A 72,089-nucleotide genomic window follows, 5' to 3' on the forward strand; every position below is an offset into this window, starting at 1 on the left:
ATACAAAAAACAGTTAATTTGGTCCGGGTCAGGTCGGTAGGGTTCAGATCGAAAGGGGGAGATAAGAACGTTTTGATTTAGAACAGTGACGGGTTGGAACATGATTTGAGTTAAAAACAGGTTGGTTTAAAAAATGATTTATTTAAAACTACTACATATTTAAGCTTTGCTTCTTGATTTTCGCCACTTGTTACACGCGTTCAAGCAATTGTTGCGCGGATGACATTGTGTGATGCACTTACCGACACTGGTTACAAATCCGATGTCGCATTGTGCGCATACCATCATTGGGTTACCATCGTTCCATTGCAAGATTATGCACGTGTTGACACATGTTACGCGTTTGATATTATGTTTGCGTATGAAACCCGCAACATCGCGCGGGCACTCACCTAGTATTAGTAGAACATGGGTTAAGAAGTAGTGGGTAGTTTAAGTCTTGTTTCTATTTAATATTCATGTATGTACTCTATTAAGATTATGAACGAAGAATATGAATTAGTTTGAATTTTCTCTCTATTTGCTAATCTGAGTTCCCGTCTATTTTCTTTAGCCAACGATTAATTGTTGGAACCACATTAAATTACGACCATTTTGCGACAAAAAATGTGGTAAAAAAATGCGTAATATTCCAATAGTGACTGTATACACTTCGGAAATACTTTTCAAAAGTTGGTGCAGCTGTATTTCTATTATATTAAATAAAAGTGGACTTACATGCTTATTTTACCATCTTCGTTTGACCCGCAAATTAATAAAGATAAATCTGTTCCAATTTTTTCTCTAAATACATAATTACCGAGTAATGACTTTGAAGCAGCATTCAAAGTTGAATTTGGCTGCTGGATCAAATAGTAAATACGAAATTTCCCATACAGTTAAACAAATAGTTGAGTCAACTATAATCATCTGAACTATTAGCAACTCGAAAGTATTTTCGGCCTTCTAATTAGATCATTGCTCTGAATCATTAATGGAAGAGTACCATTCAAGAACTGTAGTCTTCTTTATTGTTTTCATCTTACTACTTTCAGATAGTGCCGCGCTAGATACCCTCTATGTGAATCAGCTAATCAAAGATGGTGAAACCATTGTTTCCGAGGGAAAGATGTTTGAATTGGGATTTTTTAGTCCTGGGAAATCGAAGAACCGATACTTGGGGATATGTAATAGAATATTATCTTTAGTAACTATATTTTCCATGTAATTAGCAATATTGTTTAGAATATTATCTCCAAAATAGGAGATTGACTTGTAACATATAAGGGGTATTGTTAACTGAATGAAGGGTCGAGGATTCCATTCTATCATGGTATCAGAGCCAGCCGACGATTTCTCGTTCTAGTGCCGAGGCAGAATATCGCGGTGTCGCAAACGTTGTTGCTGAGATTTGTTGGCTAAGAAATCTTCTATTAGAGCTAAATCGACAACTCACACAAGCGACTATTGTTTATTGTGACAACGTAAGTGCCATTTACTTATCTGGGAACCCGGTTCAGCACCAGCGGACAAAACATATTGAGCTCGACATTCACTTTGTTCGTGAGCAGGTTCAACGAGGCTTGGTCCGGGTGCTTCATGTCCCCTCTTCTTATCAGATAGCAGACATATTCACAAAAGGTCTTCCACGCGTACTGTTTGAAGATTTTCGTTCCAGTCTTAGTCTCCGTTCCTCTCCGGCTAAGACTGCGGGGGAGTAATAGAATATTATCTTTAGTAACTATATTTTCCATGTAATTAGCAATATTGTTTAGAATATTATTTCCAAAATAGGAGATTGACTTGTAACATATAAGGGGTATTGTTAACTGAATGAAGGGTCGAGAATTCCATTCTATCAATATGGTACAAGAGCATATCGAAATGTACAGTCGTTTGGGTTGCTAACAGGGAGATGCCAATTACCGACACATCAGGCATGTTCAAAGTCAGTAGCAATGGAAATCTGCTGGTTCTTAGTGGCGGTAACACTGTTGAGTGGTCATCAAATTCAACTGCTCTTGGAAGCAGTAATAATCCGGTGGTGCTGATGGTGCAGCTTCTAGATACTAGAAATCTTGTGGTGCGGGATAAAAATAAAAACAGCGCCAATCAAAATCTGATTTGGCAAATTTTTGATTATCCTAGTGACACAGTGCTAGCGGGAATGAAAACCGGGAAGAATTTGGTAACGGGGTTATAGTGGTTCATGACGTCTTGGAAGAGTCCATATGATCCTGCTATAGGTATGTACAATGATATAGCCGATACGAATGGATATCCACAATTATTCGGCCGAAAAGGACAAACTATAAGATCAAGATTAGGACATTGGAACGGTATCGGATATAGTGGCTTCCCTATTGATAAAAAAATCAAATTTTCTTCGCCGAGTTTGTTATTAATGAGAATGAAATATATTTTGGTTATGAACTTAAAAGTTCAGTTATTCAAAGGGTCGTTTTGACATTTGACGGTAAGACACAAATTCTTCATTGGATTGAGAGGATCCAAGACTGGATTGTGTATGGAGATTATTTAGTAGATAGTTGTGATCGTTATGGACTCTGCGGTCCTTACGGAATCTGTAACATTAACAAGCATCCACCTTGTAGTTGTATGCAAGGTTTTGAACCAAGAAATCTGGAACAATGGGATGCTTCTGATTGGTCAAGTGGTTGTCAAAGCAAAAAACCTTTGAATTGTGGGAGTGAGGATGGATTTAAGAAAATCTCTCTTGGAGATTGTGAACAGTCTTGCAGAGAGGATTGCTCTTGTACCACTTATGCAAATTTTTTTTTGAATATCAATTACGCGTTTTATATAATTTACTATAAAACGATTACAATAAAGTGGCAGGCAAACGGGCAACAAGCTGCGCCGCAACCCCCTTTTGAACAGCAAAGCCAATCCTGCTAAAAACGAAGCTTTGGGACCTAGAAGCTGAAGAGGTTCCGTGTACGACGCGCTGAACCCTACTCAAAAATTTCACAGCCTCTGGAGCCAGAAAACCAAATGTATCAAAGGCAAATGGTAGAAAGACATGTTGATTATCTAAACAAGCTTTCTCGTGTTTAACAACTTTGCCCGATTCAGCCTTCAACGCAGCCTGACCCACAACAAACCCACGGTCCCTGAGCCCAACAAGAGGAGACACTCCTGTAAGATCCACACAGGCGTGTTTCCCCCCTGCCCACCCGAACATAAGAATATCAGCTGGTCGTAAAGTAGACCTCCCTTCAATAGGATCCGTGAGAAAGTTAACAGGGGCCTCCTTTTTAGCAGAAATCCATGCCCGTTTAAGAACATCACACAGAACATCCCTAACCAGATCATGTCTGTATTTAAAGCCAGGCAATTCTTTGCAATGCACCGCATGGTCACCAAAAGAATCCAAACAGACCTTGCGACAAATTGGGCAAGGTTCATCCGTCGGGAACATAGGGATCGTTAACCGGTACTTAAGGATAGCCCGATACTCCAAACCCGACATACGTTGGCCTAATCCTTCAATGGGGATAGCCGTTAGAAAATCCTGAGCCCGAGGAGCCCGAAGGCATTCAAACACCGCCTTTTGGCGAGGGGATAGATCAAACTTCACTTCTAAACTCTTGACGATTCCACTAAATAAGGCACTCGCCACAACATGTTGGGCTTTAGGGGGGGCAGTGTCCATATTAGAGAACCCGCTAAGATCAAAATCTGGAAGTGAAGTACGTAAACGATCCATCGCACACCCATAATCAGAGTCCAACCCATGAATATCACAACCCCGAAGAATATGGTCATGCAAACACCACGACTGTGCTCTCGAAGCCACAAAAGCATATGTAGATACATCCTCGGCCGAACAGAGACCCAACCCCCCATAACGGATCGGAAGTGACGCCAACCTCCATTGGAGATCCCCAAAGAACGGACCTCCACAAACCACGATGTCCTCAATCGCCCTTCGAAGACCATTGTCAAATATAGAAACAGCTTCCCCCACATACATAGGTTGGCATGTTCTCAAACCGAACAAAAGCTTGGCGACTCCCATACATGAGCGAAGCAAAAGAAGCTCGCATTGAGGATCCCGAAGTCTTGGGAGACAGCTCATCAGTTCCACAGCGCTAGATGCCCTTTTCATAGCCAAACTGCTGATAAACCCCGCATCCTGGCTTACAGCACCACCAAGGAGTTTCACGCCAAGCACCGGCCTTCCAATCCCGCAAGGGAACAACCCCTCCTGTGCCTTCACCCCATTGCATGTTGGCCAAAATAACTCTGTTTTCTTAACGTTTAATTCAAGACCCAAACGAGGCCCCTCAGACCTGATAATATCTAATGCTTTGGCTACCTCTCTAGTATCCCCGATAATCGTGCCATCATCCAAGTACCAAGCATGAAAGAGAAGCTTGCACCGATCTCTGATTTGGTGAACAAGTGGGTGCAAAGCTAAGGCAAAAAGGAGAGGCCCAAGAGGGTCCCCCTGTTGAACCCCAGTGGTGGATTTAATGAAGGTATCACCCACATATAACCTAGCCGACTGCCCATATAAAAAATCCACCCAAAGAGAAATGGAAGGACATCGACTCCGAACCTCATGTAGAAGGGTCGTCCTATCTACTAAGTTGAAGGCATTGGAGAAATCAACAGTAAGCATAGCCAATGACCCATCCGAATGAAACTGATTTAGAAACCTGTTCGCGCTATGAAGCACGGCCTCTGCCCCACTGGGGACTCCCACCCCAAATTGAAAGTCACCGAGGTATTTAACCATCTCCTTCCCGACACCCCTCATAGCCACCTTAGAGACCAACCTCCTCCAAATGGCCCCAACGGCAATAGGTCTAATCCCATTGTCCGGTTTAAGCAACGACGTAAGTGTGGCAGACGCAACAAACTCTGCCAACACCTTAGGACACCTTCCCCCCAAAAATAAATTAACCACCGCAGAGATAGCCTTGAGCAAACCATCCGCAATCGGAGACCCCTCTCCGCACAACGCATCTAAAATGTGTTGGGCTCGCAAACCGTCCCGCCCACACGAAGTCCCTTTAGGGAAAGACTTAATGCACCCAAGCACACTATCAACGTCCACGACAAGGGGAGACTCAGAAAGCAAGGAAGCAGGTATAATCGGAGGTGCCATGATGGGATGCTTAGACAACAAAGCGTTCAAAGTATCCTTACCGAAAGGTGCAACCCCTGAAGAGCATAATACCTTGACCGCAGCAGTGAAATGCCCGTCCGCAACTTTTCGCAAACATTGTTTAACATTGGCGCCCAATCCGGCATTGTCAGACTCGGGTACAAACGCATCACCACCCGGGGCATCTCCTAGGGGTTGGTTAAAAAGCGATATAAGGAGCTCAAAGAAACCGTCACGGTCACCCCAAGCGGATAGCGACCGTTGAATAATTCGGCATTGCTCAGACTTTCTATTGCCAGACCTGCGTTGCTGACGATTAGAAGGTCTGAAAACTCGTAAGGTGCAACGTGGTAACAACAGTTTCACCCACGCCTCAACAGACTCTGGCATAGCCGCCACCTTACCCAGAGCACCCACTAAGGCTTGGGAAAAAGCCATACGACAACTATGAGGAATGTTTTTAACAGTCGTAATAGGAAGAGTGAAGACACGCTCAAGGAGAGCTACATCCACCTCCACCCTTCCCACCGCGACAACTTCTCTCCCAACATGTGGCTTCGCAATCCCCACTATATATTCCTCCACATCTCTCGTGACACACTTGTACCAGACCGACCCGTCATCATGATGGCACCCCCGACGGAGAGCATGTGACTCCATACACGCTCCACACATCCACCTACGCGAGACCTTTAAAGCCTCACCAACCGAAATAAACAAATCCAAATTTGTCGAGATCGCCTCCCGTAAGGTCTCTTTCTTGTCATCCGATGACAAATGAAGCCGCTTAATATGTGCGGCCAATCGAACCCCCTTGGACCCCGGTAATCCATCCGGGCAACAGTGGAAGCCTCTAAACGGACACGGCCAAACAACCTCCTCAATAGCCCCGGACATACCACCCCCGACCCACAAAACACCCCGGTAGCCAAGTACCACACCAAGAAAAATAATAATAAAACAAAACTCGAGTTGAGTTTGAGGAATGAACACCCGAACCAAAGAGGAAGGAGGAGAGCAACCACCCGTTGCCCTCCCCTCCTCAAAACACCAAAAACAAAGATTATTTCATTGAGGCGTTTTGTCAAACACCTGGCGGGCAAACTATTTTCTTCAAAATTTTAGGAGAAGATAAAGAGAGGAAGAGAGCAGTGGAAATGGTCTGAAATGCAAAGTCTTGAACTTGTCTGTGAAAACCCAAATCCACCCTTGGGATCACTGACTGAAGAAGACCAAGAAACTGATACTGATATGGGAATGTTTAAGCCAACACTTATAAATTAATGAATACCAAATGTAATAAAATTATCTTACATGTTCAAGTTGCAAATTTAGATATCAGAAACGGGGGAAGTGGTTGCTTGATGTGGCTTGGTGAGCTAATGGATATTAAAGTGTATGATGATGATGATCAGGACATTTACATAAGAGTGGCTGCCTTTGAGTTAGCAGGTAAATATGTTTTTTTATCTAGAACAGGCCAAACTTCTATTATCTGGAATTAGACCATATTCTGAACTTGAACTTCTGATATTTGTTGTTTTATGATGAAAGGTTATACGGACTCCAAGTCGAATTTTAAGAAACCCAAAGGAATACTTATATCGGTGATTTTAACGTCGTCAGTTCTGCTACTATTTGTAGTGACATATGTCTCAATGAAGAAAAAAAGAAGGCATGCCATGAAAAGAGAAGGTAAGTCATTCGTTTGCACCTAGAAATGAAAAAAATATGTTGAAAAATCATGTAAGCAGGAGCGAACGAACATATCTTTTTGTAGGAAACTGGGAACATCTTGATGATTTACCATTTTTTAGTCTAAGTGAAGTAGCTAGGGCCACGTGTAATTTCAACAACTCTAACAAGATCGGAGAAGGTGGCTTTGGGCCTGTTTACAAGGTAATTTGTAGATAGAATGCAATGCCTATCAGAATAAGATTAAAAAGATATAGAAAAGCACAAAATTAAAAGGTATCATAAGCACTCAATTTCAATCCTTTTAGGGTGTCTTGGAAGACGGACAAGAAGTAGCAGTGAAACGGCTATCAGAAACATCTTTACAAGGCCTTGAGGAGTTCAAGAATGAAGTCATTTGTATTGCAAAACTTCAGCATCGAAATCTTGTGAAGCTTCTTGGGTACTGCATCCACGGAAATGAAATGATTCTGATTTATGAGTACTTGTCTAATAAAAGCTTGGACTCGTTTTTATTTGGTTGTCTCTCTGTCTATCTCTATAATGTTACATAGTATCTTACTTTTAAACTTTATGTACTAACTAGACAAGTTAGTCACCTTTTGGCAGATGAAATAAGAAGTTTGATGCTTCAATGGCCTAAGCGTTTTCAGATTATTCATGGGATAGCTCGAGATATTCTATATCTGCATCAAGATTCCCACCTTCAAATTATACATAGAGATATCAAGGCAGGTAATATTTTACTGGACGATGACATGAATCCAAAAATATCCGACTTCGGCCTTGCTAGAAAGTTTGTAGGACCTGATAACGGTGCAAAGACAAAGAAAGTGGTCAGAACATAGTAAGAATCCTTGGTTATATTTTCCCCCAAAAAAGGATGATAAGATGTATTTAACCTTATCTGTATGTTCATTTGTTATTGACTATGTTGTAGTGGTTATATTTCTCCCGAGTATGCAGTACATGGGCGTTTCTCTACGAAGTCAGATGTGTATAGTTTTCGTGTTCTGGTGTTGGAAATAGTGAGTGAGAAGAAAAATAGAGAATTCTCTCATGAAGACCATGGAGATAACCTACTTGGACATGTAAGATTAAATAACAAAATGCTAATCAGAAGATGGTATTGTTTGGAAACATGAATCTTTTATTATGTACTATACATGTAGTGGATTTATGCAGGCATGGAGACTCTATAAGGAAGGCAGGTCCATTGAATTTGTGAGTGCATCTTTACTGGCCTCATGTAACGTCTCTGAAGTACTAAGATCGATACATGTTGGACTATTATGTGTGCAACATCATGCAGAAGATGGGCCTGCTATGTTGTCGGTGGTTTTGATGCTAGTTAGCGAGGGAGCATTGCCTGAACCTAAACAACCTGCTTTTTTCAATGAAGAGAGCTGTCGTAAACTTGAATGTCTTCCCTCAATTGACGAATGCACAATAACACTATTGTATGCTAGGTAGAAACCACATCCTTTCCGGACCTGCTAACCTAAAATTCATTATAGTTTCTCTTTAAATTCATATAAAGGTTTCTACTAAGCATGTGTGGCTAAAACCACCCTCGTGATTACAACCGAGGCTAGGTGCCATTTACTTAAGGTAAATAGGTTGTTCATTGAAGAGTTAGTGGTTTCTGTGTAAATTGTAATTTATTTGATTGCAAAACGTAATGAAAATTTATGACTGGATTAATTGTTATAATTCTCACAATTGACAATAACAAGGAATATGTTACAATTAATCAAGTAATGAACACTATTATAGCACAATTAGTAACCAAAGTTTCTAAAGAGAAGGAAATTTATACAGACATAACTTGAATTAAACAAGTGTGTGATGAAGGATCTACAAGTTGTATGTCTAACTTATAATTAATAAATACCAACATCTAAAACACAACCTTCAATCACATATCTAAACATTTAACGAATAAACATCAATAAACTGGCACGTCATTGAGTTTTTCATAGTAAATATTAAAGACAGAGTTAACTGGAGGCCCACGTCCTTACATAAGTTGAAAATACTAACATATACCGGATGTTAATAATCCCAACTTTGATATATTGATCGGCACTAAACTCAACATAAAAATGTACCAGGACAGTCCCAACTGTCAACCTATTTTTACTACACCAATTTTTTTTTCTTATAGAGTTTAACCCAGTTAGTTTTTGGTTGATGTGGCTGCTTATGTGGCAACCATCACCACCTCCACCTCCACTGCAATCTGACAACACCACCACAAAAAAATTGGGTAGAAAGAAAGGGAGAGTGGGGCATCGTCGACACCTTCTCCAGCGGGCCTTATGATTTCATCAACAAAAACGACGACTTAATTGCGATTCTTACCGGTAATGACGATGATGGATCACATGGTAATTAGTAATCATTATGGTTATTAGCGGGTTAAGGTTGGTGATGATGGTGTTATTCGTGATTGTTACCGATGACGAATTAGGAAGAAAACCGAGACGGCGATAGTAATGATGGCGTTTGTATATTCTAACGAAGATGGTGAATTAGGTATGTTTTCTCGCGAGTACTTTGGTAGACAAATTCCGGTAACCAACAGGTCTCCATGATGATTCAAGGTGATGGTTAGGGGATGTTTTGATGGTGAGTAGTAGTGATCACAAAGTGAAGAAATGGAGAAACAAAGGTGATTTCGATGAAGTGATCAGTGAAGATAGGGATGATGACGATGGTGGTGGTGGAAAAACTCGGGTGTTACAACGGCGAGTTGACACGAATTGTGACCTGTTGGTTACAGGAATTTGTCTACCAAAGTACTCGTTTCCCATACATCACAAACAACTATCATATGAGGAAACAGATGCAGGTCCCATGCATCACAAACAACTAAATCCAAAACATGTGAACTGCGATAATCCGATAAATGTAAAGATAGTTTGCTAGATTTTCCCACAGAACAAGAGTCACAAACAAAACTAGAAGGTTTATCAGAAACAGGTAAACAATACTTTGAAAACATAGAATTTAAAAGTTGATGATGGGGTGCCCAAGTCTTTGATGCCAAGTCTTGGAGGCATCACGAGTAGTGGAGAAAGCAACTTTGGGAATATCTTGTATACGTGGAAGACAAAATGTATAGAGATCATCATTGTTGGGACCCGTGAGGAGGGTAGTGTGGGTAACCTTGTCCTTCACAAAAAAGAAATCAGAGTGAAATTCAAAGAATACATTATTATCACGACAGAATTGTTGAGCGGAAAGGATATTTTGTTTAAGTTGAGGAACATGAAGAATATTTTAGAGTGAAAGGGTTTTGTTTGGTGAATAGTAACAGGTTGACCCCATATGAAGAATAGGAAGAGGCTTACCATCGCCAACATGAAGATTGTCCCCACCTAGGTATGGCTCAGAATAGTCAAAGCTGGAAAGATCAGGGGCAGATGGTGATCGTCCCTGAATGGTAGCGGGATCCCTGTTTGGACACTGAGAGGGATGTGGGCAATGCCACATCGATTACATGTTCCATAGACAAGAGTTTGGGTAGAGGCCCATGGGAAAGGGTTGCGATTGTTGGTAGTGTTGAGTGGGTTGTGGGTGTTGTAGTTATTTTTGTAGAGCCCCTTCCACGACGATTGTTTTGACCACGACCCGAATTATAACCAGACCGGTTGGTGTAATATGCTTGGGATTGTGATGGAGCCGGCTGGAGACGAAGTTGATTCACAAGTTGCTGTAGGGCTTGAGTGGTGGAGTTAGGGATAGAACCGAGAAGGCCGAGGTGAGATGGGGTTGGTCACAGCTGAAAAAGCTTGAGTAGGGGTGACGGTTTCAGATTTTTTGACCAAAAAATCAAGATCAGAAAGTAATGCATGTAATTCATTGAAGGCCGGAGGGAATTGTCGAGTGACTATGTTACTTTTAAGACCATTATATTCATCTCGTAGGCCAGCAATAACCAGCATAACTAGATCTTTATCTTTGAAAGGTTCCCCGATATTGGCCAGAGTATCAGCATACTCTTGTACTCGTTCTAGATAAGTTGATGGTGACTCATCACTTCTCATTGCAATTTTCAATAATTGTTGTTTGAGAGTAAACTCACGTGATATAGTGTTTGGAGAATATGCTCGTTCAAGGGCTAACCAAAGGTCACGTGATGTGGTGGTGTGCTGAACATGACCAAAGGCTGATTCTGATATGGTTGACAGGAGAAGCATCCGAATATGTGCATCATTAGAGAGCCAGATTGTATGGTTAGGGTTATCTTGTGGCTTGGGTGCAGGTTCGGTGTCCGATGTTGTGCTTGTCTGGATGATTGCTGATGGACAAGGGATGGAACCATCCACATACCCATACAAATTGTTTGTAACCAAAAAGGGTTAGTAGAATGGCTTTCCAGTAGCCATAATTTGTGGGAGTAAGTTTGAATGAAAACTTATGGGAATTGTGAGTGGTTTTGGCAGCATCAGAAAAGGATTGAAGAAGAGCCATTGAGATATTGGCTGTGAGATGGTGGCTGCAGATTTAGGGTTTCAGAGATTGGCTTTGATACCAAGTTAATACTTAGCAATTGTAGATGTTTTGTATGTCTTAATATGAGAGTTACATTGATATATATAGATAACATAATCATGAAACTCTAGAGTCTATTCATATCCCTTGACTGCACATATTCCGAGCCTCTACATATTCAAGTCTAATATTGGACATTATCGGTTGCGCTTGTTACAATATAGAAACCGTTGGCAAAACATGAGTGTTTAAACTCAAAAAATAAATCCATCAAATTAACATACACAAAATTTAAATGTTAGACGCTTATTTGATCGATAAACCAGGATGGTGGTGGAACCCAAGCATTGTCATTCCCGAGCATTGATGCGGTAACTCGACACAAATTTGGTCGGTTATGGTTACTTTCGTTACTGTACCAGAGCTAAAAACAGAAAAAATATAAAAAATAAGGTGGACCAATGGGATGACGTCGGTTGGTAAAATCAGGCGTGATAAAACCCAAACAATATAGGCCCCGATCGTTGAGTTTGTGAGTCTACGTGAATTCGTACGGTTTCCGTTGTAACAACCCCAATTTTAGGGCCAATTTTTTTTATTTGAATCCTAATCAAAATTTAATGTCACATACTATACATTTATATATAATCAAAACTGTAGAAAAATAAAACATGAAATTGAATCCGTCAAGTGTTGTGAAAAAGGACTAAGCCGAATAGGCTTGGCAAACATATCGAATACTTGTTCAAACTCAAACCCATTAAAATACCACCGATGCCTTCCAAAACTTACAAACAAAACGAATGCGATTAGATGCTTACAAACCGATCCCGGCACATTTAAAGTGTGAAACATGAGAATGCAAAGCATAAATAGATATATTATATAAGTGTTACACGATCTAGGAATTTACCGTTACCAATTGTATGATGAACTTTTATATAACTACACCCACACGCATAAATTACTAGTAATTTAGCAAAACCTGTGAGCATATATATCATGTGTAACCATCATACAAATATCTCAATTATAATTACTATTATTCTATATATAGAGAGAGAGTTCAGTTAGTTTTTTTCTTCTTTTTAGTCTATTCACAAAAACAAATAATAATACATAATGCGATATTCAATATTCTAATTAAGACAAAAATTCCTAATCTTGAATCCCCAAACCACCCACCCAGTTGGCCATCGAATCACACACATCAAACTTGTAAGTCATCTTACCTACATGCATTAGCTGCTTCCTAATCATCCTTAGATTGTAATTACAGAAGTTCACAGCCCAGGACCCTCCATATTCAACCCTCAACAGCCTTATAAATTGATTCATGAAAGTCCTCATAGAAGCCCCTGGATCATTCTTAACAAGGTAACTCAGAAACCCAACTTCAATCCTCCAAATTCAAATGCTAATATCATATATTCATCAATCTATCTTCCTAAAATTCATTGTGTTATCATGCCGACATTTTCCAGAGTTCTCTAGACATTCTTGAAGCCATCAAAAAGTGCCATTAATCAGCCCCTTTGGGCTCTCATTCCTGATCAAGTCAGCCCCAAACTGGATATGCCATGCCATGGTTCTCAATACACAAGATAGGTAATACAAGCCTTACTTATGTCATGTGAATCTTTATGCCTGTTTGTGTCTTTGATATAACTTATAATCATCCTCAAACTCGTTCTCACAGAGAATACCCAGCCCTAAAGACCTTAATTTGAGCCCCTCATCAAGTTCCTGGAATTAATAACCAGAAAGGTTACCCGAAAACCTTTGTTAAAATCTTCATATTCTCACCTTAATCATGCGACTTGCATAGAGGTTTCACTCTAAACTCGTTGCCCTTCCGTTCTTGCATTTTTCACAGAATACTAGGACCTTCTTGAAGCTCTTAAAAGTCGTGTGTCCAAGCCCTACCAAGAGGTACACAAACTCTAACATGAAAACGTTCTTTAAATTCATTTATCTTGAGTCTTATGCATCAAATAGGCACGCACGATTTTCATAGAAACCAAAACATTATTACAAACACTAAAGTTCCATAAAACATAACCATACCAACATACTCATAATAATTCTTTGTTTAAAAACCTGTTTACACAACATTAAAACCTTAAAACCGTCTCTATGCACATAAATAGTGCCATAAATGTAAAACTTTACAAATTTTTATTAAAAATACCAAAACAAAATTTTTACATTAAACTTAAAATAGTTATTGGTTTTAACAAAAAGAATCACCTTGATTTGACTTACCAGTCAACCATATCATAAAGCCGAGAAAACTCGTTAAAACCCAAAACCATAGCAAACAATAATATTTTCAAACCCGGAGGTTTCCTAAACTTATTTTTTACTATACATATACAAAAAAATGGGTTTATAAGTTTTCCAAGTATTTATATAATTGTTATTATAACTTCAACCAATTGATATAACCATACGAACACGTGTTAGGCAAAATCGACAAATGTTATGGTGCTAACGAAACTAACTAAACAAAGTGATCCATTGTTTGGACTTAAACTAACTGATTTATCATGAATAACTATTATAACTATAACTAAACCTAATAGGTATTTTCACTAACTAAATTCATCCTAATTTTAGAAACATTAACTCAATAAGACTTAATATATTTAACTTGTTATTTATCTTGTCACATGACTAATAATACCATATGATAATATAGCTTAAGCCTAAAACACATAATATTACAACTTTCTAATTAAGGATGCTTCGTTCCTCCATGCATCGTTATATGCAACAGTAATCCTTATAACTTAAATAAAACGTAACCTTAACACACTTAGGTCACGAGCACATTTGTTATCACATATTACTTTTAGTGACAATTTACATGGATTTAGGGATGGCTATTATTTGGAGCCGTCTTCGGCATAGCACACAAGATTTCTTTAGTGAGATTTTCTTCTCGCATAGACCAGGTGAGTTCATGCACTACCCTTTTTCTTAAATTTTTGGGTGGATACATGCTTCTATATGTTTTTAAACTTATTGGTGTATTATTAATCAAGACCTATTTAGCTGCCTTAAACAATCCCCGACTTTTTAGCACAATCATTAACTTCGAAAGGAGTCACGGGATATATGGGTAGTACTATCTGGGAGACCCCCGCACACAGTGCGCTTACATCATGGGACGACCACCCGCTGAATGATAAAATGTATATCTTGTGACATATATCCGTGCCTTTTGTAACTTATGTTGGGCAGACATAAGTGTAATTTGACCCATAACAATCAGGGGTATGGGTAAGGGGTATTTATTTTAGATGTTCACGGGTCGTGGACACAGGTTTGATTGTGAACTTGCTTAATGTGCACCATATTATTTAGATTATTTTTATTTAAATGTTTTCATAACTTAAACTCATGAACTCACCAACTTTTTAGTTGACTCAATTATTTTAAGCATGTGTTCAGGTACTTCTTATTTGGATAGGGAAATTTAGAGTCTTAGACAAGAGCTCGCTTGGAGATAGAAGATCATTTTAGAAGAATTATGTCGAACCGTAGAGCTTAACCCAAAGAAGCAATGATGGATAGTAGAAAAGTTTCACCAAATAAGATGGTAGTTGAATTTCTAGATTTGTAACTGTATTGGACATTTGATTGTAACTTTGACCTAGTGTCTTAATATAAAATTGTTACCCTATTTCCGCTGTGTTATGTTTGGTATTCAATCGTCACGTCCAGCCCCCTAGTCGGGGTGTGACATCCGTTATGATCGTCACGGTACCGGAGCTGGTAAAAAAATCATGGCCTAACACGGTGCCGTCAAGTGGCCCGATCGACACTTAACGACACCCAACAATCTAATTGTTATATAACTAGTTTTTTACCTAGCGCGTTGCTCCGGGTAGGTTAGTAATGCTCGGACGATGGTAAAACCCAAGTGTTGTCGGCCTCAAGCATTGATCCGGTAAGTCGACGCGAATTCGGTCGGTTTCGGTGACGTTGAGCAATTGTAGTTTCCCGGCCGGATCTACACGGAAGTATCTCGTACTACGTAGGTGCGGAATCCCTACGTAAGACGATACGAGCGTAGGATGCGATATACGTTAAACCCAAGTACAAATACACGTTACAATACTCAAAAGACACGTTGTATTGCAACTCCTTTAACACGTGATATGCAAATCACAATTACACGTACTAATCAACTCCCTCAAAATAACCCGTACATCAAACATATATAGTTATCGACAACTTCGCCTAACAGGCTAGGCGAAGTTGTTGATAACTTCTCTTGTTCCTCAAGTTCGCTTATAAGAGGCGAACTTGTGAGACAACTTCGCTAAAACATAACAAAACCAACTAACACGATTACAGACACTATATACTGAACTACTGACATCATGTACCAACAGTGTGTTATTGTACCGGAATTAAAACCAAATATAAAACAAAAAAATATAAAAGTTGAGGTGGACCAATAGGGTGGCGTAGTTGGTAAAACTCGAGCGTTGGTAAAATCCGATCGTTGTCGATGCCGGAACTAAAAAAACATATAAAAATTGGTGTTTGCTCGGTTTTCGTTACGTTTGTTACGATAACTGAACTAAAATGCAAAATCAAACTTTGCGGACCAGTTCGGTGCCGCCAAGTGACCCAATAAGGCACTTGCGACACCAAACTTTCTATTTATTATATATAATAATATAATAATAATATATTTTTCTACATATAAAATATAAATAAAGATTTAAGAATTTATGTATTGATATTTTCTATCATACATTTGTTCTGAGCTAGTATATATATTATAAAAACTAATTTTAGAGCCCGCGTCACACATGGGATAATTCAAATTATAAAATTACAAGTAAAACAAATAATTACATAGCGTATATGAAAAAAATGTATTACATCTATGCTTATAACTATACTATGTGTGCATAAATTTATTTTATTTATATCACAAAATGTTTTTTTTAACGAACTTAAAAAATGCACGCGCAAAAACGTACCTGAGAATGCTTCTTTCTATTGAAAAATTGAAATTTCATTCTCAGTGCCATATATGTATAACTGAAAGAATTTTGGTTATGAATCAATTTCAGAAATAAGACTTCTCATATGATAGTAGTTCCAACCACTCAGCCTAAATACAGAAGGAGCGTTACCTTTATTGATATATTTATCAATTTACCACCCATCGAAGGAAATGAGAACATTAAATTGTAACGACGAAAGTTATTCAAGAACTATGTTTTTCTGATCTACACCATGGAAATTTTTTTGATAAGTTTCAGGGGGCTTCTCGACTTTGTCATAATGACAACATACAAAACAACATGTTAACACATTCATTTTTGAGAATATTCTGTTTCATTTGAGCATAGTTTTGCATGACATGCTTCCATACAACGTTTTAATCACCATTGAAAGAAAAGTTAATGTTGACATAAATATTTCAAATTTGATAAAAGTTAGAAGCATTGATACGCATGGGTACGTGGCATGTTGAAAGTGTTCGCAATCTTTTCTTATATTTTAATAGTTGATAGAAAAATAGTAAATTTTCCAAATTCCGAACATATTTATAATTTATAAATTTATATGAGAATTACAATAATAATAATAATAATAATAATAATAATAATAATAATAGATAAATGGATTGATTTTAAAATTATGGATCAACTTTTAAGCATATATTTATAATTTAATGGTTAAAAAATTACTTTGTAAAATGAAGCATATTCGAGTTTTGTTTTTATTTACAACCTTCTACAATATACATAGTACAATATGTCAATGATAACATTTGAAATTATATTCTTTTCAATATTTGAGAAACATAGTTTGTTGTTGATTTTTGGATTTCACAAAGTATTTTGGAATATATAGTAAAGTAATATGTTAATATTTATTTTTATAAAAGTTTATAGATGTAATATAAATAGAGTGTAAAAGAAAAGTGAATAATTATTAATCAATTACATACATTAGAGTCAATTAATATATTAGTTTTGAAGAAAAACAAAATTATTAGAATTAACCAAAAGACAGACAAACAGTTATTTTACTTTATAGGTAGATTGTTCTGGGGAAATAATTTTCAAAGTCACTATGCATGGAATTCTTCTATCTATTTACAAGATTATTCCAGATGTGAAACTTTGACTTAACTATTTCATTTCTTATCAGTAACTATTTCTCCGTGCCTATATTTTTCTTTTAACAATTTCCAAGCGACGTTCAAACTAAACGTCAAATGATTAAATGCCAAATTGTTTTTTTTTTGCTTGAACGCAGAAATTCTAACCATCTGAAATATTACAACTTAAAGGTGATTTTCACCCTTCTAATACAATAAGAGTGCAAATAAGATATATGGTCTGGATTATCAATGAAGGGTTGTTCCAGACACGTATTATTCTTTAGTGCTTTTATCCTAGTGCAATCAAATTGTGAGATACCGGATACCGTCTATGCAAACCAATCGATCAAAGATGGTGAAACCGTTGTTTCTGAAGGGAAAATTTTTGAATTGGGGTTTTATAGTCCAGGGGGTCCAAGAACCGATACTTGGGGATATGGTACAAGAAGATATCTAAACATACTGTCGTTTGGGTCGCTAACAGGGAAACACCAATTACCGACACATCAGGCATGTTCAAAGTCAATAGCAATGGAAACCTGGTGATTCTCAGTGGAGGCAATAATATTGTGGTCTGGTCATCCAATTCAATAGTACGTGGGTGGGGTAATAATCGGGTGGTGTTTGCGCAGCTTCTAGATACTGGAAATCTTGTTGTATGGGATAAAAATAAAAAAAGCGCCAGCCAATCGCTGATCTGGCAAAGTTTTGATTATCCTGGTGACACGATGCTAGCAGGAATGAAAATCGGGAAGGATTTGGTAACAGGTTTAGAGTGGTTCATGACATCTTGGAAGAGTCCTGATGATCCTTCTATAGGTCTGTGTAGTGATAGGGTTGACACGAATGGATATCCACAAGTTTTTGGGTGGCAAGGTGAAGTAATAGTATCAAGATTCGGACCGTGGAATGGTATCGGGTATAGTGGTTTTCCTATTGATAAAGAAAATCCACTTTACTTCCGCGACTTTGTTTTTAATGACAAGGAAATACACTACATATTTGAACTTAAAAGTTCTGTTTTTCAAAGGGCCGTTTTGACATACGATGGTAAGACACAGATTTTGCAATGGATTGAGCGAATCCAAGACTGGATTGTGTATGGAGATCTTAAAGTAGATGTTTGTGATCGTTATGAACTCTGCGGTTCTTATGGAATCTGTAGCATTGACAAGCATCCGCCTTGTACTTGTATGCAAGGTTTTGAACCAAGAAATCCAGGAGAATGGAATGCTTCTGATTGGTCAAGTGGTTGTCAAAGGAAAAGACCTTTGAAATGTGGGAGTGGGATTGGCTTTAGAAAAATCTCGGGTGTAAAACTTCCAGACACACGGTTATCATGGTATAATCTGTTGGGTTTCAACGGTGGTTCGGAACGAAAACGGTCAAGATATTACAAACCCGTTTTAGTTATAATTTCATTTCGATAGATATTAATCATTATTAATATACAAACTTAAACGAACTATAAAAACGCAGCGGATATAAACGATTTAAACGAACCAAAAACGGAAACCCGGATCCGATTACAACAATACGAGTACGATTAAAACGAATAAACAACCATAGTTTATAGTTTGTCGATATACCTCGGTTATCGAAACCGGGAAGACACTGTAGGATAACGAAATAAGCTAGAGATGACACACAATCAGATTTGGCAGCGGCGGTGGTCCGGCGGAACGACAGCAGTGGTCCGACGAAGCAACGGCGGCTGCGAGATGGTGGTCCGGTGGTCCAGTGGCTGCGGCGGTGGTCCCTTGGTGGAGCAACGGTGATCAGACAGTGATAGAGGTCCTCGAGCAACAGCAGCTACCAAACTTGAACACAAATGGCCAGAACTTGAGTTCACCGGAAAAACGTGTTCAACCGGAATCACCTAAGGTCGCCGGAAAAACAACCTAAACTTGCAGGTGACTCAAATAAAACACCAACGGCTTATCGGTGGTGGTTATGGTGACTAGTGTTTGGCTATGGTGATGAGTGGACGAGATTCCGGTGGCCGGAATAGGTCGCCGGAAAACCGACTGCCGGAAAAGCGGCGCCGGAATAGATGGAGGCTAGGGTTTGTTGTTTATAGTTGGGCCAAATATAATAAAAATATCTTATAGTATATATAGTGGTATTATTAGGGTTTAATCAAGTTAAACCAATTGGGCTTGAGCCCAATTAACCAAACAAAGCCTTTAACCAACATCCAGTCCACCTAATTGATTGTGTCGGGCCCAATTAACATTTAAATGGGTTTATGCTTTCGTTACCTCCGGTGTAACTCATACCAGGTCGTATTCGGGTCGGTCGCGTTGACTTGACCCGAACCGACCATAAAATCCAACAGTCTCCCACTTGGACGGATTTGGGTCAAGTATCACAACGCTAATAGCTAGAGGCGTTCTAGCTACACATAGTTGTCCCCAACCAAATATGACAATTTTAAATCCATAACCAAAGTATCTTGGAATACCTTATTGCAAGATAATGAATTTATAGTAATCGTTGTCATCTATCATTTCTGTATAAGACATCAATTGAACAATGAGACATGGATCAAATCAATCTCATATAGTGTTCAATTATTGTAGTTCTCGATATAGAGTCAAAGTGGTCCAATCAAACACACAGTAAGTTTGGGTGAGGCCTCACACTTTACCAGTTTGAATCAACGAGGGCGCCAATATGTCTAACTGTCACATTTTAATGTAAGAGTACAGAATCCCATCTTGATACATACAACTCCCACTGAACTCCAGAACATTCCCAATCAATGCCTTTATGGATGGCAGTTACGCAACAACGGTTGACATGATCAAAGAATATTCCTCGGTAAACGAAAGTTCTAATATGTATCTCAGGTCATAGGATACTAAATGAGCATACTATTATCAAAACATCTTATGATTAAGATCCATGAAGATGATTCGATGCGAGTTACATCCAACGTCATTCATAATGAGGCCTGTGAGTTTGGAAGTCAACTGCTTGAGTCCAAAGTCAGAATAGTCTTAATTCAGAATCGTTCCCACGAGTCTGACCGACTACGGATAATTTAGAATACAATATTCATGGATTAAACGTAATAAAATGAACACAGTTCAACGTTTGCATTTAACCATTAAATCAAAAGTGAACTGAAAAGTACAACTGTTTGAATGTTCATACATCCAAATACTAAATCAAAATAAATCACTAGCAAGTCTAAGCCTGATAGCATCTCTATGCTTGTCCTGAGTCATCGGCATAGTGAACGGGTCAGCTAGATTTTGATCTGTGTCTACTTTGCTTATCATGATGTCACCTTGTTCCAGTATTACTCGTACATAGTGGAACTAAAAATGTGCTTGGCCATGTGATGATAATTGGGCTCTTTGGCTTGAGCAATAGCACCTGTGTTATCACATATCACGTCGATCATTTTCCTAAACTTGGAATTAGATCGAGGTTGGCTATGAATTTCTTCATCCAAGCAGATTATGAGCGAGAAGCATCTCGGTCATTTTGGAAGTTAGCGTCAGTGTAACATCTTACAATGAGCTCCTCTTCCACTCCTCCAAACACGCTTATGAGACGTCAAGTCTAGTGCATAATATAGCATACATGACAGAGCCAATCGCTGAAGCATATGGAATTGCTTGCATGTGCTTTGTCTCAATGTCCGTTGCCGGAGATTGCGATTTGCTAAAACGGTTCCATTAGCAATGGAACAGCTCCTATCTTGGAGTTGTCCATTGAGAAGCTTGTCATGACCTTGCTTATGTATGTACTTTGACTTAGCCTTAGAAGCTGCTTAGATCTATCTCGGTAGATCTCGATTCCCAGAATATAAGCAGCTTCTCCAAGATCTTTCATTGTAAAACAAGATTCCAATTAGTGCTTAACTCCCTTAAGCATAGGAATGTTGTTTCCAATTATCAGTATATCATACACATACAAGATGAGGAATGATATAGTGCTCCCACTAGCCTTTATGTAAACACAAGGCTCATCTTCATTTTTGATAAAATCAAATTCTTTAATCAAAATGAAGATTCCAGCTACGAGATGCTTGCTTAAAAATCCACTTGATCCCTATTGCCCGACCTTCGGGGGGTAGCTCAATCAAGTTCTAGACTTGATTGTCATGAATAGATTGCATCTCGGCGTTCATGGCATCTCGCCGTTTCTCAGATTCCGGATCTAAGATTGCAGATTTGTAGTTAGTAGTTTCGTCGCTAGACTTGGCTACTAATAAGACTTCTGGACCATCCAGATGCCATAGGTATCTTGGATTGGGTGCGGGGTCCTACTACTTCTGCGAACGCTCGTGTTCATGTCTGATGTATCAGCAACAACAACTTGTTGATCAGACACTCCAACTTCCTCAGCGGTTCTTTGTGGTTCTTGAATTTCTTCAAGATCGACAATGTAATCTCCAGTTCCTCGATCGAGAAATTCTTTCTCGAGGAAGTGCTCTTTTCTTTTGATAGAAATCATATTTGTATCAGGATGAAAGAAGTAATAACCGCTTTGGTTGTAGTATTTGACGAATGCGGGAGGCGGTCATAAGGGTGAAACTCCAAAAGGGAGTGAGGCAAGTTGGTTTTACGCATCATCGATCAAACCATGTTTAGCAAAGTTCGATTCCTCCTCTCGCTCACGCATTATGTTGGGGTGTGCCAGGTGGAGTGAGCTGTGAAACAATTCCACGCTCTTTTAGATGAGTGATGAACTCTGAGCTGAGATACTCTCCACCTCGATCTGATCGAAGTATCTTAATGGTTTTACCAAGTTGGTTTTCCACTTCGTTTTGAAACTCTATGAACCTTTCAAAAGTTTCATGTTTGTGTTTCATAAGATACACATAAGCGTATCGACTACAATCGTCGATAAAGGAAACGAAGTATCTTTCATGGTTTCTAGTCATGGTTCTGAAAGGTCCACATACATCAGTATGTATGAGTCCTAACAGATCTCTTGCTCGTTCACTTTTATAAGTGAAGAAGTCTTTGGCGAGTTTGCCAGCTAAGCAAGACTTGCAATTGTCAAAAGAGTCCGGTCCATTTGATTCAAAAATCCCTTCGGATTGGAGTCTTTTAAATCTTGTCTTGCTTGTGTGGCCAAGTCGGCAATGCCATAGAAATGTGTCATTGATGCCAGATCTGATACGTTTCGAAAGATTATATACGCTATTATTAGTTTGAACATCAATCTCATATATATCATTTCAAGGTTTAGCCCCAAAATAAAAGATATCATTTAAGTAAGTAGAAATAGCCATGCCATTGAAAACGTACTTAAAAACTTGTTCAAACAACAACGAAACTAAAACGATGTTTCGGTAAAACCAGTAGCATACAAACAATTATTCAAATGAAAAACTAGGTCAGATGGACAAGTAAAATGAAACTCTAGTTGCCAGAACTGGTACTCTCTTCTCATCTCCAATGATGAGTTCCATGTTGCCTTTATTCAGTTTCTTCCACTTCTTTGGCTCCTGTAAGACATCAACGATGTGGTAACCACATCCGGTATCAAATACCCATGTGTTGCTAGAGACAGTGAAAAGTTCAATAACGTATATGGAAATACCTCCAGAAGAGCCTTCACCATTGGCTCTCTTCTTCTTGATCTCAGCAAGGTATTCGGGACAATTTCGCATCTAGTGTCCCATTTGGTTGCATCGGTAGTACTTGCGCTCCTCAGGGGGCGGCGGTGGTATCTTTGGAACCCCTTTGTTAGCATTGGTGGCACGAGGGGCAGCAATGATAACATTCTTCTTGCATTTTCCCTTATAACCCCGGTTCTTGGGATTAGGCTTCTTGACACCAGCAGATCGGATCATAAGAACTTGATTGGTCCTAGAAGGAATGTTCATCTCAGCCGTCTTGAGCATGTTATGAAGCTCTGGCACTGTCTTCACCCAGCCATTCATGTTGAAATTCATTACGAACTGGTCGTATGAGTTAGGGAGAGAGTTGAGGATGAAATCAGCTGCCATCTCATCAGGCAGGGGATAATCAAGTTTCTTAAGCTGATCGATGTGCCCCTTCATCTTAAGAACATGCGCACTGACGGGAGACCCTTCGTGTGACATCTGACCCGATCCGACCCGACCCAGGTACCCGTTTCCCTTATCCGATCTCTTTCTTTTATGATTTAATATTTATTTATACTTATATTCTACTTTTAATAATAATATATATTTTCCTTCCCGCCTCTCTCTCTTTTCCTTCCCGCCGTCCCGTCCCTCTTCTCTCTATCCGCCTTCTTTTCCCTCTTGTCGCCGTCCCGCCCTTAAGCCTTGAACCTCTGTCCTTTGTTCCTTCCCGCCTAAGGTTGTTTGCGCAGCTCCTCGCGCCAGACTCTTTACAAGGAAGCCTGCGTGAAGACCACCTGTTACTGCGATACGCGAGACGAACTGTCCCCGTAGCGCGCTAAGGATTTTAGTTCTTCCCGCGGCGCGCTATGGATACTGTTCTTCCCGCGACGCGCTAAGGAATATAGTTCCTCGCGACGCGCTTAGAATTGAAGTTCTTCCCGCGGCACGCTTAGAAATATAATTCTTCCCGCGACGCGTTAAGGTTGGTTCTGTCTGCCTTCGCGCTCGCGCACTTTTGCCTTCGCGCTCGATGCCTTCTCGCGTTTAACCCTTGAGTCTTTTCTTCTGTTTAATCTAGCCGTTTGCTTTTGTGATGTCTTTTCTGTGCTGTTGACCTAACCTGTCTTGTCTGAAAAGTTACTTTCGGCGCAGCATGCGCACCAACCCCATTGGTTGGCAGAAAAAGTGACTGACATTATCTTTTGGAGATCTGCTTTTTCCATGCTTGACCAGTACCTTTATCTGACCCGCCCATGCCTGTTTACTGTTACCTGACAGCTTTTCCCTTGTCCCCTGCAGCTGCCATATCTTTCCATATCTTTTGCTTTTGGAATCTTTTACTTTTTGGAGATCTTTTCCCCTTTTCTAGGGATTGTGTTCCCTAGGGTTTCCCTATAAATAATAATGTTATTTTCCTAACACATCACACAAACACTTATTATCTCTCTTCCTTTGCTCTCTGCCGATTGTTCTTCTGCCGCCTCCTCTCTCCTTGCCTTCGTCTTCCTCCCTGTTCTGCCCTGCTTTTCCGGTAATATATATTATATATAATAATTTACTTATTAATTATGCTAACTTATAATCAAGACTTAAATCAAATCATTAAAACAATAATCTTTAATTATAGGTTAACTTTGCTTGTTTGGTTCTTGCTTTACCTATCTTCACACCGATTATCAAGTGAGTAATCTCGTACCTAATCCCTTTTATTTTTTAATGTTTTGGGATGTTCATGTGTTCATACAAACTTAGTCTTAAACTGTTTATGAACTTTAGTCGCGCAGTATCCCATGTGTTGAGGACGTAGACTTGGCTGTTTATTTGTATGTGTGGATCATTAACCGTCTTGTCGGTCTATTCCGCAGTTCTCATGGTACCATTAGATGAACACGGGAGAACTATCGTTTATGATTTTCTCTTTTGTTTACACACGCACAGTTGTCTTGTTTGTGAGCTCAATTGTGAGCACTGGCAGTCTATGAATCTTAGAGTTGGTCCCGATCAGATTACACCCCTGTTGAAAACCAGACATACACATGATGCGCGCAGATTTATTGTTATCTATGTATTAACTATTAAACTTGATTTCTCACCAACACGCAAGTGTTTGACGTTTTATTTTAACACATGTTCAGGTTTGCAATAGCTGTTTTGGAGCTCGAGATAACCTAGGAAGTTTTCTTTATTTTGGACCTAGATTAAAATGTATCAAGACAAGTTATTGCTGTTCGAATATTATGATTTATAATATATTGATTTATGTTGCTTTATGTTATCTTCTGTCTACCTTGCGTGTGCGCGAATGAATGTATTTATTAAATATTGACACCCAATAGTGTCACGAGTAATGAAACAATATGTGGCGCCCCGATGTATAATCCGCCTTTGGTCGGGGTGTTACACTTCGGCCATCTTGCAACTTATGAGTTGTTTCATGGTATCGAAACGTTCTTGACGGGCTTGTTTCTGGAACATGCTCTTGAGTTGCTTAAGCATCTCATAGGCACCAAAGTCTTCCAAGCCTTTAGCAAGCTCAGAAGTCATGGTGGCTAGCATAATACAGGAGACCTCAGCCGAGTCATCCTTATGCTTGTCAAGAACTTTTCGTGCAGCGTCTGTGTTGTTTTCAGGCTCCGTTGGAACTGGTCCATCGAGAACATACAGGCGCTTTGCCATGGTCAGAACAAGTCTCAAGTTGCGGTGCCATTTGATGAAGTTGGTACCGTTCAGTTTATCCTTCTCAAGGATAGTCTTAAGGGCGTAGGGTGAGTATTCGTTTGACGACATCTGATTAATTAAGCAAAAGTAAATTTAATTAGTGTTTTCGACGTTGTAATCCTGTTATTAATAACCCAATAACATTAATTAAATAGGAGTATGAGAATCTGGCTTCCAGTTATTAAAGGCAGCTGTAGCACACAACATTAATAAGTGGTTAGGCAGACTGACAATGATTGCCAATTGTGAATAGAGCAAAACTCTCGGTTATGAGGCCTATAGAGACAACGATTGTCTGTATAGATACGTTTAGCCTCATCTTTGCCCACTTTAAGTCTCCAGACAGCTTTAGCACGTAACAGGAGAGTAAAGTAATAGTTGTCCTATACCGTGACTCGTGAAAGCGCCGGATGTGTCAACGAAACGCTTTCACCTTGATGGGATACGCTAGAAAACAAGTGCGGTGCTGTAGCTCCAAACACTCGAAATTTCGCAGTATGCCTCAAGTGTGACTTGTAGTAGGATTGGCATAAACTATTGGTTTTACAATTGGGATTAATTTTAAAATTACCAAATAGAGTAAAAGTCAAATTTTACTGTATTTATTATCGGGACGAATAGATGAACCCTTTCATCTTTCAGGACACTTAGTTTTAGATAACTTATTAAAAACTAAGTTTGTCACGATATGACTAACCAATTTTAAGTTAATAGAAAATCTATTAAGTTATTAGTTTTGAAAATCAAAACGTTTTTAATTTGCAAAAATAATTGGTTAATAAAGTGTTTATTTTCAAATTTATTTGGTATTAGGTCGGTGATATTCTAATCCTATTATAAACAATCCAAGCAACCACAAATAGCAAATAACAATAATATGTAAATCCTTATGGCCAAAAGGTGATCGGTCTCGCTAGAGCCAATTAGGGAGACCGATCGGATCAAGGGGTTCAAAACACAAACAACCACAAGGATGGACTTCTTTGTGCATCCCGTCGTCTTGTCCGAACTCCCACTAACTCCAAGATGTCCATGAGCTCGTCCTCGGTTATCTTCGCGTCTTCTTAATTACAAATTTATAAACTAACAATAATATGTCATATTACATATTTGAACCATCTTTATGGCCAAAAGAAAACCGAAAATTAAATAATAACCTTTTTTTACAACTTTTGAACCAACCATATGGCCAAAACAATCTCAAACACCAAACAAACACATAGGTCGGGGCCGGATTTACATATTCAAAATAAACGAATTTCGGGTCGTTTTGACTTGGTCAAATAAAATAAACAAAACTTTGACCAACTCAAAATCACCCGAAAATAAATCTAGATCTATAAACTTTAAACGATTTAAAGTTTAAGATGTAGATCGGGTTTTAAACAAACCGGGATCGACTCGTATGTTGTAACCGCTGCTCTGATACCACTGTTGGGTTTCAACGGTGGTTCGGAACGGTCAAGATATTACAAACCCGTTTTAGTTATAATTTCGTTTCGATAGATATTAATCATTATTAATATACAAACTTAAACGAACTATAAAAACGCAGCGGATATAAACGATTTAAACGAACCAAAAACGGAAACCCGAACCCGTATCCGATTACAACAATACGAGTACGATTAAAACGAATAAACAACCATAGTTTATAGTTTGTCGATATACCTCGGTTATCGAAACCGGGAAGACATCTAAGGACAACGAAATAAGCTAGAGATGACACACAATCAGATTTGGCAGCGGCGGTGGTCCGGCGGAACGACAGCAGTGGTCCGGCGAAGCAACGGCGGCTGCGAGATGGTGGTCCGGTGGTCCAGTGGCTGCGGCGGTGGTCCCTTGGTGGAGCAACGGTGAGCAGACAGTGATAGAGGTCCTCGAGCAACAGCAGCTACCAAACTTTAACACAAATGGCCGGAACTTGAGTTCACCGGAAAAACGTGTTCAACCGGAATCACCTAAGGCCGCCGGAAAAACGACCTAAATTTGCAGGTGACTCAAATAAAACACCAACGGCTTATCGGTGGTGGTTATGGTGACTAGTGTTTGGCTGTGGTGATGAGTGGACGAGATTCCGGTGGCCGGAATAGGTCGCCGGAAAACCAACTGCCGGAAAAGCGGCGCCGGAATAGATGGATGCTAGGGTTTGTTGTTTATAGTTGGGCCAAATATAATAAAATATCTTATAGTATATATAGTGGTATTATTAGGGTTTAATCAAGTTAAACCAATTGGGCTTGAGCCCAATTAACCAAACAAAGGCTTTAACCAACATCCAGTCCACCTAATTGATTGTGTCGGACCCAATTAACATTTAAATGGGTTTATGCTTTCGTTACCTCCGGTGTAAGTCATACCGGGTCGTATTCGGGTCGGTCGTGTTGACTTGACCCGAACCGACCATAAAATCCAACATAATCACAGTATGACACTCGGAGAATGTGAAATCACTTGCAAAAAGAATTGCTCTTGTACAGCATATGCAAATTTAGATCTCAGAAATGGCGGAAGCGGATGCTTGATATGGTTTGGTGAGCTAAGGGATATCAGAAAGTATGATGATAATCATGAGATTTATATAAGAATGGCTGCCTTTGAGTTAGCAGGTAAATATGTTTCTTTTAACTATAGCCCACACTTCTATAATATGCTTGACTTTGACTATCATTCTGATGTTTCTTGATGAAAGATTATACGGACGCCGAGTCGCATTTCAAGAAACCCAAAGGAATACTTATATTGGTGATTTTAACGTCATCAGTTGTGCTACTCTTTGTAGTGGCATATGCCTCAATGACGAAAAAGAAAAGGCATGTCATGAAAAAGAAAGGTAAGTCATTCTTTTGCTTCTAAAAATGAAACATCATGTTAAAGAAAAATCATGTAACCAAGAGCAAACGAATGTGTCTTTTTGTAGGAAACTGGGAACATCTTGATGATTTACCATTTTTTAGTCTAAGTGAAGTAGCCAGGGCCACAGATAATTTCAATGTCTCCAACAAGATTGGCGAAGGTGGCTTTGGGCCTGTTTACAAGGTAATTTGTAGATAGAATGCAACACCTATTAGAATACGAATAAAAAGATATAAAAAGTATATATTTATAAGTTAACATAAACACTAAATTTCAATCCTTTTAGGGTGTCTTGGACGACGGACAAGAAGTAGCAGTGAAACGGTTATCAGATACAACTTTACAAGGTCTTGAGGAGTTCAAGAATGACGTCATTTGTGTTGCTAAACTTCAACATCGAAAACTTGTGAAGCTTCTTGGATACTGCATCCACGGAAATGAAATGATTCTGATTTATGAGTACATGTCTAATAAAAGCTTGGACTCGTTTCTATTTGGTTGTCTCTCTGTCTATCTCTATAGTATATATCTTACAAACTTTATGTAATATTTGTCACCTAATTTTAGCAGATGAAGTAAGAAGTTTGATGCTTCATTGGCCTAAGCGTTTTCAGGTTATTCATGGGATAGCTCGAGGTATTCTATACTTGCATCAAGATTCCCGCCTTCAAATTATACACAGAGATATCAAGGCAGGTAATATTTTATTGGATGGTGACATGAATCCAAAAATATCCGACTTTGGCCTTGCTAGAAAGTTTGTAGGACCTGATACTAGTGCAAAGACAAAGAAAGTGGTTGGAACATAGTAAGAATCCTTGGTTATAAACTCCCCCCCCCCCTCCCAAAAAAAAAAGGAAGATGAGACGTATATACTAATATGTATTTAATGACTATGTTGTAGTGGTTATAATTCTCCTGAGTATGCAGTACATGGGCGTTTCTCTACAAAGTCGGATGTTTATAGTTTTGGTTTTTTGCTATTAGAGATAGTGAGTGGGAAGAAAAACAGAGAATTCTCTCATGAAAACCATGGAGATAACCTTCTTGGACATGTAAGACTAGATAAAAAAAATGCAACCGCAAGACATGGTGTTATTTTGAAACATCAACCTTTTAGCATGTACTAAATATATGTCGTGGATTGATGTAGACATGGAGACTCTATAAAGAAGGAAGGTCCATTGAACTTGTGAGTGCATCTTTACTGACCTCATGTGTTGTCTCTGAAGTAATAAGATCAATACATGTTGGACTGTTATGTGTGCAAAATCATGCAGAAGATAGGCCCGCTATGTTGTCAGTGGTTCTGATGCTGGTTAGTGATGGAGCATTGCCTGAACCTAAAAAACCCGCTTTTTATGATGATGAAAGCTGCCCAAAAATTGAATCTCTTCCTTCAGTTGATGAACGCACGGTAACACTATTGTATGCTCGATAGAAACCACTTATTTCCAGGATTGATAACTTCAAATTCATCATAGTTTCTAGCGGAAATCCCATTATATCAAGGTTTCTACTAAGCATGTGTGGCTAAACCCTCGAAATCGCAACCAGGGTTAGGTTTTGTATGTCATTTAGTTCAGGTAAATACGGTGTCAAACCAAGAAGAACTAGTGGTTGGTGTGTAAAATTATTTGATTGCAAAACATAATGAAACGTTTATGATTAGATCGATTGATTGTTATAGTACATACTTCATACAAGTAACACTAATTAACAAAGAGAGATTAATCATAACTGAAAACTCATGAATAGATATTGATTTGACGAGGATGCACCCGGCAATACTGCCTTATTGGTCATGAATATGCTAACCATGCTAGTGGATCAAATGCAGTCATCAGAGTTCCACCTTCCACATTAATATCACTTTTGGCATCGATAGCAATTCAAATGGTTTTAGGCATTTTTCACGTACATACTGATCAACGAGTATACACTGTAACTGTTGAAGCTTACGGTGTAAATTGTGATAATTTGTCTCTAATAATGAAACTAGTTTAAATCTAATATTCTTGTTCTATAAAAATCGTAGATTGTTAACGTGTTAAATGCTATGAATAACCGACTAAAATGACAGTACTACTCTACAGCCAAATTTGAAAGTTGTCACATGTCAGCATTATGTATGGCTTTTAACTCTAATGTTCTCTCTATTCAATTTTATTATGTTATTTAATGTATGATCTAAATTTAATGCAATCCTTGACAAAAACATGAAATGAAATTCCAAACTCACAACACCATTTCAACACTAATATAAGTTCATTTCATTACAAGATACGAGGGTTTATATATATGGATTTTACATATGAAAGATGAGACCGAAAGTGTATTTTAGTTTGGGAAAATTCCTTTAGGAATGACGACATCTCCAATGTTGTTATGCCATGGGTCAGCCAAGTGAGTTGCCAAGTTTTCCAAGGGTCCGGTACCAGGGTACGCCGATTGTTGCACAACGAATCCCACAAATGCCAACAAAGCAAGACGTCCTGCATTTCATAACAAAATCCCACAAACAAACACAATCATACATATGTAAACATATTAACGTATGTCAAAAAGTGTATATGTTGCTAAAATTTATACCGTTTTTGATCTCTTTGACCTTGTACTCTGCGAACGCCTTCGGGTCTTTTGAGTAGCCCAATGGATCGAAAGCGCCACCGGGGTATTTCTTCTTTTCGGGGTCTTTTTCCATGCTCCTTTGGTGCTCTACGAAGGCGATTGAGAGGAATTCTATGGCCAAAATGGTGGGTAGGGTGCCCCAAGGAACAGGGTTTCCTAGGTATGTAGCTTGTCCTCCGGGGACAGCCGCCCATTCTTGTGCTTCTACCCAATTTCCCAATCCCAAGGCTTCCGGTATCAAAATCCCTGGCTGCAAGTTTTATAACAATTAGTCCTTGAATTTGTTAGATATTCTAGGAAATATTAAACGAAAAACACGAGAACACCCTACTGTCCAATTTCCAATACTAACACCATACTAAAACAATCATATTTTGGTTTGTAATTTCTAAATTCTAAACCTTTTAATATGCAAATCGCATTTGAGTTGACCTATTGAATTCGTTTAAATTAATGAACCCGCTAGCCTGTTTATTTAAACAGGTAGGCTTGCTAACCTATTTAACGCATTTTTTCACAGTTTATCAACCATATTAACAAGTTTACAGCTTGATTATTACCCACCAATCCGTTTGACGCGCTTAGATAAACGAGTTAGACATGTCTTTTCGATTTACACAACCTTATGTGTTCGGGTCAGAGTTGAATAATAGTGTTCCAATAGAAAACTTACGACTGCAAGCATAGCCCATCTGCAGTGAATGAGCTCAGACTCTTTAAACCTCTCAAGATTCTCTGGAACTTCACCAAGACGAAGTGGGTCGAACCCGAAATCCCTGAAACACAAATAATATAAACATTATGTTTGAACTAAGGGTGTCAATCGTGTCGAGTTGGCGGGTTGGAAGGTTGAAATGGCAACCCAAACCCCACCCATATTATTATACGTGTTAGATTCAACCCGAACACAACCCATTTATATATAAAAAAAAACAATAACAAAAAACAAAAAACAAAATTGATATAATTTAGAGTGTAGTAAACGAGGAATATGAATATTTATTTTCAAAATTATTTAAAAACTTGGAAAACAATTGCAAATTGTAAGATTATCTTCAAAAAATTGGAAAACGGAAAAAACAGAAATAAAAATATAATTATAAAAGTTTTTTTAAATACTTAAATACATTAACAGTTCAACCAAAACCGGACATGTTTAAAATTTAAACACGTTGTATTAGTCAACCTGAACAGGTCATGAAAGTCGACCCAAAACCTTTTTTTTCTTTTTGTGACTTCTGGTCGCGTCAACAATTGACGCAACCACTTATATATATAGGTACTAGAGGTTAATATATAGCTAATACTTATTAGTACATACCCAGGTGCAGATCCATCCAGGTACGGTGGCCTCGGTTGCCCAGGCATCCAATCAGCGGTCATCGAAACCCGAGAACCATTGGTTGCAACACCCGAAAGTGGGACCGCAGTTGCGAATCTAGACTTGGATGAAGAGAAGACTGCAGGGCGGCACACAGCCGCAATACCACAGCTCATTAATGAATTAGAAGCCATTATTAATTCCAGATGAATTAAACTATGAATGTGGAAGTAGATTATTCAGTTGATGGATGAATGATACTAGTAATATGGAGGAGTGATATAATGCAATATTGCAATATCCAAATGTTGATTGTTATTGGTCAAGTGTTATAGGGTGCTTGTTTGTTACTGGGCCACGTGGAAGGTTCATCCATTCGTAATGATTAGGTGGCAGGTGAGGGGTAGTTTGGTAATTTAAGTTGGGTTGTTGATTTTTTTGAGTTGAATGGGTGGTTGATGTTTATTTGCAATGAAAGAGGGAATCAAAGGATGTGGTCATGAATGGATCCGGGTTTGATATAGTATCCGGTTATTAGATATGAACTCTTATCCATTCCTAATATATAAATATTAGCAACTACATAATGTGGGGAATTTATGGAGTCGACTTTTGGATTTACAATCTATGTAATAAGATAAAACTATGGAAAATTCTTAAAACACATCCTTTTTTAAGAGAGAAAAAAATGAAAAATGGTCCATTATTATTCAATATTCCTAAAATGGACTACAAATTTGGACAAAGGCGACACTTTGGGTAACGTTTCAACGGGATTCTAAAAGATTTGAATCTCGTCTGCTCCGTTTAAATTTAAAGTGAATCCCGTAATTCTCGTCAAAATTTAAAGTGAATCCCGTTTTTTCCGTCCAAATCATAAGACGACAACGAGGTTTATGCCATATTAATACTAAACGAAAGGGTATGATGAACCAGGTGAAAAGTTGCGATGGTTGGGTGTGTTACAAGGGTAACGCCACCACATTATATTATCTACTAATAATACAATTTAAATACTAACTTATGTTAATTCTACTTATTGCTTAACTTAGGATAAAAATCAAATATTATTTGAGCAACGGTATAAAAAACATACAGTTTAGTAACAACGGATGGAATCATGCTACGACATTACTAACATATTGAAAGAAACCGATTTGATTTTAACATGACCAAAGGTTTGTATTACAAGAACTTGATTAACTGATGATAACAGAACTGATTATGATGAACCAACTAACAGGTGAATACACAAGACTAAGATTGATGGGGTGAAAGAGCCCCTTAGCTTTAGGACTACATTGTGAATATATAACTTGATGTTCTTTCTCTTTACATAAACAACATATATAGAGTGTCAGGAAACTAATAGAATATTTATACAGCTTGCATCCCTTGACTTTCTTATCTAGATCTAGTATAATATATACATATAATATAACACATATGTTTTATTTTGACACAAAGTTTGCTCCATACCTTATACAGAAACCCAAAATATGTAATTCTCCATACTTTGTTCACCATCAAAGGTCCAGCAACGACCCAGAACCCGATAACGAATCCAAGCACCAAGCATACAATTAACACCCAGTCAAGTTCATTTGATGCATCACTGTACACCTCGCCTTTCGGCCCAATGACATGTGTTTCTAATTCACATACTTTCTGAAGAGGAGTTCCACAGAGTCTATTCCCAATAAAGCTGGACTCGTTGAAGCTCTGGATCTGAGTGCTTGCTGGGATTCTACCGGTCAGGCGATTGTACGATACATTCAACCAATTCAAGAAAGTCAAATTCGATATGCTCCGTGGAATTTGTCCCTGAAGCATGTTGGAGGACAAATCTAGAGATTCAAGTAATCGCATGTCACCAATGTTTTCCGGAATTCTTCCGGTCAGCTGATTTATTGATAGATTCAAATAATGTAATCCCACGAGGTTCATTAACTCATTAGGAATGCGCCCCGAAAACATGTTACTTGAAAGGTCTAGTGTTGTCACCAAATAAAGTATGGTACTATATGAGCTCTCTCTTCCTTTGGTCACCAATGACGCACTTCCCAGAACTTGGTTCTGGTCAAATTCATCATAAAGAATGATAGGACTTGAGCGTTCTTTTCCGGACATTATACTAAAGTTATAGAAACATGTCGGTATGCTCCCTGAAAGATTGTTGTCAGCAAGGTCTAAGATCTGGATTGAAGTGAGACCACATAGTTCATTTGGAAACTTTCCAGAGAGCTTGTTTGAACGAAGACTTAGAAGTTTCAACCTTGAAGTTTTCCTCCGGTTTGGGGTCAGGGTAAATCCAGTGAGTTTGTTGTCAGTGAGATCGACGATCAGCAAGCTCTTTGAACTCATCAATGACAGAGGTATGATACCAGAAAGTTTGTTATTTCTTATGTTCAAAGATCTAAGCAAAGATAGTTCTCCAATAGACTTTGGGATTCCACCAGATAATCTATTGTTTTCAAAGTTTACGACTTCTAGAGAATCCCAAATACCCCAACAATCTGGAATAACACCAGATAGATCATTGTCGGCAAGATTAAGAACTTTTAACAGTCTTGATTCTTGAATCCTAGGACACAAGAATTGCTCTAGAGACTCTGAAAGGTGATTATTTGAAAGATCAAGAAAAGTCAGGTCAGGTCTGTTGAAAGAGGCGGGTAATGGACCCTCGAAACGGTTGTCACTCAGATCTACTACTGCATTCGCTGAGAGGAAACCGAGATCGTGTGGCAACTTTCCTCGGATTTTATTGTGAGAAGTGTTTAAGAATTCTATGCCTGAGAATGTAGTCCAAAACCAATTTGGCATGAAGTCTGATATATTTGCATTTGATATATCTAACTCTGTCAAGTTTCTCTGAAACTGAAGCCATGAAGGAATATTAGGCCCTAAATTCCATGAGCCTATTCTCAACACCTGCAACTGGAAAGGCGGAACCCATTTTCGATCATTTGGATGCAGTGTTAACTTGTTGTACTCAGCCCTTAAAGTTTTGAGTGCTGTGAGATTTGAGAAGTGGCGTACTCTGACCGAACCATTCAAAAGATTGTTATAAACACTGAAAAAGGTCAATTTCTGAAGGCTTCCTAAGCTTTCAGGTAGACTTGCTGTGAGTTGGTTGTTTGAAAGATCTAACCTATCCAACAATGAAAGTCTACCTATTGAATTTGGAATTGTACCGGTGATTAAACTGGCATTAAGCACCAACGTCTTAAGATTCGTCAAAGATCCTATGGAATCTGGAATTTGACCAGATATGAAGTTGAACCCAAGATCAAAGGTTATCAGATTCTTTAGATATCCAATATTTTGGGGTACAGAGCCAATAAGATTATTGCCCCAAAATCCTAAAATCTCCAACTTAGATGATTTACATTCACAGAAGTTTTGAAGAAACTCATATACATTTCCAAACAAAAGATTAGATTTAAGATCAATAAACTTCAAGTTGCAATGATTAGCCAGTGAATTAGGTAACTTCTCAACGATTCTATTATTTGACATGTCAAGGCTAACAAGGGAACTCATGTTCTGAAGGTCACGGAGAATTGGATTTGTAAGACCGCAAGTACTCATATCTAGAGAGACAAGATTTGTTAAGCTAGTCACCCCCTTCAACACGGACGAATCATTCATATAATCATTACTAGAAACATAAAGAAACCTTAGGGATGTTAATTTATGAAAAGCCGGGTGGACTCCAGGGACTACATTTTGGAAAAGGCAATTGGTGAGATCCAAGGAAATGAGACTAGTTAAATTGAAGATCCATCCGGGCATCAAACTTGAATCGAAAGAGTTGAAGGAAAGATCAAGAGTTGAAAGTGATGTCAAATTTAATGTGTTTAGATGACGCGAGATTTGTGAAAGTGAACAAGAAGACAAGCGTAGTTCTAACAGTGAAGGGAAGCGAGTCATCACCTGTAGCCAGTTGAGTTCATTGCTAAGGTCATAGTGTAACATCCCGAATTTTATATTAATAAATAAAAGAAGTCCATGATTTAAAAACGAGTGTTAATATTTAATTAATATTAAATATAGAAAGAATCATGGACTTGGGTAATTACATGGATTAAGATGGTGGGATGGGCCTTAGGTCCATGGGCTTTAAGGGACATAAATACCCCTTAAACCATCCTAAAACCCTAACTTCCCATTCCATCTTTCCATAATCCCTACACACACCCAAAACACACACACAACCCAAACCAAGATCCGGAGACGAGAACCCGAGCTTGTTGGTGCTAGATCGTGGTGACGGACCAAAGCAACATCAAAGACCAGCTCGTGTTCGTGTTCGACTCGTTTAAGGTACGTTTAGGATCGGAAATCATTTAATTAGGTTCGGATTCATCTTGAAATCATAGATCTGTCTTAGTATGGTAAAAACGAATCCAACGAGGCCAAACTTACTGAAATTGATTACAGATTGATAGGTTAATCGTTAGCATGAAAAACCCGTATGTATATACATGAATCGCAGCCTGTAAACCCGATGTTTTGAACGATTGAATGGTTAGGGTTTGTAGGCGCTGCTTAGACGATTCCGTTGATACCTAAATCGATTTGTTTGGTTAAGAAACGATGATGATTTTGGGGATTAAGGACGAACAGCGGCGGCTGCTGCACAACTTCGCCTAAGCTAAGTTCGCCTGATAAGAACTTCGCCTAAGCTAAGTTCGCCTGATGAGAACTTCGCCTAAGCTAAGTTCGCCTGATGAGAACTTCGCCTATGCTAAGTTCGCCTGATGAGAACTTCGCCTATGCTTAAGTTCGCCTGATGAGAACTTCGCCTATGCTTAAGTTCGCTTGATGTTAAGTTCGCTTAACACTAAGTTCGCTTACAGTAAGTTCGCTTAATGTTAAGTTCGCTTATTGTTAAGTTCGCTTAATGATAAGTTCGCTGGAGTTAGCAAATTGGAAAATAAATTAAAAACCTTATGAAAAATGTGTTAAGACAGCTCGACCCCAGCCAGGGGCTCTGCCCCTTGGACCCTGCTAGGGGCTGCCGCCCCTAGAACCCCGCTGCCAGTGGCGCTGCCCCCGGACCCCCGTTCGTTGTGGGTTATATAAAGATAGAAATACAACATGAGTAGTAGTAGTTAATTGATACGTGTAACCTATATACAGTTAGCAGAACACAGTTAAAGAGAGGAACCACGATAAACGGAGAAAGGAACCGCATTCAGGTGAGTTTCTAGCCCCATTCCTTGTTATGTTTTTCGGGGCTGTGTGCATACTCGATGTGATTAGTTAATACACTTACTTTAAGTGGTAAGTGTATGCCATATATGATATATGTGATAGATATGAATGATTGATTGTCGGTACGCGAACGATCTTCGGATATTGCGCGTACTGTCAGGTTGTAAACAAAGATATGAATGTTATAAATGGATGATGTATGATCGTTTTGAATGAATGCTTGTCTGGACGTGAACGATCTTCGGATATTGCACGGACTGACAAGAAGTACGATAAATGAATGAGGTGAAGAACGCCTAGAGTGTTCTTATGTTATAATGTAATTATTGTATATATGAAGTATGTGTATACAGGTACACGAATGGTATGTGAGTTCTACGTTCGACATAGTAAGTTAGGATGGCAAATCCCTCTAGCTTCTGTTGGGCATAGAGTTGGCAGGTGAGGGCGTAGTTAAGGACTGCGGGCCTTATACGTGATATAGGTGATAGATGTAAACGTAGATAGGGACGGTGGGCCTTATACGTGTTACAGATAATAGACGACAACGTAGTTAAGGACTGCGGACCTTATACGTATATAGATAGGCATCAGTATAGGAAAGGACTGCGGACCTTATACGTGCTGTAATTGTATTGTGGTAGCATAGGGGAGGACTGTGGACCTCGTACGTGCTATGAATTAGGTTGCAACATAGGGAAGGACTGTGGACCTTGTACATGTTGTGGATGTAGGATGGTATAGGGAAGGACCGCGGACCTTGCACGTACCATAATGGTGAACATAGGTAAGGACTGCGGACCTTTTACGTGTTCACGACCCTGAGTACAGGTATAGACGGCGGACTATGAACGTACTCTCGGTAGACTGAGGTTAGTGATTGTAGATATATATGTATGTACGGTAGTAGGGTAACGGATTGAGTATGGCTATGTATCTTCGGATATGTATGTATGTGTATGTATTGTGTGGCGTCCGATTAACTAGAACTCACTTAGCGTAGCTAACTTTTAGTATGCACGCAGGTGAGTGGAATGAGACAGCTAGCTTGAGCGGGCACATGGTGGGCGAATAGGAGACTGGCATCTGAAGACTCAAAATGTTTTAATGTTAATTGACGTTTATTTTGAAAGACAAGAATGTTTAATTAAGGCAAGTTTTGGATTTCTGTAATGTTTTATGAAAGTTTTTATATTCCGCGAAAGTTTTAATTAACTCTGATATGTAAGAACTATGTTTATGAGTAAATCCGACGCTAAAGTAGTGCTACCGGGTTTGGGGCCTTACACATAGCCGCTTAAATCAAGGTGTTGCAACGCATGAAGATTTGTCAACCAATGAAGATTCTTAACAGGGAAACTACTTTGCCACAAGCCATACCGGAGATCAAGAACACGCAACATCGTCAGATTCCCTAGTTGTGGAGGGATCTGTCCATCAAATTGAGATGTTGAGAGATTAAGATATCTCAGATTCCGAAGAGTTGCAATGAAACTTGGAATCGGAATCCCTCCAAAGTTATTGCAGCTCAAATCCAAGTAGTTAAGTTGCTTCAAGGACATTAACGAAGGATTTATGTTGCCTCCCAACATCTGTTTTGATGCTGCTTCAAGTTCAGCATCCGTGTCGTAAGGACCGTGACAATGACCATGAAGCCCGTCATTAGGTCCACCAAGGCAAAGCTCTTGGACATGACCCGTAACGTTATTGCAAACCACACCAGCCCATTTGCAACAGTCCTTGTTGTGGCGACTCCAAGAAGAGAGCCTGTTGGCACCGTCTATCAAATCAGTTTTGAACTGCAAAAGTGCTGTTCTCTCACTTTTGACGCATAAAACATGATTTTGAGTTTTCATCGCACCGATAGCTAGAAAAACATAGTGCAAAAACAGTCAGAAACCATAGGATATATGAGGGAGAATATGAAGAAATAAGCATGAATGTTTTCATTTTAGTATGCTTGATGGCTGACTGTTGGTGTGTGCTTCAATACTTCATTTTGCTGCATATATAGAGTCAATGTACCAAGATAGTTGACATAAAGTTTACCAATTAGGTTGACAATGTCCCTCTTGCATTCACACCCACCGTGTCTTATTATAGTTCAGTGGCAGGCCCAACATTTTATTAATTCCACCAAGATCGCTTTTTTTGGTGCTCGATGTCTCTTAACTCGACATCCGAATTTTTGGTTCCGGTTGTGTCACATAAGCAATAAGAATTCTTTGTTACAACTATAAATGTGAAAGCTAGAATGATATATGTGAGTTAATCATGACCACGAAAAGTAAATATATACCGTTCAATAAAACTGTATAAAAGAATAATTAAAATACTTGAGTGAAATCGATACTTTTTCTTTTCGGTTTGTTTTCCAAATGCAACATGCATGTATAGGTTTATAATTCCCAAGTAAGTTGAAAATCTTAGAATACGTCGAGTTCAAAAATCCAAGTAGTCAGTCAAAAAATCGTGACATACATCATATATAACAATAAAAGTACTATGCATAATTTAGAAAAAATACAAATAAACTTAGAAATTACCACGAAACATTCCCAGGTAGAGTAACCATTCATCTTTTTTTTTTGTTGGGAGGAGACTTTAAGATAATGGCCAAACTAAAAGGACTTGGAAATTAAGAGTCAACGGTGGATGATCAACAAGAGCAATTTTCAACGTGAAATGCCTCTTTTCTTGGCATCATTCTATGGAGGAAAATAAACTTATATTTAATCAGTGGACATAATGCCACACTATGCTACAAGCTGAGTGGACTAAGATAATCTTGCAGTTGACTTTATCAGAGTCATCCACTTGTTATCTCCTCTTTTGTATTCCAAGTTGGTTAGGAACATAATTTACGCTTAAAATTTATTATTTATTACAGTTTTAAATAACCGAAAGTTCTAGCTAGGGGTACTTTTGTGAAGGGCTAACACCCCAAAAATGAATAAATTATCTTAAATCCGGAATACATAACCTTAAATCCGATTCAACCATGTGGCTGTTGGATATCAAGAACATGATCGTATGATGTACAACCAAAAAGTACATCACACATGTTTACAGATAGTGGGAATATGTAAACCCTAATCTAAACGTCGTATCCCTTGGCAAAGGGCGCGGCGATTAACTAATTCTAATTACGTTATAAACCCTACACTATAATAATAATAATAATAATAATAATAATAATAATAATAATAATAATAATAAATAACATTAATAATAAAAGTATAGTTTATGATCCTAATAGTGGCACATACCAAAACCAAATATAAAACGATGTACTATATCCGAAGCAGCCACAAGGTATGCTCCAGATCAAGTCGGAGCCAAAGTGCAACTAGTATGGACGAACCAGAATGGGCTCCAACATTAGAGTTTGAGAAGGAAACCAATTCGGGTGGGGACTAACGAACCATATATGCAAAATCCCACAAGTATAAAAGAACCATAGAAAGTTCGAAATTTAAGTATAACATACTCCTATCTAAAAAAGCTAGATTTGCCTTATAATCTTCTTATTCTTTTATATTGATTCTCACACCAGTGGTTGGTCGTAGAGAGACGACCACACTCTTTGTGGCAAGGCTAACAGGTGTTTGGTTTTGCTAGTAACTTTCTATCATAGTGAATTGAATTCTCCTTGTGGCATACAGAGTATCTCACATGTTTTGTATCCGGATAGTTGTAGCTTCATTTTCGTCATCCAGGCTTGATCTAAAGTACATCTAACATGACTAGCTTTACAATTCAACAATCATGGATAACGTGATAGGTGTTCAAGAAGATTTGAGGAATATCTTACCTCAACTCTTTTCATTTTTAAGAATAAACTTAAAAGATTTATTTATGGATGTCGAAAGGTTAATAAAAAACAATTATAAAAGATTTGAGGAATATCTTACCTCAACTCTTTACATCATGTCCATCGTAAGCTACTGTAGATCCACTGTAGCTTACGGTGGACCCTGCCCTTACGGCCTCTTCTTTTTTCCTTACGGCAACATTACGACACTTTTGTCCCTGTCTCCGCAATAAGCCAAGGTGGAGCCACCGTAGCTTGCAGTGGACTCAGCACCAAAATCATTATTTTGCATTGTTCTTGATGTTTTCTTTTCATCCACAAATTTATCCCTTACCATCCTAAATGCTCCAAGTTAGTTCCGTTAAGCCCCAAGCACCTGCAATTATAAAACCAGCCAAAATAGTCGTGTTTGATATATATATAAAAAACAAAAACACGCAGTATTAAACATTAAAAACACATTTTTTTAACCCACTCATCATTTACATCATGTCAGAAACCTTAGCTTCCTTCCTAAGTTCCTAAATCCTAATAATACTCCTATGGCTCTAACAAACTGATAATTGAAAACCACATTCAGAATTCAAACACAGCCTATACTAATATATGACTCAAATTGTCACACCCCGACCAAAGACGGCGGAACATACCGGGGTGCAACGTGATTGGACAAATACACAAGACACTATTTAAAGTGACAATATTTATTCAACTCATTTTAGTTCAACAAATTAATAAACAACACATCTCATTCACACAACCAAGTTAAATACAAGTAGCAAATATATTGTTCATTTTACTAATATCCTAATAGTCTTGGTAACATTTTCGTCAAGTGCTAGAGTCAACAATAGTCAAACCTGTGACATTTCATAAAATAAAGTTTGTCAACACAAAGGTTGGTGAACAATTCATAAGTTTGAGAAACAATAGTATATAGTATGAAAAGCCACAAAATTAGTATACAAAACAATAAATAAGAGCTATAAACCTGGATAAAATAGTTATCACTAAACAAGTTAGCGCCACCTAGCTATTGGCAATTAGTCTAGGATTTTATTGACAATTGCTAACAAGCTTACATTAGCACCACCTAGCTATAAGGGGTTGCCAAGTAGTCTAGGATTTTAAAAGGGTGGAATCTGGAAGATTAAAATTGATAGCTAAAATTCACACTTGACTAGTAAATAAATTAACACATGAATTAATTAATGGAATGCATGATTTAATAAAAACTAGTGGTACACGTGTGGGAATTCTACACAGGCAATATGAGTTAACTACATAACTGTGACATGCATTTGGACTTAATTACGATATAATAATCTTAACGAGCATATTTGGAACATCTACATACCGCACCTACACTTCAATTACGATATAATAATCTTAACGAGCATATTTGGAACATCTACATACCGCACCTCAAAGTGTAGTTAATTTTTAATGTTATTTCTAAATCTGGTAATTTTTAATTTTATTTAATATTATTTTTAGCACTGCATGTAGTTTTTATTTTATTAATGTCGTTTAATTTATATAAGATAATGATAGTTTAGTCTTTATTTAATTTAATTTTTAGTTTTTTTTACTATATTTCTTCTTTTAATGTGCATGAACTGTTCTATTTACTATATTCTATACATTGAGGTTCCTCTGTTTTGTGTAAAACAATCAAGTCAAGTTGACTCTATATAAGAGAATACAACTAAGAATGTAATTAGTATATGTGCACCAGACTCTCATTGAGCACACATGATGCTATACAACAAAAAAGAACTGCAAGTAGAATATTGTGGATGAATGCAAATCTGAAATAGTTATGTACTTGCTACCGAGCATATAAAAGTGTTATCATGTACTCATCAACTGATGAAACAGATTCAAGTTCAACACGGCTCTGTTCAGAGAAAAACGCAGGTTGTTTAGGTTGAGGCAACACACCCTCACTGACCAACATCAGAACCACCGAAAACATAGTTGGCCTATCTTCGGCATGATGTTGCACACACAATAGCCCAACTTGTATAGAGCGTAACACTTCAGAGTCGATGCATGAGCCACGTAACGATTCACTCATTAGTTCAAGGGACCTTCCTTGTCTATAAAGTCTCCATGCCTGAATCAGACAAAACATATTAAGCGTATCGAAAGAATGTTACAAAAAACACTAGTCTGACCAGAGTAACATACGTGTCCTAAAAGGTTGTCGTTGTGGCCATCGTAAAAAAATTCTCTGTTTTTCTTTCCACTAACGGTCTCCAACACCAAAACACCAAAGCTATATACATCTGACTTTACAGAGAACCGTCCGCATATTGCATACTCTGGAGGAATGTATCCACTGCAGAAAAATACGCGTTAATGTCTTCTTTTGATAGAAATGTTAATTACTAATATAATAAACATTGGTCGAGATTCTTACTATGTTCCGACTACTTTCTTTGTCTTGGTATCGGTATCGAATCCTACAAACTTTCTAGCAAGGCCAAAGTCGGAGATTTTTGGATTCATGTCAGCATCCAACAGAATATTACCTGCCTTGAGGTCTCTATGGATGATTTGAAGACGGGAATCTTGATGTAGATAGAGAATACCTCGAGCCATCCCATTTATTATATTAAAACGTTGAGGCCAGTCAAGCATCATACTTCTGGTTTCATCTGACAAAAGGTTAACGGTTTTAGTCTTTTAGACAAGCGATAAAATATAAAAGTAATTTAGTCCTATGTGAAAACATAGATACAATATCGAACCGAATAGAAAAAAGTCCAAGCTTTTGTTGGTCATGTATTCATAAATCAATATCAATTCATTTACATGGATGCAGTATCCAAGAAGCTTCACAAGATTCCGGTGCTGAAGTTTGGCAATAGTTCTGATTTCGTTCATGAATTCGTCAAGCCCTTGCTGGGATGTTTCCGAGAGCCTCTTCACAGCTACCTCTTGTTCGTCTTCCAACACCCCCTATAATATAAAGATTACACGTTACCACTTAGCATTCATATTATTAGTTTTTATATTAATTTTTCAATAACTACCTTGTAAACTGGACCAAATCCACCTTCTCCAATCTTGTTGTTGAAGCTAAAGTCATCGGTAGCCTTAGCTATTTTACTTAGGCTAAAAAAAGGTAGCTCGTCAAGATCTTCAATATGAACGTTGTTACTCTTTTTATAACGGCCATACCAGTTTCCTACAACATAACGCATGCAATTTCTCTTGATTACACAAATGTGCCAAAAAAGTATACAAGATGACAAACTGTAAGAATGATTTGTTCTCGTTTAGTATTTAGAAGCATAAAAAGTGATCTGCATAATTACCTTTTTGTTTCATGTTAGCCCTTCTCTTCTTCTTTACACAGGCATACACTACAGCAAACAAAAGCAGCACCGCAGATGAAGTTGAAACCGCTGTGACTACTCTTTTCGTCTTGCTGAAACTAAGCTGAGAGTCTACATTGAAACATCAACGATGAATCAGTATGGGTTTGCTACAGGTTAATTATGTATAGAAGAACTCAAATATTGCCAAAAGGTATGCATCCACTCTATCTGAATTTATTTCGAGTAAACTGCGGTTTTCGTCCCTGTGGTTTGTCCAAATCTGCGGTTTTAATACGATAGTTTCAAATCTGCGATTTTCGTCCCTGTGGTTTCATTTCACTTGCAAATTAAACCCGACCCCACTTACCCCGTTAAGTTTAGTCGTTAAACCCATCAGTGCACCCCTCACGTGAGGGGCAGTTTTGTCCTTTTTCTACCCAAATAAACCCCAACCCTTATTCACAAGCCCCCTCACGTGAGGGGCAGAGATATATTTGGGGAAAAAAAGACAAATTGCCCCTCATGTGAGTGGCACGCCGATGGTTTTAACGATTAGACTTAACGGTGTTAGTGGGGTCGGGTTTAATTGCAAGCAAAATGAAACCACAGGGATGAAATTCGCAGATTTGAAACTATTGGACTAATACCGCAGATTTGGACAAACCACAGGGACAAAAACCGCAGTTCACTCGATTTTCGAAGTTCTTAAATATGAAGAATGCAAAACGAAGAAATATGACTGCTATTTAAATTATAAGGGGTGTGTACCGGCTAACTCGGACGCAGCCAGTCTGATGTAAAGATCCTGCTTTTCATCATACTCTGTGATGTCAATGAGCTCATCAAACCACAACAAACATCCACTCCCACCATTTCTGATATCCGAATTTGCATAAGCCGTACAGTTGCAGTTCCTTCTGCAGGCCATCTCACATTCTAGAAGGGTCATGTTGTGATTATACCAAGAACGCAGTGTGTCTGGAAATATCACACCTGATATCTTCTTGAAGCCATCGGCACTCCCACAATCTAAATCCCGTTTACGTACACACCCACTCGAGCCATTTGCTTTATCCCATTCATCTGGAACTCGTGGCTTAAAACCTTCCAAACATTTACAAATTGGATATCTATTGATGCTGCAGCTTCCATAAGCCCCACACTGTCCATAACGACCACAGTTATCTTTTGCTTTTGCAAAACCATACACAGCCCAATCTTGGATTTGATCAATCCAATTCAACATGACCGTGGTGTCATCTGGCATCACGTGTATCCGCTGAAATATGGATGTCTTAAGTTCAAATCTGTAATAAACTTCCTCTTCGTTACACACAAATTCAAGCGTATAGAACGGATCTGGATTTTTTAAAAGCAAGCCTTGAAACTTAAGACCATTCCACGGTCCAACTCTAAATAGTAAAACCTGACCATCACTCACAAAAATTTGCGGATATCCATTCGTGTCCATCCAATGGCGATACGGACCCGGGGAAGGATCATCTAGACTCTTCCATGGTGTCAAAGACGACTCTCGTCCTGTTACCAAATTCTTCCCAAATTTCATTCCTGGTAAAACCGTGTTACCTGGATAATCGAAACTTTGCCAGGTTACACTTTGCTTCCTGCTACTGGTATCCCGCACAACAAGATTACCGGAATCCAGAAGCTGGACCACCATCGCTGTATCGTTACTCCATGTGGATAATGTTGTATTGGACGACCAGATCACCGTACTGCCTCCACTGAGAATTTGTAAGTTTCCATCTCTACTAAGTCTTAGCATGCCTGATAATAGTTAAGTATATAAAATTGTAAACATATCTAGTTCTCAATCTTAGTAACATATCATCATCACATCGCCATCGTCGTCATCATCATCATCATCATCGTACTCAGTAAATCTCACCAATAGCAAAGCTATGGTAGGGTCTGAGGAGGGTAAAATGTAGACAGTCTTACCTCTACCCCATAGGAATAGAGAGGCTGCTTCCAGTGAGACCCCTGGCTCGACTAGGAAGCAAGGAAACGCAAAACAGGGTGGAGTCCAAGTCCCGGGGACGGCATGGGGATGGGTACGCCGGGGAAACGCCGCCGAAACGTTTCCCGACCGCTTCTAAAAATCGGGGACGGGATGTTATAAATTTCCGGGCTTGGGTACGGCGTTGTAGAATTTCTGAAACATATCCTTGAAATTTTAGGGCTTTTTGATCAATTTTTAAAATTCCTAAAATAGGTTTATAAATTAATTATAATAGGAGACGTTTGAGTTTAGTTTGACGGCAGAAAAAAAAAAGCAAACAAACCGTCCATATTATATGATATATCTTCTCATATTCCATAATCTCAAAATCTTTAGCAGATCTCCATACTATATTTTTTAAATAATTTTGGACTTTGTTTAAATCTTTTTTTGATTTTTTTAATATTTTTTTGGGCCGTACCCTCGCCGTACCGTATCTTGGATTTTTGATTTTTGCCGTTTTTCGTACCCATAACGTCCCTGTTTCCTGGTCCCGTACCCGTTCCCGTGCTACTTAGTGGCTCGATAATAGTTTTGCATCAAGCCTTGGACATAAGGCACACAACACTCAATCATCGGGACACCGTCTGATTGGTGCATGTACGTTTGTCTTTCGGCTATCAACGCCACCACATGATGCTTGATTAACCTTCCGCCACTTTTAACGTTATTTTCACGAGATTAGTAAAACAATGTCAAAATTAGTGCGATGTCAATTTTTCCCACCCGAGGGTTCACAAGTATATATACATTATAGCTACTCTAATGATAAAAGGTACCTGAGTTATCTGTAATCGGCGTCTCCCTGTTCGCAACCCATACGACGGTACCGTATGATATCTTCTTGTACCATATCCCCAAGTATCTGTTCTTGGATTTTCCTGGGCTAAAGAATCCTAGTTCATACATGTTACCATCTGAAACTATTGTGTCTCCATCTTTGATTGTCTGATTTGCAGATATGCTGTCTAGTGCTGCAGAAGTTGACCCCAGCAAGAATAAAAGTAGGATAATCATGGAACCAGAATGCATTGATGTGTAATCATTAAGGTTTAGACCTTTTTATTGATTTTTTTTTTATTTATTTTTTTTGTTTGTTTGTTTTGATGATACTAGATTCCCTGTACCAACCGCAACATATTTATTAGTTGGTCTTCTTAAGACTAGTCTTGTGAAAACTAACATCTCACCAGCCGCCTTCAGATGGGCATTGACTTATTGTTGGCAAATGATTGTCTACTTAATCTTTTAGTTTTTTTATTGTCATCTGCATCATCCTTGAAACATATTTAATTACCCACATGTGAAACAAAATTTATAACTTTATAACATTATAACACATTAGTTCTTAATAATAAAAGCATAACTACTACTTTGAACATTATTAATCTATACTCATCCAACAATCATGACAGTTGTTTATTATGGGATTATATAAGTGCTAATTAATTACTCTCCTAATCCCTACAAAACGAGTTCACGGGTCCAAAGCCAGATTTGTACTTACATATGCATTTGATAAAGTTCATGAAGTTATAAATTTAAGTATGTTACATATAGAATAAAGCTAAATGTCGGTTTCTAACGTTTTACAAGTTAACCAAGCTCACAGGAGCGAAACAAACATTTGAGTTTTAAAAACAATACTTGTCAAGCAAACGCAATACAGAATCAACAAATATAAGGTGCGAACACCAAACTCATTTAACAAATATACAGTAAATTCCCCTTGTTACACCACGGCCCACGATAACAATGTTTGTTCAATATATTGAGGTTATCATGATGGAGAAGATCGCGGTAATCTCTTAGCAATTTCCTGTGGTAAAAGTGTAAAAACGAGCTCAGATCGAATATATATACAACGCGGTGAGTATGACTTACTGATTAGTGAAAGTTACTGCTCTACCTCAAATAACTGATTGATGTTATCAGCCGTTTTGGCAGATGTTTCAATGAAGAACATCCCGTTCTTTTCTGCATAGTCCTTTCCATCCTTGTTCAATAAAAAATAATGTTAAGCGGGCGGCGTCGGGTTGATTAATGGTTAGTTTTTGTGCAATTTAGACACACTTTCTCCATTATTTTCAATATTTTCAATAAAAAGATTAGCATCTCAAATATGATAACAAAAATTATATTACTTTAATAATTAAGTTTTTGAAGTGAAATGATGAAATGATTTAGAATATGACTTTAGGCCAGTTTGACTTTTACGGTTGCAGTTTTTTCAGTTTTCCATTTAGGTGTACTGGTTAGGCTTGAAATTTCTGGGCCAAAAGAATTTAGCCAAAATAATAAAATTTGGACCTAAAATTTTTGGTTGGTAAAAAACTAAAAATTAATTAACCATCATAATTTGGGTTATAATATTTGGGTAAAACTATTAATTAAATTCTTATAAATTACTTGAAATTCAAATAAAAAAGAAAATCCATAAGTTCGGTTCTGGTTAACTCGGTTTTACCATTTGGGCTTAGAAAAGTTTGGGCCTAAAAAATTTTGGCCCAAAAAAATGAATTTGGGTCTGAATCTTTTTGCTATTTATAACTAATTGATCATATTAACTTGGCTAAAATATTTGGGTAACACTGTTTACTAAATTCTTATAAATTATTTAGAATTCAAAATTATATATGAAAATCTACAAATTTGTTTTTTTTTATTTTATCACGAAAACATAAAACAAGCCCATCGGTTTTTCTAGTTTTTTCGGTTCCATTTTTTCAACTACAAATCCATTTTTCGGTTTCTTACCTGAACCGACACTTCCCGTTTTTCTTGAAGATCAGCCTTGTTACCAACTAAAGCCATGACAATATCCGCGTTCCCGTGTTTTTGTAGCTCCTGTATAAGACAAACTTTAGTTAAACGTATTTACATTTTTTTTAAATTAATTTAAAAAAGCTAATGTCAAACCTTGACCCAATGTTGAGCTTTATGGAACGAGTCGGGATTAGTTGTATCATATGCAATAACTGCAACAGCCGCACCTCGGTAATATAGTGGGGCCAGTGCTGCATATCTAAAGAATTTACAAGGATAAATAAAAAGACGGGACTAACTGTTGACCAAATCAACAAAACCAAACATGTGAAAAGCGTTAATAATAAAATATAATAAATCGTGCAAATTTACCTCTCCTGACCAGCAGTGTCCCAGATTTCAAATTTAACCGTTGTCGAGTCCTGCAAGCTATTGTTTGTGACAAAAATGAAGCTCCAACTGTCACCTGAAATAATTCGATAAAGACGGTAAATGTATGTAAATCACATTATTATTTAGGCGCGTAAACGAACCGAACACTCAGTGAACCATTCTTACACCGTTCAGCGCAAGTTCATTCATTTATGTTCGTTCATTTGTGTTTGATTATGTTAGTTTGTTAGCATTCATTTATGTTCGTTACTTTGTGTTTGCTTAAGTTCGTTCATTCATTTATGTTCGTTCATTTGTGTTTGATTATGTTAGTTTGTTGACAAATTCATTTAAACTTTTTTTATGCCCGTTACAGTTAAGTCTAGTTTTAATAAATTTTTAGGCTCAACACACTGTTGTTCACATTTATTTTTAATTGATTTTAGATCAATCATGCCCGTTCATCTATGTTCAGATATCTTTGTTGGCAGGGGCGGATCTAGTGTTCGGCCAGGGGGAGCGTTTGCACCCACTCAAGTCCATAGTTTTCTTTATAAATTAGTAAATATATTAGGTACAAAGACCCAAGTGACCCATCCAAAAAAAATTAGTGACCCATAATTTTTTTAGTGCCCCAAACTTAACTTTTTAAATTTAAGTCAAAGTTTTAAGCCCAAACTTAATTTTGTTATGAAAATAACAATTAAGCCCATATTAGTTAATTGCTCAATCACTTTAATTGAAAATTTGGAATTATGGGGAGGCGAACATATTAGGGTGATGGCGGCTTCACATCTTGTCGATGACACCGGTTATAGACCCAAAAGACAAAGGTACACAATCACCAATCAACATTATTATAATTTTGATTATTTCAACAGTGTTGTCGATATGGAAATTCAAGAATTTGATAATCGCTTTAATGAGATTAACACGGGTTTACTTCAAAACATGTTGGCTTTCAATCAGTATGATTCATTTTCCAAGTTTGATGTATCATAGTTAATGAGATTGTGTGAGTTATATCCATATGATTTTGATAACGGGGACAAAATTATTCTTGCATCTCAACTTGGTTTGTACATTGATAGTGTGCGAAAGGATGAAAGATTTGCGAATATGAAAGGTGTTGCGGATCTTGCTAGAGTTATGGTGGAAACAAGGAAAGATATATCTTTTCATTTGGTTTATCGATTATTAAAGCTAACATTAGTTTTGCCTATTGCAACCGCAACGGTTGAGAGATGTTTTTGGCAATGAAGATCATAAAGACAAATTTACGTAATCGAATTGGTGAAGATTTTTTGAATGCTTGTGTGATTTTAGTGTTGAAAAAGAAGCACTTTAAGTGTCACGAATGAAGCTGTAATTTACCATTTTCAAAAGATGAAATCACGTAGAGGTCAATTGTAATATGTATTTTGTTTATCTTTAATGAAATTTATTGTTTGCATTTCTATACGTAGTTTGTTTAATGTAAATTTTTAACGTAACTTGTTTCGGTTTGACCCGACCCATTTTGGTTTGACTTGCTTTAGTTTGAATTGACGAGGTTTAGGTTGAACTTTTTTTTGCACCCACTGGCTAGATTTTCTGGATCCGTCACTGTTTGTTGGTTTTCGTTTGTGAACTGCTTGCTTATACTGTTAACTAACGACCATAAACAAACGCAAACACGTTCATTTTTTAACTAACAAACACGAAGAAGAAAATGATGTTTGTCTATTTGTTCGTGTTCGATTGTGTGTTCAGTTAAAGTTAAACAAACAAATGCAAGCATGCTTCGTTCGGTCCGTTTACAAGCCTACCAATATTTGATTATTATTTATTTTAGCAGGGCACGGGCGATGATATCAACAAATTATAGATAGATTTTAAATTTTTCATGCCAGCTTGCAGAACCTAAATTTGTTATATAAACTAGCAAATAAAATAAAAACTTTAACATAAAATCTTAAAATTAATTTATTAACCGAAACGTAATAAATATAGTAACCTTGGATGTCGGATCAAACTGACCACGAACAAAACGAAGAACAATGCAAGTTTTTCCAACACCAGAGTCCCCTAATAGCACCAGCTGTAATAAAAAAATGCTGTTGATAATTTAGTGACTGTGGAACAATATGAAGAGTAGCCCATTCGTGCATCACAGATTAACAAAAGTAATCATTTACCTAAAGTTTCATGTATTATATTTAGTCCTGCTTTAATGTTGTTTATTATATTTAATTGATCCAAAATCACATTATGAATAACATTCAATAATAACTCAGTATATTTACAATATTTAGTATCATCAACTAAGAACAAAATCTATCATATCATGGATTAAATTTCAGTCAAATAATAAACAAAAGTTGCATAAATTAAATACCTTGACACGTAGATTTTTGGCATCAGAATCGGCAGCGTTAACCGGATTAAGTCCACCTACCCGACCCGCACTCCTATCTGCAAATTATTAACGAATTCGAAGTGGAAATGAAAGTAATTAAAGCTCAGAAAAGACAAATTGAATGAATTAAGTGAATGAGTAAAACCCTAATTTGATGAAATTGGGAATTATACCTGGAAGGGAGGAGGAGCAACCCATGGTACAATAAGTATGATTGGATTGGATTGGATTGGATTGGATTGGATTGGATATCTTAAAGATGTATTCAAGTTTGATCTGTATTGTGTGATTTCAAGTAAGTGGTTGCTTGATCTTGATTCGTCTGTTTTCTTCAGTTGGTTTGGTTGTCGATCGATGCTTTCACCACAAACTATTATATGTTTTTGTTAAATAATAATATCTTGTTAGAATTTTAAGCAATAATTAATATACACAAACCGAACTACATCCGGATAATGGCTAAGCGACCGTTATCCCCTTTTGAATCGCAAAATAATGTTTTTTTATTTTTCTGAAGGCGTTTTTATCGGGCTGACGGTGCTCTTACAAAGGGTTATAACATTTATTGTTTAAATTTGAATTCTTCTTATAATTGTGCCGTCTATATTTCAGAGCACACATGTGAATCGGGATTCAAAATTGGGACCCCTGAAAGGAGATCTTAAGAAAAATAAATATTTATTTGTTTATTGTGCATAATTGTATAAAATGTTTATTTGTTATACGACGCTTCGTTACTTTTAGGTAAGACCTATTAGAGAATATTATAGAATATATTATTAGAGTTTTAGTATTATATGGTTTGAATGATGAATGTGAAGAACTTGTTAAAGAGGTGTGTTACAAACAACTGAAAAGAAAAGGTAAAGATGAATCAATGATTAAAATTGAAGAGTTGAGAGCGTTATTGGGAATTCAAGACCTTGGTGGTACAAAAGAGATGGACAATTCAAGATTAAGGGGGTGAATGAAGGACTAATCTTGAATATTAATAAAGTTAAGGGTTTATTATGTTATATTTACTTAATTGAATTGTAGTAGGTTTAGGAAAGATATGTCTTGGAGAGCAAGTTTAGTGAGTCTATAAATAGGATCTAGTTTATTAGTTTTATTGATGAGAGCTGAGAGAGAGTTAAGAGAGAGTCAAGGAATCCATTCTCCATGTGTGTTTGATAAGTTCGTGAAGTTAGTTTGTTATGTTCGTTTGATATATGAAAAGAGTCGAGGGTCGTTACCCCAATATCTCGTGTTCGTTTGTTTGATAAGTTCGTTTGATTCGATTGTTTGATCCGTCTGGGCCAACAATTGGTATCAAAGCCTTATAGTTCTGGCCTGTTTCTTTTTCTTCTTCTTGTTCTTGTCCTGCCCCGGGGACGTTTGTACATATATAATATATTACTTTATGGTTGGCGTTCTATCTCATATTTACGCGCCTACGGGCCATAGTAAACGACACCCGCTGCCGCCGGTTTTCTTCCCTTTCAATTCCGAGCAAGAACAGTTACCGTAGTTCTTAGTTTTCTACGGTTTACTCTCAGATTTCATGATCAAAAACTTAATTTTCTTTATTACATTTTTTTTTGGGTCAACTACGGTCTATTCTTAGTTTTATTTTAATATTTCTTTGATTTTTTTTTCCTGTCTATTTTCTTTCTTTTGGTATGGCAATTCTTGCCTTCCTCGTTTTCCGTAATTTGATTTAAAAAAAAAAAAAGAGTTCCGACCCTCTCTCCAATCTATTAATTGTTTTTGTTTAACTTGAAGTTTTGTGTTTTATTTTTGGTTTTAGCAATTGAAAATTTTTATTTATATTTTATTTAGTTTTAGTTTTTTCTTTGGAAAAAAAAAGTTTTTTTATTTTCTTTTTTAGTTTTATTCTTCGGAATATATAATTTTTTTCTTTGCCGTCAAGTCGTTGCTTCGGCCGACTCAATCATCGCTCTTGCCATCGCAGTCGAAGCTCCTGTCATCATGCTTAGCCGCCTGGCCACGGTCATGCCACCAGTGATCTTGTTAGATCCTATATCTGATCGAGTTCCCGCTCTATGTGACAGCCGATCGTGTATCTACACAAGCTTTGCGCTCCAGTCTGAGCATCCGATTTCCTACCGCTCTGACTGCGGGGGGAATATTAGAGAATATTATAGAATATATTATTATAGTTTTAGTATTATAGTGTTACCATAGTTAAGAGATTGTATTTGATTATGTTCCTTGTATTTATCTCTCTTGTAACTCTATATATAGTTGATCAATAATACATTACACCTTACGAGGTTTTCATTATTCTACAAGACCATGTGTTATTGTTCATTCTTCTCATTTTTTCATTCGTCACGTATGCATCATCTTAGTGTCAACTTAGCTTTTTCTTCATCATTCAACATCATCACTCAACCCATGCTATGGTTCACTGCTCATTCTCCATCAATCCATTTTTTTAATATAAAAGGAATAAAAACAAAAGGAAAAAAACAAAAAAATTGATTGGGTGTAGGTGGGAATGACCCGCATGACCGTGATCATTTGGACCCTATCATGCATGGTCATTTGGGGGCGGGGTGGTGTTCCTCGTTTGTCCATATAGGATCCTTGAAGGGTGGATAATAACCCACACCCCATAGCCTAAACATATTACACATGTGATTAGTTATCATCCTATAAACTAAGACGTAAACAATGGGGAAGTTTGGTCAACGGATAAAGGAAACCAATTGTAGTTATAGTTATTGAACTATTGACTGAAAAAATTACTTCTTTTTTTTAGGTTAGATCAATTCTAATACCATGTTTAGTTCTGATTTCAAATTCTGAACTGGATAAATGCTCATTGGAGGTGATGTTAAGTTTAAAACATAACAAAAATGAATGAAAGCAAACATGATAAGTGAAGCAAATATAATTAATTTTTAATTTTCATTTAAATTTTGAAACCAATATCAACCACTCTCATTAACTATCTTTCTTTTTGAATTAACAAATAATTTTTTTTTGGTTTCAACGGTAAATATATTATTTGTTTCTAAGCTTACATACCAACGGTAACCATTTAATTTTTTTAAAGACAGTAATCATTTATAAATATTAAAATAATATGAAATAAAAAAATAAGATTCTTATAAAAGTATTTTAGTTTATAAAAGTATTTTAACTTATAGAAAGAAAATATAGAAGTAGGTAATCATGTGAAATAGGTGTTTAAAAGTGAGTGTAGTGTTGGATGAGAAATGAGAGTTTTTGGTGTTTAAAAAAGTGAATTAGTGGAAATCTGATGTGGCAGCTGATGCAACTTTAGTTTCTTTTTACTCATTCACCATTGTGGATGCTCTTACCATTTACGTGTATGAAATGCTTGATGTCGAGTTGGCGTTTATGTTGGTTTTCGTTGCTATTTATAGAAAATATTACATTGGAATGCTTGTTACCAATGAGCCTTTAGCCAAAAATCATATCCTCGAATTAGTGATGGATCACTTACGAATCTTCCGTCGGAACATGCCTTCATTGTAAACACTCAAAAAGCGTATGTGTGACTCTTATCTGAAGTTCATCTTATAAATAACAATAAATGACCGATGGATTTAAGAGTTCTCACATACAGTGATAGGATCCGGAATTTCCCACCTCTAGTGTCTATTAGTAATAGGCTTTCTTTCATGGGTTATGATATTCATTAGTAATCAACGTTTTATTAATGGTTACTTTAATGTTTATTTTTGTACTTTTTTGGGTTTATGTTGAATTTCGTCTAGAGATCCATCGGTGATTACCTACGGACACCACATGTTGATGATACTCCTGAAGAAACGTGGATCTACTCACTGGTAGCAGATCTACTTTCCTCGGGTATGATTAAACTGTTTCACCGATGGTTCCTTTGAATCCGTGTTCTTCCACCTACAAAATGAACAGCGCCGTTACTTACCCCTCAGAAAGGGACAGAGGGGTCCTCTTTGGGGTAACCCTCCGGCGTGAGAATCAGTATCTTTGTGGAGAAGATAATAAAGTGTGAGTCAGTGAAATCTCAAGAGTATTGCTGAATCGCTGAATACTCTTGATTGTGTGACTGTGTGTTTTTTCTGTAACTGACTGTGAGTGAATATAATTCAATATGATTGAATGTGATATCACTGCTTGTAACTGTCAATGATTGAGTGTGAATGAATGTGTCATCAAAGTGGAGTTGATGCTGTATTTATAGTGCTAGGGTTTCCACTGGCTGGGCTCAGCCTCGTTGGCCTCCTCCAATCGCACTGCGCCACGTGTCCTCTGGGACACCTGGCGCTTTCTCGTTGGTTGAAATCATGTGGTAGCACATGTGTCATGCTGAGTTGTCGACCTTTCATTTGGCAGCTGTCAACATCAGCATATTCTTACTCCTTAAAAAGATGCCTTCTAGAAGAGTGTCTGACGTGCACAATCAAGGTTGCCCTGATCCTGATTTGGATAAGGACGAGGTTGATTATGTGCACGTGTGATATGCGCCCATCCTGAGGATGCGCGAAGTCTTCTTTTTATTCTCACGCGCAGATATTTCATGCGCAGGTGTGATATGCACGAGCGTGTGATATGCGCCGCGCGCTGGTGCGCCACGCGCATATGTGACACGCGAGCATATGTGATGTGCAAGAGCATGCGATATGCGCCGCGCGCATATGTTATGCGCGAGCATATGATGCCTGAGCATGTTTTGTATGCGCGATGCGCCTGGGTTTTGGCTTTGTGCCTTCATAATGTCTTTATCTTGTGGGTTGACCCGCCTTGCTTGGTGTTGAGGCGGGTACATACCTCTTCAAGCCCCCCCAGTCTAATGTGTGTCTTATCTTGCGCGAGCGTGGTAAGATAGATATTAGACTCACTGAATTGTCCTTTTATAGGGGGTTTTGTCGTTTTCTTTGTTGTTTCCATCGTCGCGCGAAGTTCTATCCATTTGGTTGAAAACGAAAGGTCCAAACACGTGGTTGGTTGGTGATGACGTGCGCCGTAAACGTGTCAGACGTTTCGTGTGCTCGAGGTGCTACAGTTGCCTTTCACGTCCCCTCACACAGCTGTCTTGAACACGTGTCGCACTCGCATTGGTTAGTACCTGCGAGTGGGGGCGCGTCTCTGTTCCGTGGCAGGTCGGTTACATCTTTTTGTCCCCTCACACAGCTGTTAGGGACACGTGTCGCGCCGTCGTTGGGTTTTCCCTGCGAGTGGGGGCGCGTGAAACCCGATCAGCTGCCTCATTTCTCTCTCCTGGGCCTATAAAAGCAGGCCCTTAGGAAATTTTTATCTTCATCTTCATTGTTGCTAAAATTCAAATTTCTGCTTTCACATTCTGATTTGAGTGTTTACATCGATTCGAATCCTCGATTATCGGCTATTACAGTTGTATGTCTGATAGTTCATACTCGTCTAGCCCTTCAATCACCTCCGTTGCCTCTCGAAGACGCCGTGTGAAATCTGTGGTGATGTCGACATTGAAGCAAAAGGGGAAGGGGAAGAAGGTTGTTGAGACCACATCGGAGGAAGTAGGGAGGACCAAGGCCACCAAAAGGTGGAATGAAATCCCCTGCAAATTGAAGCAGGCAGATCTCGACAACCTGATCACCTCTCAGGGCTTTCCCACCCTGTTTGGCTGCATGTTGCCTAGGTCCGGGCAAACGGCGGCGGACCCGCCTGCCGGCTATATATCCCTATATAGCCACTTTTTCTCCCACTGCAACCTTCGTCTCCCGATGACAAGGTTTGTGGGTGCACTGTTGAAGTTCTATGGGATTCACATATCCCAAGTCCATCCGTTTGGACTCGTGCGCGTGACTCACTTTGAGTTCATGTGCAAATCCCAGCGCGAGGAACCCACTCCTCGGCGCTTTCAATATTTTTATAAGGCCAAGATCCAAGACAATTGGATCTCTTTTATTCCTCGCAGTCAGAAAGTGAAGTGCTCCACTGTTTCATTCAAGAGCCTTCATGACTGGTCTGAGAGGTTTTTTTACATTAAGGCCGGTGTGATCCCCATCCGTATGACCATGCGCCCTATTACTTCTGCGCCTGCGGATGAGGGTGTCCTCAAGAACCCAACTGGCGCATGGGTTAAGAAACTGACCGCCGAACCATCCCCCGCGAAGAAAATTTGCGAGGAGGCGCTGGTTGGGGTCGGCATGAGCAGGCTCTGGGCCGACAGCGCGCTTGAGCCCGTTATCCAAGTCGACGGGTTGTGTAAGTTTTTTTTTTTTTTTTTTTTTTTATATTTGCGCGAGCATCGTTATTTTGCTGATATCATTTAACTTGGCTTTGCGCAGTCACCAAGGATTACATCCTTGCCGCTTATGATGAACATGTGGAGGGCGGCTTCCGTCGAACTTGGCGCTGGGGAGGTTGGTTTCCCGGATCGCTTCGATGACCTGTTCATCCCAGTAGATCTGGATTTTGACTTTGACGGTGACGCGCCTGGTAAGTCTTCGCACTGCTGCTCATTCCTTTAGAATACCCAAGTTTATTAACATTTCTGTCGCTTGTTTTTGTAGATGCGCTTGAAAACTACGAGCTAGAGCTCGCGGAAGAGGAGGAGGAGGAAGAGGAGGCGCCTCTACTAAAGCGCAAAGCTAAGGGGAAATCTGGCGCAGGGGCCAGTAAGAAACAGAAGAAAGAGGACACCCCTGTCGCTCATCCCCATGCTCAAACGAAGGGACCTAAGGAAACCCAGGTGTTTACCACAAAGGTTTCTTTAGCTTCTCTGCCTGTGAGAGTGGGCAGACCTCCTGTCCACTTGAGGTATGGTGGCGTCGCCTCCTCCTTTCGCGCGGCTGAAGAGAGAAGCAGTGCCGCGCCTGCAACAGGTATACTTTATTTATCTTCATCTGGCTGATTTGTTATTAAACCTTTGCTCCTTTAAATGTTTGCAGAGGCAGCGACGGTAACAGATCAGCCGCAGGCGCCACAAGGTGCCACGGCTGCGCCGGGGACTCCATCGAAGTCCCCTGTTCTACCCTCTGAAAAGGGTAGAATGGATTTTATGGCGATGTTCGATGCGCGAACAGAATTGCGCCAAGGTAAGTTTTGCACATATGTCTTCTAAATTTTTCCCTTTGGAGTCAGTCATAAACAATTTTTCCTTGTTTATTTGTTCATAGGAGTTGTAGCTGGCGCAACAGTTGCTGGTGATACTCCCGGCGGCACTTCCGGCGCCGCTGGTTCTGGTCCTGCTCCTGCTAGTGCTGAATCTCCCCTTATTGGGATTACCAAGGAGCAGGAAACCGTATTGCGCGCCGAACTGGCGGCGTCGAGACCTCCCTCGCCTCCTCCTGCACGCAGCCCTCCCCGCGAGGCTGGTTTGGAGCCTTCCAGGTCGCAGGAGAAGAGGCCTGTTGAAGAAGACGAGGAGGACGAGGGGGTTCAAGTTGAAGACTCCTTGGGAGACCGCGCCAGCCCTGCGATGCCGCAAGTGTTCGCAGCGCAGACCTCTGGTGGGGCTGGCGCTGACTTTCCTGCTTCATCCCCGCAGGTATGTATTGATTTGTTGGTCCGCTGCGCGTATCTCCATATAAGTATGTTTTATGACTTAGAACTTTTCTTGTGTTTTGCAGGAAGGTGTCCCCGTTTACCGCCCGAGATGGAATATTAATGAAGAGAGTTCCTTTCAATCCATGGGCGTATGCGAGGACTTCTGGGCTCATGCCGTGCCTCCTACTGAAAGGAGGTATCAGGAGGAGCGCACCCGCGCGGACTTGCTGAACGACCATGTTTTCGCTGGGTCGGCTTTCTTCGCTGCTTCCCAAGAGCTTCGTCGTGATTATGTTAAAGTACGCGACGCTCTTGTGGAAGCCCAGCGAGAGGCTAAGGTGGCCGCCTGGAACCTGTCTGATGCTCGCGCGCGAGCTGAGAAACTCCAGGCGGAGCTCAGTGAAAACAGAGCAAGTGCCAACACCGCATACATCAAGCGCGGGCATGAGCTCCAAGCTGCGCGGGAGAAGCAGCAGTTGGCGGAGGCCGAAGTTGCCAAGTACGCGCGCAGAGTGCGTGTCTTGGAACAGCAGGCCGAGGCGCGTGACCAAGCTATCGTCCAGAGTATCACTGAGAAATCATCACTGGAGAGCGAGGTTGCGCGCCTGAAAAGGGATTTGGCGGCCGCGCAGGCCGATAGAGATGAGGCCTTAGCGACGGCGGCGTCTAGCCAGGAAGCACTTGGTGCTGCGCAGGCGGAGAAAGAAAAAATTTTGGCTGGCAGCAGCGTCTGATAAGGAGGAACTAAAAAAGACTAAGGAAACTGTTGAGTTATTAAACTCTCAGGTTCCTGCCCTCGAGACATCTGTTGCTGGCCTCGCGCAGGATCGCCAATGGCTGGTGTCACAGGGCATGGCTCGCTGCGCTTTGGCGATGAAATATTCCGCCGAGTTTCAAGCCCTTGTGATGGACTGCAATGCCGCCGCGCGTTTGGTGGGCCGAGCTGAAGGGTTTACGGATGGGTATGAATATGGCATGTTGAGGAAGAACCCATCCGAGTACCCTTACAAGAGCGATGCGGCCTGCGCGGACATGGCCGCGGTGGGGGAAAAGTATATGAATACTCCCATCCCCATCCTTATGGAGGTACCTTGATCATAATGAGTTTTTCTTGACTAACTTTTCTAAGTGTTTTGTACTCATTACTTTTCTAATGATTTACAGATAGCTGCGCTTGCTGACCAGCCCGACCTCGGCGCGCTAAAGAAGTTGCTTGATGATTGCGAGAGGGCTGGTGGCGATGATGGTGGCGCTGGGGATGTTGCCCCTGCCAGCGGCTCTGGCGCGGCGAAAGAATCTGCTCGTGACACCGTTGTGATCGAAGACTCCAATGAGGAGGAAGAACTTGACTATGGTCAGTTCGGGGATGAGGAGCAGACCGCGCCAGATGCTGCGGGGGATGATGATGGTGATGAAGCGGCTGACGTCGACGTGGAGACTTGAGAAGCCCTTCATCAAATTTTGTATATTTATTTTTTATACTTGTAATTTGTAACTCATCATACTTGTAAATTTCGATCCAATGGAATGAAACTTGTTCTCTCGTTTTCATATCTTGCGCATTTCCATTCATCTCTTCATGTTTGGTTGTGTAGATATAAGATATGCTTGCACGTTAAAATAAGAACAAGGTTGTATGGAAATTATTCACTTAACCTCTGTTCTATTTTGTTTGTGGTTCTCGCAGTATCTTGGTCATGCTGACATGCGCGCTAACCCTTCGTTATTTTCTTTTTCGCGCGTCGTTGTCGCGCGGTATGGAAGTATGAGTTTAGCCATTACATGTCAGCTTGTGTTACTCAGATATCCACTATGATTCCGCGCGCGGCCTCGACCTGAGACCTTAACATGATATGGCATGTACTTTGCCTTAGTTGTGTTTAAGGATTTTTATGATCAGGCTGCGCGGGATGTAAGATGGATGTTTGTGAGTGTTTTGAGCTAAGGCTCTTTGTTTTGGGCTAAGGCCCTGACGTTTTTAGAGTTAAGACTCATTAACGTGTTTGAGCTAAGGCTCGTAAGTTTGGGCTAAGGCCCTGACGTTTTAGAGTTAAGACTCGTTAACGCGTTTGAGCTAAGGCTCGCGCATGTATGTTTTACTTCGCTTTATTTTGTTTTGAAGTCAATATAGTGTTGTCATATTGTTCCAATTTAATAAAGGAAGTGTGAAACATGTATGCAAAGGTAATAGAACAAATATTGAAAGATAGCGCGACAAATATTGAAAGATAGCGCGAATCATCATTCATGATGGCTTAAAAGCCTTGATTACAAATTTGAACTTTTACATGAAGCATTTTCTAAGTTGTGCCGCGTTCCACGAGCGCGGTATCTTCTTTCCATTCAAATCTTTTAAAGCGTACGCGCCTTTCCCCAAATCTTCTGAAATTTGATAAGGTCCCTCCCAATTGGGGGACATTTTTCCTGGGGGTATTGCGCGACTAGCTTCATTGTTTCGAAGGACAAAATCATTTTTCTTGAAGTGGCATTCTTTAACGCGCTGATTATAATATTTTTCCAGCTTTTTCTTGTATCTGGCTTCATTAATGATAGCCGCTTCTCTGCGCCCTTCAAGCAAGTTAAGGTCCAATCTTCTTTCGCGCTCGTTATCAGTTTTGCTCATCATGAGTACCCTATGGGATGGGCATCCAATTTCTGCTGGGATCATAGCCTCTGTCCCATAGGTTAGGCTGAACGGGGATTCGCCATTGCTGGTTTTGCTTAATGTCCTGTGCGCCCACAGGACATTAGGTAACTCTTCGACCCAAGAATGGGATTCTCCCTCCAACCTTTTCTTCAGCCCATTTAGCAAACTTTGATTCGCGCGCTCCACTTGACCATTCCCCTGAGGGTGGTAGACGGATGTGAAGATTTGGTTGATGTGCAATTCTCTGAGCCAGCTTGATATCTTCCTGTCAGTGAATTGTTTGCCATTGTCGCTCACAATTTCCATGGGAAGGCCAAAACGGCAAATGATGTGGCTCCAGATAAATTGCTTCATCGCCTCAGCTGTGATTTTTGCTAGTGGCTTGGCCTCAACCCATTTTGTGAAATAGTCTATCGCCACTACCAAAAATTTCACTCGCCCTTGCGCTTGCGGCAGGGGCCCTACAATATCAATGGCCCATTTGTGGAAAGGCCATGCGAAGGTGACTGGAATCAAGTTGTTCTTTGGACGCATGGTGTTTGGCGCGTAGCTCTGACATGCCTTGCATTTTTGGATTTCTTTTAGCGCATCCAAGTACATGCCTGGCCAATAGTAGCCTGAGCTCATCGCCTTGGCAACCACCATGCGCGGGCCAGCGTGAATTCCACAGATTCCTTCATGAATCTCCCTAATCACATAGGTTGCTTCTTCAGCATCCAGGCACTTCATGAGCGGTCCAAGATAAGAGCGCCGATATAATGTACCATCAAGTAATTCATAGTTCTGTGCCTTGTGTCTTATCTTTCTCGCCTGTGCGCGATCGTCCGGTAACTTCCCCTTCATCAGGAATTCTGTTATTGGAGTTATCCAGGATGAAGGGGTTGTATGAATTACAAGGACCGATTGCGTTTGCACTGACGGGCTGCTCATTACCTCCACCCTGACATCTTTGCCAAAGTGATCAAAATTAGTTGATGCCATTTTACTCAACGCGTCAGCGGACTTGTTTTCGCTGCGCGAGATGTGTATTATTCTGAAGAAGTCAAACTGCTCAACGAGCTTTTTTGCCTGCTCTAGATACAGAGGCATTGTGTTCTCCTTGGCGTCATATAGGCCGTTGACCTGAGCAGCTACCAAGTAAGAATCAACATGCGCCTCTAGTCTTTTAACCCCAAACTTGCGCGCGATGCGCAGACCAGCCAGCAGGGCTTCATACTCAGCCTCATTGTTGGTACTCTTGAAGTCCAACCTGATAGCATAAGTATAATCACGATTATCAGGGTCCATCAGTTTGAGGCCTGCGCCGGACCCTTCGCTGTTGGAGGCTCCATCAGTGAATAGCCTCCAAACATCTTCTTCATCATTTGCTCGCGGAGGATCTACCTCGCGCTGAGCTTCTTCAATCTTTCCGTCTGGGATTTCCGTGATGAAATCCGCCAAAACTTGACCCTTTATCGCTGGACGGGGCTTATAAGTGATCGTGTGTTCACCTAATTCCAGCGCCCACTTCGTCAGCCTTCCGGAGAGCGCGGGGCGTCGCAAAACTTGCTGGATGTTGTAACCAGTCAGAACTTCAATAGGATGACCATTGAAGTATCTATGGAGCTTGCGCGACGCGTGTGTTAGTGACAAAACTAACTTTTCCATTATGGTATAGCGCGTCTCAGGGTCTGTGAGCACCCGACTCACATAGTACATCGGCGTTTGTATCCCCTTGCGATCCACCAATAATACTGCGCCGATCGCGCGGTCTCCAGCTGACAGGTACAATGTAAGGGTCTCGCCAGGAAGTGGAGCTGTGAGCGCTGGCAATTTAATGAGACATTCTTTTATCTCAGTGAAAGCTTGCTCAGCCTCAGGCGTCCACTTGAATTGGCTCTTCTTCAAACAGTTCCTCAAGGTGTTAACGAATGGAGTAGATTTGCTGGCGTGGTTCGCTAGGAACCTGTTGATTGACACCAATCTACCATTCAGCTTCTGAACCTCTTTCATGGTGGATGGTGAAGGCATGTCAAGGATGGCTTCCACCTTTTCAGGGTTCACCTTGAAACCATCCTTAGTGACCATTACACCAAGAAATTTCCCCTCTTCTGCGCCGAAAGTACATTTGCTCGGGTTGAGCTTCATGTTAACCTCCGTTAGGCGCTGAAGGGTTTCCTCGATGTCTTTGAGCATTTGTCTCTCCTCCCTGCTCTTGATCACCAAATCATCGACGTAGACTTCTAGATTTCTTCCGATTTGTTCACTGAAAACCGAATCCATAAGTCTCTGATAGGTTGCGCCCGCATTTTTTAAACCAAAGGGCATTTTTGTGTAACAAAAAACACCCTTGTCGGTTCTGAAGGCCGTCTTGTCTTCATCCTGTGGTGCCATTTGAATCTGGTGATAGCCTTTGTAGGCATCCAGGAAACATTTGAGCTTGAATGGCGCCACGGAGTCCACCTTTGCGTCGATGTTTGGGAGGGGGTAACAATCTTTCGGACATGCTTTGTTGAGGTCCTTGAAGTCAATACACATTCTCCATGACCCGTTGCTTTTCTTTACCATCACAGGATTGGCTACCCATGTCTGGTATCGAATTGGGCGGATGATGTTTGCGCGCAACAGGTCCTCCACTTGCTCATTCATGGCCTTCGCCTTTTCATCCCCCATGATTCTCTTTTTCTGTGCAATTGGCTCCACCGACTTAAACGTGTTAAGAGAATGTTGCGCCAAGTTTCGCGGGACCCCCGTCATATCGGAGTGTTGCCACGCGAAAACCGACGTGTATTTTGTAAGCAACTTTTTCATTCTCAATCTCGTTTCGTCTGAAATGGTAGCGCCAATTGTGATCGTTTGATCTGGGAATTTTGGGTTTAAAATCCACTTCTCTGGCGCATTGTCAGCCATTGTAAGTTTCATTCTCCCTTCCCGCGGCGTGCTTGTCACTGCGCACAAATGATCGCGGTAAACAAATGCTACGCCTGTTGGTGTAGGGATCCCCAATGCGCCGTGCGCTGGCGACGGTACAGCATTAAATTGGGCAATCGTTCCCCTACCCAGGATCATATTGTGGCATGACGTGGTGGGCAAGACCAAGAAGTTGACAACTTCGGCTCGCTTGTGCTCATCATCCCCCATAGTTAGTTCAAACTGAATCTGGCCTAGGGGATGTATGATTTCATTTGAGACACCACAGATTGGTGCGTTCACAATTTCGAGCCGCGCTTGGTCTGCCGGGTCTAACTTTCTGAAACACTGCTCATACATAATGTCAGATTCACTTCCAGTGTCCACCAGGACCTTTGACACTTCGTAATGAGCAATGTGTGTGGTAATGACGAGAGGACTGCTTATTGAAGGGCCTCCCCTGATTCTTGGGAAGATGACTTGCTGCTCGCGCCAATCTCCGTGGATTTGCGCGCTTCTCTTTCTTGACGTCTGCCCTTGTCGTCCCCCCTCAGCCACACAGATTCTTTTGTACTTCTTGCTGGCAGAGGCTCCCTCCGGTTGCTCATCTTCTATTCTTTGGTTTTTGACCAAGTGAGCCAGCCTGCCCGCCTTTACATCCTTCTCGATCGCATCCTTTAAATGATGGCATGCGTCGGTGTTGTGGCCCGGGGACCTATGAAATTCACAATATTTGCCACTGTTTTGCGGTCCCTTGTAGTGTAGTTGTTTGGGGGGCTTGAATTGGACATTCTCAGTACTTAACACCTGTGAAGGTGTTTTAGTAAGGGGCGTCCATATTCTTGGCAAAGGTCTGCTAGGATCTCTGCCGCCCTCCCTCTTGTCACCCTCCCCGCGATTACGAACTTCTTTTTGGGGCTGTGGTGAGGTTTGTTGCGTTTGTTTTTCCGCGGAAGAAAAACTTGTTGGCTGCAACCTGGACCATACAGAGTTCTGTTTGGCCCTCTTATCTTTGCTGCGCGGTGATTCGGCCTGATGCGCTCTTTCTCTTGCCCTATCTTGGGCAATCTGTTTCTCATTTCTCGCGAAAACTCGCGATGCCTTCATTAACTTGGCCCACGTGGTGGGCATACCATCTTTGCTTACAAGAGCCCGGCGGAGTTGATCACTGCGCGCGCCTTGTATAAAGGCCACGCGCAGGAGCTGCTCAGTTATGCCCCCGATTGCCAGGGATTCCTGATTGAAACGAGTGATGTAATCTTCAATCGTTTCATCATTCCTGCGTATGCAGTGCATGATGTCATCAGGATCGCGCGTGTGCCTGCGCTGCTGTACGAAGTGGGCTTGGAACTTTTCTAATAGTTCCTCGAACCCATCAATTTGCCCTGTCGGCAAGCTCTCGAACCATACCCGCGCTGCGCCCGTGAGGCAGCGAGCAAACATATGACACCATGTTGGCATCGTCCAGCTCTCTAGGTTTCCCGTGTTATAGAAACCTTGCAAAAAGTCATCTGGATCTGTTGTGCCATCATATTTGCCCAGACCACTTGGCATCTTTGTCTTGTGCTGGATGGGAGCCTGCGCGATGCGCGCAGTAAACTTTGAGTGTTTTACCAGGATGGCTGGTCTATAGGGCGTGGTTACGTCCACTTGCCCTCTGATCGGTGGGCTGTACGGCATGTGCAGATCCAGATCTGCTCTGGCTCCAGGCGGCATGTTCACAGGCGCGCGAAGCTGTGAGCCTCCTGCATGAGTATCCCGTGTCTTCCTCATGCTATGCACTTCTTCATCACTGAACTCAGTGTGTGCAGTGTGAACAGAATGTCCCTCTTCCGGCGCGCGCGGCCTCTTTGTAGTCTGCTTATCAAAAGCCTGCCTTTGTGCTTGGTCGGCTAGCTTCTTCTGCTTGACCATGTCATTGTACTTTTCAATCAGACGCCGCTGCTCGTTTATGAGCCATTCATTCGGATCATTTGCTTCATCTTCTGGACCCATTGGTCCTTTTAGCTTCGCGCCGGCCATATTTTGTAACGTGTGATCGTCTGGAGGAGTTTCAGTCTGGCCGTGAGGGGTTGTGACGAAGGGACGGTTGCTGGTGGTACGCGTAGAATCACGCGGAACCCTCAGAACCTGCTGTCCGTCGTTAACACCCTCACGTTCAATATCCTCCAGAGCTTGATCAACGTTACGAACTCCAGAAACCATGGTGATTGATTTTTTTTTTTTCGTAGATCTGGATCTGCACATGAAGAAACGTGGATCTACTCACTGGTAGCAGATCTACTTTCCTCGGGTATGATTAAACTGTTTCACCGATGGTTCCTTTGAATCCGTGTTCTTCCACCTACAAAATGAACAGCGCCGTTACTTACCCCTCAGAAAGGGACAGAGGGGTCCTCTTTGGGGTAACCCTCCGGCGTGAGAATCAGTATCTTTGTGGAGAAGATAATAAAGTGTGAGTCAGTGAAATCTCAAGAGTATTGCTGAATCGCTGAATACTCTTGATTATGTGACTGTGTGTTTTTCTGTAACTGACTGTGAGTGAATACAATTCAATATGATTGAATGTGATATCACTGCTTGTAACTGTCAATGATTGAGTGTGAATGAATCTGTCATCAAAGTGGAGTTGATGCTGTATTTATAGTGCTAGGGTTTCCACTGGCTGGGCTCAGCCTCGTTGGCCTCCTCCAATCGCACTGCGCCACGTGTCCTCTGGGACACCTGGCGCTTTCTCGTTGGTTGAAATCATGTGGTAGCACATGTGTCATGCTGAGTTGTCGACCTTTCATTTGGCAGCTGTCAACATCAGCATATTCTTACTCCTTAAAAAGATGCCTTCTAGAAGAGTGTCTGACGTGCACAATCAAGGTTGCCCTGATCCTGATTTGGATAAGGACGAGGTTGATTATGTGTACGTGTGATATGCGCCCATCCTGAGAATGCGCGAAGTCTTCTTTTTATTCTCACGCGCAGATATTTCATGCGCAGGTGTGATATGCACGAGCGTGTGATATGCGCCGCGCGCTGGTGCGCCACGCGCATATGTGACGCGCGAGCATATGTGATGTGCAAGAGCATGCGATATGCGCCGCGCGCGTATGTGATGCGCGAGCATATGATGCCTGAGCATGTTTTGTATGCGCGATGCGCCTGGGTTTTGGCTTTGTGCCTTCATAATGTCTTTATCTTGTGGGTTGACCCGCCTTGCTTGGTGTTGAGGCGGGTACATACCTCTTCACTATTGATCATGATCATCTAAACTCAATATTAGTCCAGATGACAGTCTCTTGTGTTGTAACATAAAACATGCATAAAAAGTAAAACTACTATAGACTTTATATTTTAATCCATAAATTCTTTTGGAATGTATTTTAATATTTTTAGTTACAAAAGTTAGTAATCAGTTACACAAATATAGCCAACATTGCATACAAGCTACTTTAGGTTATATTTAGTATGGATGAGCTCGGTATTAGTATCGAAAATTCTCAAATCTGGGTACCGGTACCAAAAATACTTGGTATAATACCAGCTCGATACCGATAACAAAGGCAAAAATTCAGGAAAATATTGGTAACATACCGATTCCGAAACGTCAAAAAGTCGGTACCGAATTAGTCCCGGATGGTACCAGGTACCATTTGCACATCCATAATATTCAGTCATTTTGATGGAAAAATAATATGTTTATTTTCTTTGACTGCCCATTTTTTTATATACGACCCATGTTATGTCCCCTAGCAATAATTCTTGAATTCGTCAATGGTAGGAGCACGACAAAAGCAGTGACAGTTATGGGTGTTCAATGAATCGAATTTCGAATATTCGAATTTATTCGAATCGAATTATTCGAATTTTGAATTTTTGAAGTTGGATTCGAATTCGATTCGAAATCGAAATAGATTCGATTAATTCGATTCGAATTCAGAAAAGCTAATTCAAAATTCGATTCGATTCGAGAATGAAATTCGAATCGATTCAATTCGAATTCAGTTAAAAAATCTATTTTAGTTTTAAAACTACAACAATTTGAGTTTTTTTAATAAAAAATACAAGCACATAAAATAAATAAATCAATTAAAGTTATTATATCCTAAATATTCAAATTGTTATTGTCCAATTATATTATTTAAATTATTTAAAGTTATCATATCCTAAATATTTAAAAAACATGATGACCTTTTTGAGTTAACAAATTTAAAATTTTATGATATTTGTCGATTTCAACCCGTTAACTAATGTCATGTGACATTGTGATCCAAATTAACCCAAATGATTTACTTTTATCAAATCAACCCATTGTTTGACGGTTCAAGATTCCAAACTGCACGTCACGTTATAATATTATATGCAAAAGATACACATTAGGAGCAGGCATCGTGAGCAAGATTCATCAACTAATGGATTCGAAGGTGGAAGAGTTGTGTAATTGACAAACGTATGTCATCAACTAACTGTTTTGCTAGTTGCTTTTGTTTTATCTATTTTTGTCACTTTACTGGTAGTTGTTCATGAAGAAATATATTTTGAAGAGGTTCTTACTAGCCAGCAACAACTTAACACGTTAGCAAAATCGTAACGCATAAGAAACGGCGCAACTCAGCCTCCTAAAATAAAGAAATTGCCTTTCTCTAGGGATATAAGTGACTCGATTAGAACCTGAGCCTTAACTAGACTCATTTAACTTAATAAAGCTCAAACTTAACTTGGTTTGAGTTCTCTCTCGATAGCTCGAGTTCCACTCATATGTTACAAACTTTCGACTTAGCATATTTCTATCTATTATTTGATGATATATATTATGTAAATATATTTTATTTTGTGAATCTAATTAAGCTTGATGTATAAAGCTCAGGCTTAAACTCATTTTATTAAACAAGGTCTCTCTCCTCCTTGATAATGTCATGTTTATGCTTTACAAAAAAAACCGATATTTTCATATCTTCAAACCATTTCATTGTTGATAAACCATTTATGAAAGATTTGTCAACTCTTGTAAGGGAAAGGGAAGGGTGGACGGAATGCATCTGGAAAATCCCGCTCATCCCGCCCAATGTTTGCGTCTCATAGCCCCCCGACTGGTGTTCCCGCCTTGCCACTTGCTCCTCTCCACCGCAAAGCCCAATTTCTATCTTGTCTATAATGACCAGGGAATTGTGCAACAACTAAACTTAAAATAACTAGTTTGCAAAATACTGAATGGGACCAACACAACAAATGTCGAGACTTAGCTTAAGATAGGCATGCCTATGGAACAACCTTGTCAAGTGCATAATTAGATTTAGGAACTTGCCGAATCGCATGTATAATCTCGTTGTTGAGACCCCAAATGTATAAATAATCTCGTGGCACAAGCGTCTTAATGATCTATAAGCACATTTAGGTGTTGTTTGTTTTTGCAGACATAAACTGTCTGCAAGCTGATTTCATCTGTTTTCATGTCTGCAACTGAAGATGTGGTCTGAAGATCTGCAAGCTGAAAATATAAGACTGTTTGTTTTTATAAGCTGATACTGTCTGCATAACTGTCAAACTTATCTCACAAGATAGAAGTCATTTATTTAAGTTACATCTAGTTTTTAGTCTTTGCTTGCCATGCCGATTTGGTTTTGGTGGGTGGTGGAAGGTGGTGGTGGTGGTGGATGGTGGTAGTGGCGGCGGACGGTGGGTAGTGGCGGTGGATGGTGGTGGTGGACAATGGGTGGTGGTGATGGATGGTTTTGGTTGGTGGTGGACGGTGGTGGTGATGGATGGTGGTGGTGGTGGGTGATGGATGGTGGTGGTGGCGGTGATGGATGGTGGTGGTGGTGATGGATGGTGGGTGGTGGACGGTGGTGGTGATGGATGGTGGTGGTGGTGGCGGACGGTGGTGGTGATGGATGGTGGGTGGTGGACGGTGGTGGTGATGGATGGTGGGTGGTGGACGGTGGTGGTGGCGGTGATGGATGGTGGTGGTGGTGGCGGTGATGGATGGTGGTGGTGGTGGGTGATGGATGGTGGTGGTGGCGGTGATGGATGGTGGTGGTGGTGGCGGACGGTGGTGGTGATGGATGGTGGGTGGTGGACGGTGGTGGTGATGGATGGTGGGTGGTGGACGGTGGTGGTGGCGGTGGATGGTGGTGGACGGTGGCGGCGGGGTACGGGGGTGGTGGTGGCGGCGTACGGTGGGTGGTGGTGTTGGCGGACGGTGGTAGGAGCAGTGGATGAGAGGGTGGCTGCAAAGGGAGAAGAGTAGGGTTTTTTTGTGAAGATGTTTTAAGCAAGATTTCCTTGCTTTTCTTTTAAGATGAAAGAAGATAACTTCAGATCTGTTTTAAGAAAAAAAACAAACAGTCTTCAAGGGTAATGTCTGCGCGCCTGCAGACATTAGCTCCCTTGAAGATGTTTGAAGAGAAAACAAACACCCCCTTAGTTGAGAGTTACAATAGCAGTGTATATTAAAATTCTGTGTCAATCAAACAGTTCCAAGTGAAATTGAGGCATAGCCAAAATAAACAGATATTACAGTTGAAGACCAAACTAGAAATTACAGTTAAAAACGGAAACTCAAATTAAACCGAACATGTTGACGGTATCTAAACCGAAACCC

General features: G+C 39.7%; 3 protein-coding genes and 4 pseudogenes across 4 annotated transcripts in view; 2 read left to right on the top strand and 5 right to left on the bottom strand.

Annotated features, from left to right (window-relative positions):
• The first annotated feature begins 819 nt into the window (after positions 1-819).
• On the top strand, positions 820-8,284 carry LOC143568886 (G-type lectin S-receptor-like serine/threonine-protein kinase At4g27290; annotated as a pseudogene).
• Positions 8,285-17,699: 9,415 nt separating this feature from the next.
• LOC143568873 (G-type lectin S-receptor-like serine/threonine-protein kinase At4g27290) lies at positions 17,700-30,134 on the top strand (annotated as a pseudogene).
• A 673-nt stretch (positions 30,135-30,807) lies between these two features.
• Positions 30,808-32,829, bottom strand: LOC143568880 (chlorophyll a-b binding protein 6A, chloroplastic-like). Its single transcript, XM_077054920.1, has 4 exons — positions 32,552-32,829; positions 31,904-32,006; positions 31,192-31,480; positions 30,808-31,094 (listed from the first exon to the last, which is right to left on the bottom strand). The coding sequence occupies exons 1-4, from the start codon at positions 32,743-32,745 to the stop codon at positions 30,940-30,942; spliced, it is 741 nt and encodes a 246-aa protein (XP_076911035.1). The 5' UTR covers positions 32,746-32,829; the 3' UTR covers positions 30,808-30,939.
• A 1,118-nt stretch (positions 32,830-33,947) lies between these two features.
• Positions 33,948-39,894, bottom strand: LOC143568874 (receptor-like protein EIX2; annotated as a pseudogene).
• A 3,396-nt stretch (positions 39,895-43,290) lies between these two features.
• LOC143568881 (G-type lectin S-receptor-like serine/threonine-protein kinase At4g27290) lies at positions 43,291-47,978 on the bottom strand. Its single transcript, XM_077054921.1, has 8 exons — positions 47,717-47,978; positions 45,683-46,702; positions 44,912-45,043; positions 44,627-44,781; positions 44,342-44,552; positions 44,011-44,248; positions 43,779-43,929; positions 43,291-43,704 (listed from the first exon to the last, which is right to left on the bottom strand). Exons 1-8 carry the CDS (start codon positions 47,967-47,969, stop codon positions 43,417-43,419), a joined length of 2,448 nt encoding a protein of 815 aa, XP_076911036.1. The 5' UTR covers positions 47,970-47,978; the 3' UTR covers positions 43,291-43,416.
• Positions 47,979-48,378: 400 nt separating this feature from the next.
• Positions 48,379-52,757, bottom strand: LOC143568882 (ras-related protein RABF1-like; annotated as a pseudogene). Its single transcript, XR_013141640.1, has 8 exons — positions 52,647-52,757; positions 52,453-52,529; positions 52,072-52,155; positions 50,076-50,169; positions 49,857-49,962; positions 49,695-49,784; positions 48,847-48,933; positions 48,379-48,756 (listed from the first exon to the last, which is right to left on the bottom strand). The product of XR_013141640.1 is annotated as a ras-related protein RABF1-like (transcript).
• Positions 52,758-72,042: 19,285 nt separating this feature from the next.
• Positions 72,043-72,089, bottom strand: part of LOC143568875 (uncharacterized) — a 1,746-nt gene continuing 1,699 nt past the window's right edge. Inside the window, exon 5 of the mRNA XM_077054914.1 lies at positions 72,043-72,089. This exon is cut by the window's right edge and continues 146 nt beyond it. The gene's annotated coding sequence lies outside the window, so the exon portion shown is untranslated.

Source organism: Bidens hawaiensis, unplaced genomic scaffold (genome assembly GCF_021521415.1).
Source record: "Bidens hawaiensis isolate Kalapana, Puna unplaced genomic scaffold, B.hawaiensis_p1.1 tig00024239_1, whole genome shotgun sequence".
Lineage (NCBI taxonomy): Eukaryota > Viridiplantae > Streptophyta > Magnoliopsida > Asterales > Asteraceae > Bidens > Bidens hawaiensis.

Excerpts from the sequence above, each read along its gene's own strand:
- LOC143568881 (XM_077054921.1), bottom strand. The coding sequence starts at position 47,969 with ATGCATTCTGGTTCCATGATTATCCTACTTTTATTCTTGCTGGGGTCA. Across the intron at positions 44,553-44,626 it reads GATTTGGTCCAGTTTACAAG|GGGGTGTTGGAAGACGAACA; the intron begins GTAGTTATTGAA and ends TTTATATTATAG. Across the intron at positions 43,705-43,778 it reads ACGACAACCTTTTAGGACAC|GCATGGAGACTTTATAGACA; the intron begins GTATGTTACTCT and ends TGTCTGATTCAG.
- LOC143568880 (XM_077054920.1), bottom strand. The coding sequence starts at position 32,745 with ATGGCTTCTAATTCATTAATGAGCTGTGGTATTGCGGCTGTGTGCCGC. Across the intron at positions 32,007-32,551 it reads CTGGATGGATCTGCACCTGG|GGATTTCGGGTTCGACCCAC; the intron begins GTATGTACTAAT and ends TTTGTGTTTCAG. Across the intron at positions 31,481-31,903 it reads GATGGGCTATGCTTGCAGTC|CCAGGGATTTTGATACCGGA; the intron begins GTAAGTTTTCTA and ends TAAAACTTGCAG.